At 43.4% G+C, this 61239-nt stretch overlaps 1 protein-coding gene across 1 annotated transcript; it reads right to left on the bottom strand.

The window, feature by feature from the left end:
• Positions 1–532: 532 nt before the first annotated feature.
• Positions 533–43345, bottom strand: LOC138855362 (cadherin-89D-like). Its single transcript, XM_070104411.1, has 5 exons — positions 43260–43345; positions 37330–37465; positions 35390–35536; positions 21473–21575; positions 533–777 (listed from the first exon to the last, which is right to left on the bottom strand). The coding sequence occupies exons 1-5, from the start codon at positions 43343–43345 to the stop codon at positions 533–535; spliced, it is 717 nt and encodes a 238-aa protein (XP_069960512.1).
• Between the last annotated feature and the right edge of the window lie 17894 nt (positions 43346–61239).

Genomic DNA, 61239 nt, shown 5'->3' with positions numbered 1-61239 from the left:
TTGCCAGGGAGTCTCTCAGAGCTGTTACTGGGAATAATATTTTATTTCAGTTTTCATCCAGGGTAATAATAATATGTGCTATAGTCACTCAGAGAAATATTCACTTTGATAATGCAGTTTTACTTGAAATATATTAAATGTATTTTGTGTCACCCAGCCATGGCAGGAAATGGTCATTATGATGATAAAGAAATGATTATCAGGTGAAATGAGGGAATGATTCAACCTACACTGCATAACCTGTCTTTTTTTCACAGAACCTGACCAACTGAATCTAAGAACTGTCCCTTGAGAAGCCAGATTTCTAAGCAAATGAGTTATTTCAAGGATTGCCTAGACAAGTTAATTTGACTAGAAAACACCACCATAACCAGTTTTATCTGTCAAATCTTATTTTTTGCTCATTGCATAGCATTATTTTATTACCTAATTTCATATTTTACTTTAAATTTAATTATATGTATATATACATACGTAAAAGTGAAATAGGTACATTGAGTAGTCCTTAGCAGCTAAATCCTAAATACTTTCATCAATCCTTTTTTACAAAATGTCTGAAATTTAATGGTGACACCTTAGCCACGACGCCCAGGAAGAATTTCTTTGGACCAGCATCATAGTCGAGGTGCTTAGCCAGGGTGATGGTGCCTCGCTTTCTGTCCACCATGGTGAAATATTCATCCTCATCTCCTGTAAGCAATTCCAGCTCAATTTCTGAGTTAGCAGTGTTGGGTTTGTCATCATCTGTCACTTTGATCTCTGGAAGAATTGTCAAGCCTGAAAAAAAAGTATTAAGTCCATTTTTTGATGTTGCTCTGGTGGGATTTTTATCAGTAATTTTTGATGATGGTTTTAATAATAAATAAGGTATGCATATACTACTAGTATCAGTGAAAAATTTAAGTGTTTTTTTTAATCACCAAACTTTGAAAAAAGTTATGTTCCTACAGTTCAAACTGCTAAAATAAATGCAATTAGAGACACGTCTATAAAACTTAAAAATAAATAACTCGTTATCATTATATATTATAAACTTAAGGAAAATATTGGGAAATACTGGTTTGGCAATAGAGTTGTAGATGAGTGGAAGACTCCCAAGTAGCATCACTCTGGCAAGAATCTCCAGTACTATTAGGGACGTGTTTCCATAAAGACATTTTATGTCCCCGTTCACCCATCAGTAAAATGAGTACCGGTTCCTCAACACGCAAGTTATACTTTTGTATCGATCAAATCACATATTACTCGGGTAGATAATTTCAAGTAGATCCTTCATGTGTTAGCCCAAATCACCGACCAGTATGTTTTAAATAAGTGACCCACTGATCAGATCAGACTGGTTCCAAACCCTCGACTGGTCCGAACCCTCGACTGGTCCGAACCCTTGACTGGTTTCAAACGGATTCGTTGGACAATAAAGCAGACTGTAAACGGATGGGTTTGTAGGCGCCCTTATCAAACACAAACAATAAATATAAATCAGGAACGTACACAGTAAGCTGTCCAATATACAAGTACAGTTAGAAATAGAAATACAAATAGCTAGAGCTTCATTTAAGGAGGTTATTAATAGAATATTCAAGAGGTTGCTAGTAGAATTACAGTAAATCAACCATTCAAATCATTATGAAGCTCTGTATAGTCTGCAAGAGGACAACATCAAAGCTGCTTTCATAGACAACCTGGAAGCTTTCTACAACAGATGGGAACATAAAAAGTCTGGGCTGAATGGTACTGCCCTTGATACTGGCCATGTAGTCAGAAACTGTAAGGCTGGAGGTGATGCCCTGGTAGTCAGTAAATGTGGGGCTGATAGTGCTGTCCTGGGAGACAGTAATGGTGAAGCTGGAGGTGCTGTCCTGGGAGACAGTAATGGTGAAGCTGGAGGTGCTGTCCTGGGAGACAGTAATGGTGAAGCTGGAGGTGGTGTCCTGGGAGACAGTAATGGTGAAGCTGGAGGTGGTGTCCTGGGAGACAGTAATGGTGAAGCTGGAGGTGGTGTCCTGGGAGACAGTAATGGTGAAGCCGGAGATTTTGTCCAGGTAGTCGGGAATTATACAATAAGTGTCAGGGGCCCGAGACTGTTCAACTGCCTCCCAGCATACATAAGGGGGATTACCAACAGACCCCTGGCAGTCTTCAAGCTGGCACTGGACAAGCACCTAAAGTCGGTTCCTGATCAGCCGGGCTGTGGCTCGTACGTTGGTTTGCGTGCAGCCAGCAGTAACAGCCTGGTTGATCAGGCTCTGATCCACCAGGAGGCCTGGTCACAGACCGGGCCGTGGGGGCGTTGACCCCCGGAACTCTCTCCAGGTAAACTCCAGGAATACATATAAATGACCTCATAGGGGACAGGAGCCGTAGTGGGGAAACAAGTGTAGTCAAAGATAAGATAAAACCAATATTGCAAACTAGAAATACCACAGGAAATAGCAAACAGGAGGACTCCACTAGCAATAGTGAGGATATATTACCAAAAACAACTGGTGGGAGCTCCATTGTTGGTGCTAGGGGGGATAAGAATAAGACAGGTAAACATGCACCAACAGGGAATACAGTCACAGAAACCCAAGGCAAATGGAAACCAAGCCTGTGTACATACTATGCACTTGGTATCTGCAGACATGGGAAATCTGGGAAAACAGATGGGACGTGCAACTATGACCACCCTAGAAAATGCCGTGCCCATATGACAACAGGAAAATGCAAACTTCCTTCCTGTAAGCTTTTTCACCCTGAAATGTGTATCTCTTCAGTACAGGAAAGACTGTGCTATAACTTAAATTGCCAGGCACACCATCTAAAGGGGACAAAAAGATACAAAACATCCAGGCCATGGAAAAACCTGGGTACCCATAGCCACTCAAGAGGGAGAGGTTTTTTAGTGCCAGGAAGGTAAAAAAAAAAACTGGCAGGAAATGGCAGAAATCGTACACCAAATCCAGTCATTCCTGGAGTGGAACCACAGTCGATGGCCTCCACTCCAAACCAACAGATACAGATACTAATGCCGGAAAAAAAAATTAACCCCCAAGTACCAACAATACCACCAGTCCGATGACATTCTTCTTTGCAAATATACAGGGTCTAAAGCCAGCAACAAACAACAAAATACCTTTCATCCGTGGACTGCTTGCAGAGGCAAAGGCAATGTTCGCGGCTTTCACTGAGACCCACATAAAGGATCATTTGGACAACGAAATATGGATCCCAGGTTACAACCTATACAGATGTGACAGAGTGAACAGGCAAAGGGGGGGGGGGGGGGGTGGCCTGTACATTGCTGAGTCACTTGTTTGCACAGAACTGCTTAATACCTCAAATGATGTAGTGGAAGTTTTAGCAGTAAAGGTCGAGAACCAAAACCTAGTCATTGTGGTAGTCTACAAGCCTCCGGATGCAACATCCCAGCAATTCCAGGAACAGCTGTTAAAAATTGACCACTGTCTGGAAAATCTTCCAGCTCCTGCACCCAACATCTTGCTCCTGGAGGATTTCAACTTAAGGCACCTAAAATGGAGGAATATAGCAAATAATATTGTTGCAGTAATAACACCAGGAGGCAGCTCTGGTGAAAACACACTCACACGAGCTTTTAAATCTCTGCACAAAATTCAATTTAAACCAGCAAATAATAGAGCCTGCTAAACTGGAGAATACACTAGACCTCATCTTCACTAACAATGATGATCTGATAAGAAATGTCACCATATCAAAAACAATATACTCAGATCACAACATAATTGAGGTTCAGACATGTATGCGTGGAGCCCCAGACCGACATAATGAGACTAGTCACGAGGGAGCATTCACCAAATTCAACTTCAATAACAAAAACAAAGTGGGACCAAGTAAACCAAGTCCTAACCGATATAAGCTGGTAAGATATACTAAGCAACACAGACCCCAACTTTTGCCTAAAACAGATTAACTTGGTGGCACTCGATGTATGCACAAGGCTTATTCCTCTAAGAAAAAGGAGGAGTAGATGTAAAATAGAAAGAGACAGGCACTTCCTTTACAGGCGACGGAAAAGAATAACAGAGCGGCTAAAAGAGGTCAATATATCTGAAATGCGTAGGGAGACACTGGTCAGAGAAATAGCAAGCATCGAACTTAAGCTAAAGGAATCTTATAGGAGTCAGGAATCGCGGGAAGAACTAAAAGCCATAAATGAAATCGAAAGAAACCCAAAGTATTTCTTCTCCTATGCCAAATCAAAGTCGAGAACAACGTCCAGTATTGGGCCCCTACTTAAACAAGATGGGTCCTACACAGATGACAGCAAGGAAATGAGTGAGCTACTCAAGTCCCAGTATGACTCAGTTTTTAGCAAGCCACTAACCACTGAGAGTCGAAGATCAAAATGAATTTTTTATGGGAGAGCCACAGAATTTGGTTAACACAAGCCTATCCGATGTTATCCTGATGCCAAATGACTTCGAACAGGCGATAAATGACATGCCCATGCACTCTGCCCCAGGGCCAGACTCATGGAACTCTGTGTTCATCAAGAACTGCAAGAAGCCCCTATCACGAGCCTTTACCATCCTATGGAGAGGGAGCATGGACACGGGGGTCGTCCCACAGTTACTAAAAACAACAGACATAGCCCCACTCCACAAAGGGGGCAGTAAAGCAACAGCAAAGAACTACAGACCGATAGCACTAACATCCCATATCATAAAAATCTTTGAAAGGGTCCTAAGAAGCAAGATCACCCCCCATCTTGAAACCCATCAGTTACACAACCCATATCATAAAAATCTTTGAAAGGGTCCTAAGAAGCAAGCTCACCACCCATCTAGAAACCCATCAGTTACACAACCCAGGGCAACATGGGTTTAGAACAGGTCGCTCCTGTCTGTCTCAACTATTGGATCACTACGACAAGGTCCTAAATGCACTAGAAGATAAAAAGAATGCTGATGTAATATATACAGACTTTGCAAAAGCCTTCGACAAGTGTGACCATGGCGTAATAGCGCACAAAATGCGTGCTAAAGGGATAACAGGAAAAGTCGGTCGATGGACCTATAATTTCCTCACTAACAGAACACAGAGAATAGTCGTCAACAGAGTAAACTCCGAGGCAGCTACGGTGAAAAGCTCTGTTCCACAAGGCACAGTACTCGCTCCCATCTTGTTCCTCATCCTCATATCCGACATAGACAAGGATGTCAGCCACAGCACCGTGTCTTCCTTTGCAGATGACACCCGACTCTGCATGACAGTGTCTTCCATTGCAGACACTGCAAGGCTCCAGGCGGACATCAACCGAATCTTTCAGTGGGCTGCAGAAAACAATATGAAGTTCAATGATGAGAAATTTCAATTACTCAGATATGGTAGTTTAGTTTAATATGTTTATTATGCACCCCATACCCATCCTGTGGGCGGTAGTCAAAAGATTACAGAGGTACATAATTGGTCCAGGGACTGGACTCCAAAGTTTTGACAGCTGAGCAAGTTACAGAGGTAATGAACTCACAATTTACAAAGGTAATGAACTCACAATTTACAAAGGTAATGAACTCACAATTTACAAAGGTAATGAACTCCAGGTAAGTCTGGTCACAATCATGACAAGTTACAAAGGTATTTACAGATTACAGAGGTACGTAATGGGTCCAGGGACTGGGCCCCCAAAGTTTTGATAGCTGAACTAGGTACAAAGGTAATGAGCTCACAAGTTACAAAGGTAATGAATTCTGTAGAATGGTTACTTACGTTTATACTTTGGCTACAATCATGAACAAATTATAGAGTAATGAGCAATTCACACTTCCACACCCGGTCACAACTGTAATGAGTTATTGGTGCAAATATTGATTGTTGAGTCACACACACCACACACACACACACACACACACACACACACACACACACACACACACACACACACACACACACACACACACACACACACTTTAGTTTAATATCTTTATGCACCCCATACCCATCCTGTGGGCGGTAGTCAAAAGATTACAAAGGTACATAATGGGTCCAGTGACTGGACCCCAAAGTTATGACAGCTGAACTAGTTACAAAGGTAATGAACTCCAGGTAGATCTGGTCACTAATCATGGCAAGTTACAGAGGTAATGAATCAGCTTCACTCCTATACATGGTTACAGTCATGAACAAATTACAAAGTAATGAACCACTGATACGTCCACACCTGGTCACAATTGTAATGAGTTATAAATACAAATATTAAGTGGATCATACACCCACACTAAACACGAGGAAATTAAATCTTCATCAGAGTACAAAACAAATTCTGGCCACAAAATAGAGCGAAACACCAACGTCAAAGACCTGGGAGTGATCATGTCGGAGGATCTCACCTTCAAGGACCATAACATTGTATCAATCGCATCTGCTAGAAAAATGACAGGATGGATAATGAGAACCTTCAAAACTAGGGAGGCCAAGCCCATGATGACACTCTTCAGGTCACTTGTTCTATCTAGGCTGGGATATTGCTGCACACTAACAGCACCTTTCAAGGCAGGTGAAATTGCTGACCTAGAAAATGTACAGAGAACCTTCACGGCGCGCATAACGGAGATAAAACACCTCAATTACTGGGAGCACTTGAGGTTCCTAAACCTGTATTCCCTGGAACGCAGGCAGGAGAGATATATGATTATATACACCTGGAAAATCCTAGAGGGACTAGTACCGAACTTGCACACGAAAATCACTCACTACGAAAGCAAAAGACTTGGCAGACGATGCAGCATCCCCCCAATGAAAAGCAGGGGTGTCACTAGCACATTAAGAGACCATACAATAAGTGTCAGGGGCCCGAGACTGTTCAACTGCCTCCCAGCATACATAAGGGGGATTACCAACAGACCCCTGGCAGTCTTCAAGCTGGCTCTGGACAAGCACCTAAAGTCGGTTCCTGACCAGCCGGGCTGTGGCTCGTACGTTGGTTTGCGTGCAGCCAGTAGTAACAGCCTGGTTGATCAGGCTCTGATCCACCAGGCCGCCTGGTCACAGACCGGGCCGCGGGGGCGTTGAGCCCCGGAACTCTCTCCAGGTAAACTCCAGGACTGGTGTGGGTCGCATCCTGGGGTAAAACTGGCCTAATTTGCAAGAAATACTTTGTATAACAAGGTACTTTCTATATAGTAGTATGTCATTAATGTCAGGTATGGTCTGTATACCTTGTACATGTACTGGTAGTAAATAAATAACCTGAAAAGTCTAGGGGTATGCAAGTTATTTAACATTGAAAAAAACCACTCTAGGGCCAGCTTGTACCTTCACATTAATTGTGGAACGATATACACAAATAAAATTACCTATATATACTAAAAAAAAAGACTTGCCTGAACTCAGTACCTGATCAACCGGGCTGTGGTTCATACGTCAGTTTGCGTGCGGCCAACAGTAACAGCCTGGTTGATCAGACCCTGATCCACCATGACCCCCGAAACCTTCTCCAGGTAATTCACCCACTCACACCAGAACATCTTAATCATTCTGCTGTGTTTTAACTACTGCTCTAAACACGTCACTCTCCTAGCCTCTGACCAGGAACAATACGCGTCTAGTTCCAGTACAAATCCCATAACTATGGCACAGTTTTTATACAATACTTTTATTGTACCCCAATGGAAATAAAGGACCCCAATGGAAATAAAGGACCCCAATGGAAATAAAGGACCCCAATGGAAATAAAGGACTCCAATGGAAATAAGTCACTCTGTCTGACTTTTTTGGGTTATCCTAGGTTCTCTACACATATGCTGCTATGTATGATAATTTTATGTAACTGTATTTGTGTATACCTGAATAAACTTACTTACTTACTTACTTACACTAAGCAGCATCCCTGGTATTCAAACATATAAGTTACTATAGTGGTAAATACTTCATTACCACTGGTAGTTTGGGAGACACATAGATGATCAAACTAAGTGCAAATTATATGGTTTATAGTCTTGAGCACTATGTGCTTAATTGTCCACTTGTTGAGGAATATTGAGATAGTATAATAACCTGTGTGACATGTCAAGATATCTTATTTTTGAAAATAAGATACCAGATATACTAAGCAAATTTCCTAACTTGGTTGAAACAGATAAGTGAACTGTAGATATAAGCCCATATGTACACCTGTTAAGATAAGATAAGATTTCGTTCGGATTTTTAACCTCGGAGGGTTAGCCACCCAGGATAACCCAAGAAAGTCAGTGCGTCATCGAGGACTGTCTAACTTATTTCCATTGTGGTCCTTAATCTTGTCCCCCAGGATGCGACCCACACCAGTCGACTAACACCCAGGTACCTATTTGCTGCTAGGTGAACAGGACAACAGGTGTAAGGAAACGTGTCGAAATGTTTCCACCCGCCGGGAATCGAACCCGGGCCCTCCGTGTGTGAAGCGGGAGCTTTAGCCACCAGGTCATAAATACAGTTACATAGATTACCATACATAGCAGCATATGTGTAGAGAACCTGGGATAATCCAAAAAAAAGTCAGTGACTTATTTCCATCTTTTCACTACCATCCACAGAATAGTTATGGAGTACATAATACTGATATTAAAATTACTGAACATGCAAAACAGCCACACTTACTACTGTGCATTGTGTATATACAGGACACAAATGAATATTAACCCAGTGGTCAGATTCTTCCTCCAAGAGAACTGTAACAAAATATATAGACAATACAAGAAATAATTATATCTTTGATACACCGTCAGCTTGCGTGCGGCCAGCATTAACAGCCTGGTTGATCAGTCCCTGATCCACCATGAGGCCTGGTCACAGACCGAACCGCGGGGGCGTTGACCCCCCGAAACCCTCTCCAGGTAAATCTCGTGTTCGACTTAACCTATACCTGGAGAGAGTTCCGGGGGGTCAGCGCCCCAGCAGCCCGGTCTGTGACCAGGCCTCAAGGTGGATCAGGGCCTGATCAACCAGGCTGTTACTGCTAGCTGCATGCAGTTCAAAGTATGAACCACAGCCCGGCTGGTCAGGTACTGACTTTAGGTGCCTGTCCAGTGCCTGCTTGAAGACAGCCAGGGGTCTATTAGTATTTATTTTTTTTTTTTTTTTTTTTTTATTATCACACTGGCCGATTCCCACCAAGGCAGGGTGGCCCGAAAAAGAAAAACTTTCACCATCATTCACTCCATCACTGTCTTGCCAGAAGGGTGCTTTACACTACAGTTTTTAAACTGCAACATTTACACCCCTCCTTCAGAGTGCAGGCACTGTACTTCCCATCTCCAGGACTCAAGTCCGGCCTGCCGGTTTCCCTGAACCCCTTCATAAATGTTACTTTGCTCACACTCTATTGGTAATCACCCTTATAAAGAGAGATACCTAGAATTATAAATTCCCTTCTAGAAGAGGAAAACGCTCCCCTTCAGCCACCTACAAAAAAAAAAAAAATCAACAAGCACTTCCTAAATCGGTCTTAAACCCTAATTAGACAAAATATATTTAATCCTGATGTGTATATATCAACCATGTTAATCCAAATCACATTAACATTCATACTGATGTTCACACTATAACCAGTCTGTTCCAAAATATATAATAAAATAGATCTTCTACCTCATTATTTCCCGATACAAATGTACCAAATTGTTACAATATTTAAATACTAAATATGGCAAACTAAAGCATTTCAGTAAACTATTTATCTCATTGGTAAGTAAGACATGTGCAACAGTTAAGTATCTATTCCGAAACGTTTTACCTACAAATAGCCAGATCTTCACTTTAAGGAGGTTATTAGTAGAATATTCAAGAGGTTATTAGTAGAATATAGTAAATCAACCATTAAAATCACATTATGAAATCCTGTGTAGTCTGCAGCCAAGCAAACAAGCGGGCTTCCACACGGATTACATGCAACTTTGAATTTGAATTTGAATTTGAAATTGGGCTCACGCTCCATGTGCAAATATTCAAGAATTATCTACAAGAGGTATTATATCAGGGAAGTGTTTTTGGGTATGCCCAAATGAGATCAATCTGTGGACTAAAATCACATTGGTATTAAAAGAGGATAACATCAAAGCAGCCTTCATAGAAAACCTGGAAGCATTCTATAACAGATGGGAAAATAAAAAGTCTGGGCTGGATGGTGTTATCGCCCTTGGTGCGGATGCTGTCCTGGCTGACAGTAACTGTATGACTGGAGGTGCTAGCCAGGTAGTCAGGAACTGTAAGGCTGGAGGTGCTGTCCTGGTAGACAGTAACTGCATGCATGGAGGAATGCATATTAGTGGCCTCGAGGGAGACAGGAGCTGTAGTGGGAAAACAAATGTAGTCAAGGGCAAGATAAAACCAATATTACAAACTAGTAATGCCACAGGAGATAGCCAACAGGGGGACTCCACTAGTAATAGTGAGGATATATTACCAGAAACAACTGGTGAGAGCTCCATTGTTAGTACTAGTGAGGACAGGAATGAGACAGGAAAACATGCACCAGCAGGGAATACAGTTACAAAAACCCAAGGCAAACAGAAACCAAGCCTGTGCACATATTATGCACTTGGTATCTGCAGACATGGGATATCTGCAAAAACAGATGAGACGTGCAACTTTGACCACCCTAGAAAATGCCGTGCCCATATGACAACAGGAAAATGCAAACTCCCTTCCTTTAAGCTTTTTCACCCTGAAATGTGTCCCTCTTCAGTAAAGGAAAGACTGTGCTATAACTTAAATTGCCAGGCACACCATCTAAAGGGGACAAAAAGATACAAAACATCCAGACCATGGGAGAACCTGGGTAGCCACAGCCACTCAAGAGGGAGAGGTTTTTTAGTGCCAGAAAGGAAAAAAAAAACTGGCACGAAATAGTAGAAATCGTACACCAAATCCAGTCATTTCTGGAGTGGAATCACAGTCGATGGCCATGCTAAGCGTTCTAGTGGTACACTCTGTAATCACTATTTTACAACATGTAAACCACACAATAACCAAATTTCTGTAAACTCAGCATTGTAATCCTTATAGAGAATAAACTTTGAACAGATACAGATATTAGTGCCGGAAAAAAAAGTCTCCCCCAGTACCATCAATCCGATGACATTCTTCTTTGCAAATATACAGGGTCTAAAGCCAGCAACGAACAACAAAACACCTTTCATCCGTGGACTACTTGCAAAGGCAAATGCAATGTTCGCGGCTTTCACAGAGACCTACATAAGGGATCACTTGGACAACGAAATATGGATCCCGGGTTACAACCTGTACAGATGTGACAGAGTGAACAGACAAAAGGAGGAGGGGGGGTTGGCCTGTATACTGCAGAGTCACTTATTTGCACAGAACTGCTTAATGCCTCAAATGATGTAGTGGAAGTTTTAGCAGTAAAGATCGAGAACCAAAACCTAGTCATTGTGGTAGTCTACAAGCCTCCGGATGCAACGTCCCAACAATTCCAGGAACAGCTGTTGAAAATTGACCACTGTCTGGAAAATCTTCCAGCTCCTGCACCCAACATCTTGCTCCTGGGGTATTTCAACTTAAGGCACCTAAAATGGAGGAATATAGCAAATAATGCTGTTGCAGTGATAACACCAGGAGGCAGCTCAGATGAGAACACACATACGAGCTTTTAAATCTCTGCACAAAATTCACCTTAAACCAGCAAATAATAGAGCCTACTAGACTGGAGAATACACTAGACCTCAATATATCTGAAATGCGTAGGGAGACACTGGTCAGAGAAATAGCAAGCATCGAACTTAAGCTAAAAGAATCCTTTAGGAGTCAGGAATCGCGGGAAGAACTAAAAGCCATAAATGAAATCGAAAGAAACCCAAAGTATTTCTTCTATGCCAAATCAAAATCGAGAACAACGTCCAGTATTGGGCCCCTACTTAAACAAGATGGGTCCTACATAGATGACAGCAAAGAAATGAGTGAGCTACTCAAGTCCCAATATGACTCAGTTTTTAGCAAGCCGCTAACCAGACTGAGAGTCGAAGATCAAAATGAATTTTTTATGAGAGAGCCACAAAATTTGATTAACACAAGCCTATCCGATGTTATCCTGACGCCAAATGACTTCGAACAGGCGATAAATGACATGCCCATGCACTCTGCCCCAGGGCCAGACTCATGGAACTCTGTGTTCATCAAGAACTGCAAGAAGGGGCGCCCCTATCACGAGCCTTTTCCATCCTATGGAGAGGGAGCATGGACACGGGGGTCGTCCCACAGTTACTAAAAACAACAGACATAGCCCCACTCCACAAAGGGGGCAGTAAAGCAACAGCAAAGAACTACAGACCAATAGCACTAACATCCCATATCATAAAAATCTTTGAAAGGGTCCTAAGAAGCAAGATCACCACCCATCTAGAAACCCATCAGTTACACAACCCTGGGCAACATGGGTTTAGAACAGGTCGCTCCTGTCTGTCTCAACTATTGGACCACTACGACAAGGTCCTAAATGCACTAGAAGACAAAAAGAATGCAGATGTAATATATACAGACTTTGCAAAAGCCTTCGACAAGTGTGACCATGGCGTAATAGCGCACAAAATGCGTGCTAAAGGAATAACAGGAAAAGTCGGTCGATGGATCTATAATTTCCTCACTAACAGAACACAGAGAGTAGTCGTCAACAGAGTAAAGTCCGAGGCAGCTACGGTGAAAAGCTCTGTTCCACAAGGCACAGTACTCGCTCCCATCTTGTTCCTCATCCTTATATCCGACATAGACAAGGATGTCAGCCACAGCACCGTGTCTTCCTTTGCAGATGACACCCGAATCTGCATGACAGTGTCTTCCATTGCAGACACTGCAAAGCTCCAGGCAGACATCAACCAAATCTTTCAGTGGGCTGCAGAAAACAATATGAAGTTCAACGATGAGAAATTTCAATTACTCAGATATGGTAAACATGAGGAAATTAAATCTTCATCAGAGTACAAAACAAATTCTGGCCACAAAATAGAGCGAAACACCAACGTCAAAGACCTGGGAGTGATCATGTCGGAGGATCTCACCTTCAAGGACCATAACATTGTATCAATCGCATCTGCTAGAAAAATGACAGGATGGATAATGAGAACCTTCAAAACTAGGGAGGCCAAGCCCATGATGACACTCTTCAAGTCACTTGTTCTATCTAGGCTGGAATATTGCTGCACACTAACAGCACCTTTCAAGGCAGGTGAAAGTGCCGACCTAGAAAATGTACAGAGAACTTTCACGGCACGCATAACGGAGATAAAACACCTCAATTATTGGGAGCGCTTGAGGTTCCTAAACCTGTATTCCCTGGAACGCAGGAGGGAGAGATACATGATTATATACACCTGGAAAATCCTAGAGGGACTAGTACCGAACTTGCACACGAAAATCACTCACTACGAAAGCAAAAGACTTGGCAGACGATGCACCATCCCCCCAATGAAAAGCAGGGGTGTCACTAGCACGTTAAGAGACCATACAATAAGTGTCAGGGGCCCGAGACTGTTCAACTGCCTCCCAGCACACATAAGGGGGATTACCAACAGACCCCTGGCAGTCTTCAAGCTGGCACTGGACAAGCACCTAAAGTCAGTTCCGGATCAGCCGGGCTGTGGCTCGTACGTTGGTTTGCGTGCAGCCAGCAGCAACAGCCTGGTTGATCAGGCTCTGATCCACCGGGAGGCCTGGTCACAGACTGGGCCGCGGGGGCGTTGACCCCCGGAACTCTCTCCAGGTAAACTCCAGGTAAACAATGATGATCTGATAAGAAATGTCACCATATCAAAAACATACTCAGATCACAACATAATCGAGGTTCAGTCATGTATGCGCGGAGCCCCAGACCGACATAATGAGACTAGTCACGAGGGAGCATTCACCAAATTCAACTTCTGTTACAAGAACATAAAGTGGGACCAAGTAAACTAAGTCCTAAACGATATAGGCTGGGAAGATAGACTAAGCAACACAGACCCCAACTTATGCCTAGAACAGATTAACTCTGTGGCACTCAATGTATGTGTTGTGATAGAAACACAGGCCTTATCTCTAGGCTTTATTGAACATAGAATCTTCATAGTACTTCTGCAACAACAAAATATAATGACTAGTACATCTAATAACTGCTTCTACAGGGATGGTGATGTCCTGCATATGTCAAGAGAAAAGTTATAACTACAGGCCACATATTTAAACTCACCATGTAATCTGCATCACTAATATAGGGATAGAAGAGAAGAGAATCACACACCATGTATTGGCGCCCATGACTCACACCAAACTGTTGTTGTTGGTAAGGGCCCCGAGAGGTGGTGCAGTATTATCCTGCTGCTGCTTCCCACAGGAGCAGTATCACTACAATCTCCCCCTTCTAAAATATCAGAGACAGTAATCTCCCAAACTGTTAGGTGGGCGACGTACACGTCCCGACCTTCGTAGCCCTTGAGCCTCTTCACCAGGTTCAATATTTTCCAGCGGGGTTTGACTAACTGCTGGAGCAGAATCCTCTATTTCCGTAGGGGTAGTCTCAAGGGGCTTTCCAGGAGAAAATGAAGCATCTTTCACATCTATTGGTGTATCTTGAGATTCCACACTAATGGGGATTTCAACTGGGGCTAAATGTCTTGTAGATACTGTAGTCTCTTCACCATTTTGGTAGCGAATGTGGGCGTAATGTGGATTAGCTTGCAGGAGCTCTACCTCTTCCACTAAACTAAAGGATCCGTCTTGTTCATCCTACGGTGACTCTTCAGGAGAACGGGTCCAGGATGACATAACCAAGTGGGCACGGAGGCTCCCGTAGAAGAATGACGTGAATAGTTGAGGAGTCTTTCATGAGGGGTTGCATTAGTAGCTGTGCACAGCAGTGATCTAATAGAGTGAAGAGCATCAGGTAGGACAGTTTGCCAGTGTTGAACAGGTAGACTGTGTGACTTCAATGTCATTGTAACTGCCTTCCATATAGTACCATTGAACTGCTCCACTTGACCATTGCCTTGAGGGTTGTAGCTTGGAAATAAATGGTATCAAATACCGTTTCACCCATAGTGTGGGTGAAACGTTGTCAATAAAGGATCACATTATACTGCATATGTGTTTATATTTCCAGGGTTGTAGCTTGTTCTGCTGCAGGCAATACCTTTGCTAGCCAAAAACTCCTGAAGTTCGTTACTCATGAACGAGGATCCCCTGTCTGAATGGATATAAGCTGGCATACCAAAATAGAGAACAACTGTGAAAGACAACTAATAACAGTTGAAGCAGTCATATTTGCACAGGGGAATACAAAGGGAAACCTTGAATATTCATCTACTATATTAAGGAAATACCTATTCTGATTTGTGCTTTGTAGAGGTCCTTTGAAATCTATATTCAGTCTCTCGAAAGGCTGGGTAGATTTTATGAGATGAGTCTTCTCTGGCTGTTGAAAGTTTGGCTTGCACTCTGCACATACTCTGCTTCTCTGATCACTTGTCGCACGTCTTCCACTGAGTAGGGCATGTTCTTTGATTTGGCAAAATGGTACAGGCGTGTAACTCCTGGGTGACACAAAGCCTTGTGGAGCGCTGAGAGTGATTGCAAATCATGACATGCTGCTCCACAGTGGGACCTAGAGAATGCATCAGGTGAGATGTTCTCTTGACCTGGTCGGTACAGAATATCAAAGTCATAACACGATAGTTCCATCCTCCAGCGTAATATCTTGTCATTCTTTATCCTACTTTTGTGCTTCTTGTCGAACATATACATCACGGACCGTTGGTCAGTCCTTATGGTGAAATGTCTACCAGTTAAATAATGCCTCCAGTGGCGAACTGCTTCTATGATGGCCTGGGCTTCCTTTTCTACAGCAGCGTAACATTTCTCTGATCCTTGAAAAGTTCTCGAAAAGGCTACTGGTCGTCCTGCCTGAGATAAGACTGCAGCAATGGCAATGTCAGATGCATCCGTTTCCACTTCGAATGGTAGGGACTCATCAATGGCTTGAACTACTGAGTTTTCAATGTTCTGTTTGAGAGTATGGAAAGCGGCTTCTGCTTCCTTTGTCACAGGAAATGTGGTAGCACTCAATGGGCGGACTTTACTTGAATAGTTGTAGATCCATTGTGAGTAATAAGCAAAGAGACCAAGAGTTCTTCGGAGTGACTTTTTGTCTTGAGGCATTGGAAGTTCCCGTAGAGGTCATAGTCATTCAGGGTCTGGGAATACTGAACCTCCTTCCACTACATAACCAAGGATGCTAAGCCTTTTAGTTGAAAAAGTGCACTTTTCCTCATTGTAACTGATATTTTTCTTCTTGGCGGCTTCCAAAAACTTATCAAGGTTTGCATCATGTTCCTCCTGGGTCTTGCCACAAATGGTAACATTATCTAAATAAGCGTAAGTTCCCATGAGTTGCTCTTCCTGAATGAGTGAATCCATAATTCGTTGGAAGCAGGCTACCCTATTGGTGACTCCAAAAGGGACTCTGGTAAACTGATACAGGCCATCACTAGCCTGAAACGCTGTGTATGGTTTATCTTCATTCCTTATAGGGACTTGATGATAGGCACTCTGTAGATCAATTGTGCTAAACACATAGTACTGAGCAATTTTGTTACTGTATCATCAATTCGAGGTAGAGGGTACCCATCAAGAAGTGTAAATTTGTTGATTGTCTCAGAGTAATCGATAGCCAGTCTCCGTTCCCTATAATCATCTTTAACAACAACAACCACCTGTGCACGCCAAGGGGAATTACTCGGTTCTATAATATCCTCCTTCAGCAGCCTCTGAGTTTCTTTCTCGATGAACATCCGATCCTCATAAGAATAGCGGCGTGACTTAGCTGATAAAGGATGGCAATCCGCGGTAAGATTTGCAAACAGCTTTGGTGGGTCTACCCTTAAAGTGCTAAGTCCACAGACAACAAGAGGAGGCAGTTCACCTCCATATGTTAAGGTGACACTACCATGCAGCTTCTGAAAGTCCTGACCAAGGATAACATCAGAGCACAGTTGTGGCAGAATAGCTAAATGTACATCTTGATAATCCTTTCCATTAACTCTGAGATTTACCTTACAAAACCCTAAGGTCTGAATAGAGAGAGATGTTGCCATGGAAACGGTACCTGATGAGTGATGTACAGTCAAGGAGTGGCGTTTAACAAAGTCAAGGTTGATGAAACTCTCTGAGCTGCCACTATCAATAAGACCATCTACTTCTGTTCCTTTGATGAATACTTTCACAACTGCCTTTGACAGTGAATTTGGAGTAGCCGCAGAAGTCACTGTTGCTAGTGTCGCATGATCACTGGAATGTGTGGAGGCAAAGTGACCTTTCTTGTGGCATTTACGGCACATTGCTTCACGAGCAGGACACTTTGGACGTGGATGTCTTGAAAAACCACAAAAGAAACACACCGTACCTGCTGCTGCTGTCACTGAGGCAGGTTCCACAGTAACTTCATTGCAAGAGTCTTGGTCAGGAATTGCAGCACTTACCACTCGAGAAGGCTGAGTGGTACTGTATACTTCAGAATTCTTCTGGGCTGAATCTAGAGCTCTTGCCTGGTCAAAGGCAGCGGCTAAGTCGAGAGTTTTATTCTCCAATAAACGCTGCCTTATTATTGGTGATTGCAGGCCACTGATAAAAGCATCCCTGATGGACTCTTCACAGTACTGAGCAGCTGTCACTGCTTGGAAGTGACAGTCCTTACCTAAAATTTTCAGTGCTTGAAGGTATTCCTCTAAGGATTCATCAATCTGCTGGCGGCGAGTTGCAAGGCGATAGCGTGCAATGATTTCATTTGTAGGTTTAATATACTGAGACTTGAGGGTTTTGATAGCATCTTCGTAGGTATTACACTCAGAAATAGCCTCATATATCTTAGGTGACACAAACTTGATGAGCAGACTTAGTTTATCTAGATCTTCTTTAGGAAGGGCTCCCAAGAAGTTTTCGAAAGTCTTAAACCAGTGCTTCCATTTCTGAGCAGCCGTTGATAAGCTGGGGTCACAGTCTAGCCTCTCAGGTTTCAGTAAACGCTCCATGTTGTGATGTAGTCTAGCGCAGGATCACCACCAGGTAGCCCAGGATTCTATATTCAATAAATTGTTGTGATAGAAACACAGGCCTTATCTCTAGGCTTTATTGAACATAGAATCTTCATAGTACTTCTGCAACAACAAAATATAATGACTAGTACATCTAATAACGGCTTCTACAGGGATGATGATGCCTTGCATATGTCAAGAGAAAAGTTATAACTACAGGCCACATATTTAAACTCACCATGTAATCTGCATCACTAATGTAGGGATAGAAGAGAAGAGAATCACACACCATGTGTTGGCGCCCATGACTCACACCAAACTGTTGTTGTTGTTAAGGGCCCAGAGGTGGTGCAGTATTATCCTGCTGCTGCTTCCCACAGGAGCAGTATCACTACAGTATGCTCAAGGCATATTCCTTTAAGAAAAAGTAGTAGATGTAAAATAAAAAAAGACAGGCGCTCCCTCTACAGGCGACGGAAAAGAATAACAGAGCGGCTAAAAGAGGCCAATATATCTGCAATGCGTAGGGAGTCACTGGTCAGAGAAATAGCAAACATCGAACTAAATCTAAAGGAATCTAATAGGAGTCAGGAATCGCAGGAAGAACTAAAAGCCATAAATGAAATCGAAAGAAACAACCCAAAGTATTTCTTTTCTTATGTCAAATCAAAATCGAGAACAACATCCAGTATGGGGCCCCTACTTAAGTTAAACAAGATGGGTCCACCAGGAGGCCTGGTCACGGACCGGGCCGCGGGGGCGTTGACCCCCGAAACTCTCTCCAGGTAAACTACTCCAGGTAAGGAAATGAATGAGCTACTCAAATCCCAATATGACTCAGTTTTTAGCAAGCCGCTAACCAGACAGAGTCGAAGATCTAAATGAATTATTTTATGAGCCACAAAATTTGGTAAACACAAGCCTATCTGACGTTATCCTGACGCCAAATGACTTCGAACAGGCGATAAATGACATGCCCATGCACTCTGCCCCAGGGCCAGACTCATGGAACTCCGTGTGCATCAAGAACTGCAAGAAGCCCCTATCACGTGCTTTTAACATCCTATGGAGAGGGAGCATGGACACTGGGGTCGTCCCACAGTTACTAAAAACAACAGACATAGCCCCACCTCACAAAGGGGGCGCTAACATCCCACATCATAAAAATCTTTGAAAGGGTCCTAAGAAGCAAGATCGCCACCCATCTAGATACCCATCAATTACACAACCCAGGGCAACATGGGTTTAGAGCAGGTCGCTCCTGTCTGTCTCAGCTACTGGATCACTGCGACAAGGTCCTAGATGCACTAGAAGACAAAAAGAATGCAGATGTAATAAACACAGACTTTGCAAAAACCTTCGACAAGTGTGACCATGGCGTAATAGCGCACAAAATGCATGCTAAAGGAATAACAGGAAAAGTTGGAAGATGGATCTATAATTTCCTGACAAATAGAACATAATTAGTAGTAGTCAACAGAATCAAGTCTGAGGCGGCTACGGTGAAAAACTGTTCCGCAAGGCACAGTACTCGCTCCCATCTTGTTCCTCATCCTCATATATGACGTAGACAAGGATGTCAGCCACAGCACCGTGTCTTCCTTTGCAGATGACACCCGAATCTGCATGACAGTCTTCCATTGCAAACACTGCAAGGCTCCAGGCGGACATCAACTAAATCTTTCAATGGGCTGCAGAAAACAATAGGAAGCTCGACGATGAGAAATTTCAATTACTCCGATATGGTAAAAATGGGGAAATTAAACTTCAATAGGGCGAAAAACTAACGTCAAAGTCCTGGGAAGGATCATGTCGGAGGATCTCATCTTCAAAGACCATAGCATTGTATGAATCTCATCTGCTAGAAAATTTACAGGATGGATAATGAGAACCTTCAAAACTAGGGATGCCAAGCCCTTGATGACACTCTTCAGGTCGCTTGTTTTATCTAGGCTGGAATATTGCTGCACACAAACAGCACCTTTCAAGGTAGGTGAAATTGCTGACCTAGAAAATGTACAGATAACCTTCACGGCGCACATGACGGAGATAAAACACCTCAATTACTGGAAGCGCTTGAAGTTCCTGAACCTGAACTCCCTGGAATGCAGGCGGGAGAGATACACGATAATGTGCACCTGGAAAATCCTAGAGGGACTAGTACCAAACTTGCACACAAAAATCACTCACAACGAAAGCAAAAGACTCGGCAGACGATGCAACATCCCCCCAATGAAAAGCAGAGGTGTCACTAGCACGTTAAGAGACCATACAATAAGTGTCAGGGGCCCGAGACTGTTCAACTGCCTCCCAGCATACATAAGGGGGATTACCAATAGACCCCTGGCTGTCCTCAAGCAGGCACTGGACAAGCACCTAAAGTCGGTACCTGACCAGCCGGGCTGTGGTTGGATTGTGTGCAGCCAGCAGTAGCAGCCTGGTTGATCAGGCCCTGATCCACCATGAAGCCTGGTCACAGACCGTGCCGTGGGGGCGTTGACCCCCGGAACTCTCTCCAGGTAAACTCCAGGCAAACTCAGTATGCTTCTTCAGACACGTACTTCTAGGACTTAAGATTTTTATTACCAGGCTTGTGGCTCAGTTGATAGCGCACTCGCCTCCCATAGTGTCCGTGGTTCTATCACCGGCATAGGTGGAAACATTGGGCATGTTTCCTTACCTGACCAGCCGGGTTGTGGCTCGTAAGTCGGTTTGCGTGTGGCCACCAATAACAGCCTGGTTGATCAGACCCTGATACACCGCGAGGCCTGATCATGGACCTGGCAGCGGTTGCGTTGACTCCCGAAACCCTCTCCAGGTATTACACCTGCTGTCACTGTTCACCTAGCAGTTAGTAGGTACCTGGGTGTTATTCGACTGGTGTGGGTAGCATCCTGGGGGACAAGATTAAAGGACCACAATGGAAATAAGACAGTCCTCGATGGCGCACTGACTTAACTGGGTTACCCTTGGCGGCTAATTCGCTTATTTACTAACCCTGCAGGTTAAAAATCTCAACTAAATGTGATTTTACCTACTTAAATAAACTTAAGCTCAGAAGTGGAAATGACCTTTTTTGGGTTATCCTAGGTAATATATACATATGCTGCTATATATGATAAATATGTAAATGTATTTGTTTGCCCGTACAAGTGATAATATTTATCACAAGGACCCTAATGGAAATAAAGGTACTTTTTCTTATTTTTGGGGTTGTCCTTGGTTCTCTACACATATGCTGCTATGTATGATAATCTATGTAACTGTATTTGTGTATACACAATACACAAATAACCCGCACATAGAAGAGAGGAGCTTACGACGACGTTTCGGTCCGACTTGGACCATTTACAAAGTCATACTACGAAATGGAGAGGAGGGAGCATCGTTATATATTTAAGTATACCTGAATAAACTTACTAAAAGAGAAAACTGAGTGTTATCAAACTTCATAGAAAACGTACCTGGCGGAGTGAGTTCGTCGACGGTAACTGTGATATTTTTAGCCACGAACACTGGTGCGTGGTCGTTGACGTCTTCCACGTACACTGTCACCTGAAGCGGCACCTGGGGAGGAATGTAGACAATTTATAATGTCGGTTCCCAGGGTATAATGATGGTTAACAAGATATAATGATAAAGGTGTTGTGCATTCCATGGATTTTGCAAGTATTCGAATGTATTTATGTATAAATTGACATTAGTCACTGACTTTTTATCCTACGTAATTTACACATGTTACTATGTATAATAATTTGTTTAACTGTATTTGTGTGTTCCTGTATATAAATAAGCTTACTAAATCCTATGCCTGACTGTATGCCTGCATACATGTACTAGGTAAACAGGCAAGTAAGTTTACTCAGTATACACAGATAAGGTTATGTAGGTTTTCTACATAGTAAGTAAGTAAGTAAGTAAGTAAGTAAATTTATTCAGGTATACACAATACAGTTACATAGAATTATCATACATAGCAGCATATATGCTGCTCTGTATGATCATCTGTATCTCTCTGTGTATACCTGAATAAACTTACTTGCCTGTTTCCCTTGTACATGTAATTATAGATACAAAGGTGGTTGTTGTAGTGGTGGTTGTAGTGGTGGTGGTTGTAGTGGTGGTGGTTGTAGTGGTGGTGGTTGTAGTGGTGGTGGTTGTAGTGGTGGTGGTTGTAGTGGTGGTTGTTGTACTGGTGGTGGTTGTAGTGGTGGTGGTTGTAGTGGTGGTGGTTGTAGTGGTGGTTGTTGTAGTGGTGGTGGTTGTTGTAGTGGTGGTGGTTGTTGTAGTGGTGGTGGTTGTTGTAGTGGTGGTTGTAGTGGTGGTGGTTGTAGTGGTGGTGGTTGTAGTGGTGGTGGTTGTAGTGGTGGTTGTTGTAGTGGTGGTGGTTGTAGTGGTGGTGGTTGTAGTGGTGGTGGTTGTAGTGGTGGTGGTTGTAGTGGTGGTTGTTGTAGTGGTGGTTGTTGTAGTGGTGGTGGTTGTAGTGGTGGTGGTTGTAGTGGTGGTGGTTGTAGTGGTGGTGGTTGTAGTGGTGGTGGTTGTAGTGGTGGTGGTTGTAGTGGTGGTGGTTGTAGTGGTGGCGGTTGTAGTGGTGGTGGTTGTAGTGGTTGTTGTAGTGGTGGTGGTTGTAGTGGTGGTGGTTGTAGTGGTGGTTGTTGTAGTGGTTGTTGTTGTAGTGGTAGTTGTTGTAGTGGTGGTGGTTGTAGTGGTGGCGGTTGTAGTGGTGGTGGTTGTAGTGGTAGTGGTTGTAGTGGTGGTGGTTGTAGTGGTGGTTGTTGTACTGGTGGTGGTTGTAGTGGTGGTGGTTGTAGTGGTGGTGGTTGTAGTGGTGGTGGTTGTAGTGGTGGTTGTTGTACTGGTGGTGGTTGTAGTGGTGGTGGTAGTAGTGGTGGTGGTTGTAGTGGTGGTGGTTATAGTGGTGGTGGTTGTAGTGGTGGTGGTTGTAGTGGTGGTGGTTGTTGTAGTGGTGGTTGTGGTTGAAATAAACTTATATTTGCATACTTTCTGAAAATAAAGTATTTCGAATTTCGTATATAATGTCGGTTTACACGATATTCCTCATTAAATCTGGGGTCGTCCTGTTGGGACAGGTATGCTGATCATTGCCTCCGAGAAGCAAAAATACTGAGACTTCGTGATTATTCTACTTCTACCACTAACCCATCTTTTAAACAAATGTATGTGCATAGATTAATGAAACATTAATGCAACACATGGGTAATTTTATTGTGGAAACTTAATAACAATAATAATATCTATATTTGTACATGTACAAGGTATACATACCATAGCTGATGTGGCATGCAAAGAGTACGTAACCTTTATTCGGCGCATGTACACACTCTCATTTACAGGCTATCTCCCCCAACCAGCGAACCAGGTTGCTAAGAGTTGATGATGGGGCCCCGTCGTTCAACTAGTGACCAGGTTCTAGCCAATAAGAAGATGGTTTTGGCAATCGCAGAGGTTATGTGGGTACCGCTCTCCTGTCTGCCCTTGTCATTCCCATTCTAGAGCTGGTTGAAGCACGGTCTGCTATCTTGTGGCTTCTATTTCTGCCTTGCTTACCGTGGAGTGCACTATACTTATCACTGTACATAGTGTACATATTGCTGTTCTAAATTGGTGAAGGATAATATAAGTCTAAACTTTTTCTACTGTGTTTATTTGCTCCCATTACACCCGGGGTAACAGGCCATTTGGAATCCTGGGTTGTAATAGCTGACATCAATGACATACTACTGTATATAAAGCCGCTTGTTATGCTGAGCATTTCGGGTAAATTTTTGTCCCAGGATGCGACCCCACACCAGTCCACTAACACCCAGATACTCATTTTATGCTGATGGATGAACATGGACAACAGGTGTAAAGAAACACGCCCAATGTTTCTACCCTCGCCGGGAATCGAACCCGAACACACACCGTGTGAAGCGAGAGCTTTAGCTACCAGGCTATAGCTTCTGTAGCTCGATCACTAGTACACTCAGCTCGCACACTGAGGTCTACATTAGGACGTGTTTCCATAAAACACATGCTGTCCCTGTTTACCCATCAGTAAAATGGGTACTTGGGTGTAAGTCGACTGGTGTGGGTCGCATCCTGGGACAAAACTGACCTAATTTGCCCGAAATGTTCTGCATAACAAGGAGCTTTCTATAGTATATTATTAATGCCAGCTAGGTCTGTATAAGTTGTATCATGTATCTGTATAAATAAACCAGTCGCTTCCACAGTCCAGTACAGAGTAAAATGGTGGAACATGTGAGCGTGTTTGAGGTAATCAGTCCCTCAGCCTGGTGATGGTATGTTCATTCCAGACTGAAGGACTGCCTAACTAATAGGCTTTCAACCTAACAAAAGTTCTGAGGATGTGCCGGCTACATACGTTCCGTGGTATGCAATTCCTAATCATAATAAATAAACGATGAAATGAAGTAATGTGTGCTCGTGGCTCAAGTAGTCGTAGGGCTTTCTGTGCACATCAGGACACGGGTTCGAACCCAGATCAAGTGGAAGCCTTGGGTGTGTTTCCTTACCCATGTTGTCTCTGCGGCAGTAAGCATGTACTTGAGTGTTAGCCGAGTGTTATGGCCAGCAGCATAGTTTTTAGTTTAATATGTTTATTATGCACCCCATACACATCCTGTGGGCGGTAGTCAAAAGATTACAGAGGTACATAATTGGTCCAGGGACTGGACTCCAAAGTTTTGATAGCTGAGCAAGTTACAGAGGTAATGAACTCACAATTTACAAAGGTAATGCAGCATACCAAATAATCATAACCATAATTCTTATAGTGTAAGGCCTCGGTCAGATAATCCAAAGCTCGTGGTGGGTCATCATCTGAGTAAGACCTGCGTCAGGAAACACTTGTCCTGTTTCCTGACGAACATTACACCTACCTTATGGGTAGCACAGTCTCGGCTGAGTGGTTGAGGGGAGTAGACGTGTGCTGGGGATCTGGACCTACTAATTCACAGGCCTACCCATTTCTCCCGACTGATAAGTCATCATTAAAACTCCTACTGTTGGAAGACAGCTTCAGTGTTGTGAGAACTCTTATGTGCGAGCTGTGACTAAGGATATACCTAGTCAAACACTGGAAATAGTTTTCCTTTTTGCAAAGGCCCTCACAGGCCTCTGCTTCCCCTCTGCCTTTCATTTGACCTCAGCCTTTCGCCTCTATCAACATAGAGTGTTGAGGCGAATTTTGCTAGTCCACTGCTACTCGTGCCTCTCAAAATGCTCACAACTCATCGCTCTACCAACCTGAGGAATAACGAGGAGTGTGCAGTTCTACGTGAGTTGGTAACCCAGGTGTCCACACACTGAAAATTCGTCTTTCACTCCAAGACACGTGTGCTAGAAGTTCTGCAAGTTGGAGTGAGTAACAATCTCTACGAGTATTGCAGTGTGTGGTAACTCTTGAGAAGTCTGCCTCAGCCTGTGACCTTGAGCGAGGCACTGCATCACCTGCCTGAGACTTTCGCCCATATTGACTATGTGAAGAAAGGCGAATGTGCGTGCTCAGTTACCTCTGCTGTTCTCCTGTATCCCCAACTCTCCTCCTTTAAACTCAGCCGTTCGCCTCTATCAACGACGTGCAGTGTAGAGGTGTATTTTGCTGCCCCGCTGGTACTCGACTCTCTGAGTTCCGCTAGTGCTGCAGATTTGTTGTAACTATTTGCATGAGTGGATTACGCTGACTTAGGACATTGTGCTACCATCAGTACCTACGTAGGCTTAAAATGAGTGAGGAATGTCTGGCCTGCTGGGTGACCTTGAAAATGGCACTATAAGACCCGCATGCCACTTACACCCATACTGCGTGTGTCTAGTGAGGTGAATGTCCCTTCCTCGACTTTCCTATTCACCGGTATCCCTTAACTCGTCGCCATTATCTACATATGGGATAAGGGCGAGTTTAGCTGATCCAGGCCAAACAGCGCTCCAAGCCAGCCAGTGAAGGCCAAGGCTACATCTGTTCTGAATCCCAGAATGCCTTTGTGAACGTTCTACAGTGTTCCGGCCGTACCTTCGGTGTTGTGAGAACTAGTTCTTATGTAGTGAAAATTTGTCTGTCATTCCAAGACACGTGTGCTAGATGTGTTAAGTGCTGCGGGTTTGGAGTTAACAAGTAGTACAGGGTTGGTAACTCTCGAGACGACTGTGGGCCCAGTGAATGACCTTGAAAATTGCACTGCGACCTGCAGACCACTACACCCATATTGCCTGTGTCTAGCGAGGTGAATATCCTTTCCTTGTCCCTTCTCCTTCCTCGATTTGGAACTCAGTCGTTCGCCTCTATTTGCTTGTGGTCTAGAGGCGGTTTTTTGCCAGACCACATGGGTGCTTGAGTGCCCGTGTCCTCTGTGCCGCACTCCGCTCATCTTGCGAGTGTCTCCTGTGTGCCTGCCTGCCTGCCTGCTGCAAGCAGGTGTCCGGGTGGTTGGCGCGGGCTTGGTGAGCACAGTCAAGCAAGCTTGAGGGCAGCACTAAAAGCTAGCCAGAACAAGCTAAGGCAGCCTGCAGTAATAGCTGTCCTAGGGCCCAGCATGTCTGTATACGTTCTGCAGTGCTGCTGGCATACCAGTGTTTCCTGTAGTGGCTTGAGAACAATTTGACGAGCATTGCAGTGCTGACATTTTGAGCGGGACATGCCAGAGGTTCACTTATAAACATAGTAAGCTTGTGGTGATTGGCTTGTACACAGTGAACATTCATCTGTCATACGTGTGCTAGAAGTGTTAAGTGCTGCTTTCCCCAACAGTTAATTGTCATTTGTAAGCCTGTATTAAGACTTTAAAAGGCTCAGAGTGTACTTCAGTGTAGTGACTCCTTACATTTGATAAATCAGTGTAACACATGCTCTGCTCAGTGTAACTGAACTATTAAATACGGTTACATAATTAAATTGCTTGTCCTAGTGTCATTGTTGTGTTTTCTAATACATTTTCTCGTTCAGACTGAAACTTTACTGCTAAATTCCCAGTAATATTTCAAATTGCAGTGTTGATCTGTGGTGTGAGTGTGTAACTTATGCTTTGTATTTTTACTGTGAACAAGCTTACTGCTGCATAATGTTCAGTTTCATGAATACTTTCTTACTTGAGTAATTCGGTTACCTTTCAACTGTGTTAAGCAAGAGTCAGCCTGTTAACATCTATGTTCCTTGCCATCGCATCTAGTGGGTCTAGCGCCTAGTTAAAATTGTAATAGTAACAATTTGCAATCATTATACTTCTAGTTATACATTGTGTAAATTGTTTTAGACTATTTGATCAACTGGATTGTAGTGTTTAACTTCTGATACACCAAGTTAATGACTGCAGACACGCACTGACACATAATAAACACATTAAAACGCTGGTACCTCTCCAGAAGCTGGGCCTAGTGTGTGACCTTGAGAAGTTCAGTGTGCTTATTACGACCAGCGGTGTACCACTCTCACCTATATTTACATCAACAAAAGTGTATTCTAAGTGATAAAGTGTACACTTGGTGTACTTGGTAACACTTGTCATACATAGTAACGCGTGTGTAAGTGAGAATGTTTACGTACTGGTTCATCTATCTACAGCTGCACACTTATGCTTGCATACATGTATAACATAGTAACGTGTGAGTTACCCAGGATGGACCAAGGAAGTCGACCAGAGTGATTTATCTCATTGTCATTGTAACATTACCTATTTTTTTTTTTTTTTTTTTTTTTTTTTTTTTTGTTTTTTTTTTTTTGTTTTTTTTTTTTTTTTTTTTTTAGTAATACTGTTTACAATCTATGGTTGGGGTAAGAGGTTGTCTTCAGCATTCATTGTGATGTCTGCTATATTATTATTTCAGTGAGGTACATTAGGTGGCAGTAGCCTGAACTAACTCAAGTGGAAGTTATCATTGAATTTGAACCTCTTGTTTAATGTGATATATGTCAGAATTCTAATTTTATGCTCAATATTACCTACTTTGTCTGTCTGTCTGTCTGTCTGTCTGTCTGTCTGTCTGTCTGTCTGTCTCTCTCTCTCTCTCTCTCTCTCTCTCTCTTTTCATCTTTGTAATTTGTGATAAGGTGTAAGACCTCGCCTGTACCATCCATTATATCATTATATGTACCATATTATTACCACACATACAAGAGGTCTCTGAGTGTGTTTTTGGTGGGGTGTGTGTCGTATTGAGTGGTGGTGGTCTGGGTTGAGTATGGTTGGAGGTGTTCATTGAACTTGAGCACTTGTGTCTTGTGATCTATTTTGGACTTCTGACTTTGTAGTGAATATTTGCTCTTGCATAAGCTATAAGGGAAAGATAAGCGAGGAATTCTTGTGTTGTGAGTCTTACACCAGATATCATCACTGGCAAACATGGCAACTGTCATAGAGGAACCTATTTCTGCAGGTGATGGAAATGAAGATAGCTTCCAGACCTTTAAAAGTAAACAAAAGAGAAAAAGTGAGAAAGGGCTAGAGCGTCGACGTAGTCAGACTCACTTGACTCGTACACAATGTGATACTAAACGTCCTTGGTGCACAGAGGCTGCAAGAAGTCTTTCTTCAAAGGAAGAATGTGTTAAGCTGAACTTCCCTGATAACACCCCGCTGCCTGCTAAGTGTGCATGGCTAATGGAAGCTGTAAACAAGCATCCTAACTCAAGGATCCAATTTAGGAAAAACACACACAACTTTGTGTTTGTGGAACAGAATAAAGAGCTGATTAATGATCTACTTAGTACACCTTATGGGGATATTAAGCTGCTCCGACCTCCATCAGACACTCACCACTTTAAAAAATGGGTCAGTATCATAATCTTTGGATACCCTCTCTGCATGGACCCATCCCATCTGACTCTAAGTGAGCATATCATCAAGCCTAAAAGACTTAAAGGAAAATCCCAAATTATTGCCAGTTGGGTAGGTCCTGTGCCCCTCCCCCGGAATATCTGGGTGCATGGTTTACGTTTCCTAAACATCGAAGTGTACCTACCCCCTAAACGTAGGTGTTACAAATGCCAGCACTATGGCCATGTTGCAGTAGACTGTGGAATACTACATTCTTGGTGTGGTAAGTGTGCTGGGAAACATTCCACTAGAGAATGCACAGTAGGCCCTGACAGCCGAAAATTTAAGTGTATTAACTGTAAAGAAGTTGGGGTTACAGTTTCCCACAAGGACTGCAGTCAGAACCCAAACAACCTTCGATGTAAACCTGATATCTGTCCTTTAATGGTAACTGAGGATGGGGCCATCCAGTCTACCACAGCCAGATCTGAGACTGAACCTCTGCAAAGTGTGCAAGAACCCCACCTCACTGCAAAGGATTCTGGTGATACCAGAATGCCATCACACACACCAGCTGTGGAGGAGCTAGCCATCCCTGCTAGCACATATGGAACTACTGGTCTGCCACTACAGATACCTATGGCTACACCTGAATATGGGGATGAGTTTGTCATTTCTCCCAATACACACAACTACAACAGTGAGACGGACACCACACAGGTAACCTCCCTGGAAATTGGAGATGAGTCAGATGCACAGGACCTACCTGCAATGAATGATGAAACAGAGAACACTAATGTAACCATGGTACCTGTTAAGGTGATAGGTGTTAAAGAAAGCACTAACCCAGAAGTGCCATCCTCCGGAGAGGCATTGGATTCGCCTGACCTTCCTCATATTATAACAACTTTCCAGAAAAAAATTGAGCATCTTGAACAGATCCTGACAAGTTTAATAAATATATGTAATCAGGATGATGCTCTTGAGCATGGTGATGATGTCAAAAGTGCAGCAATCTCCGTTCAGCTTCCAGCAATTTGTGAGAAAGAAGCCCATAACTCTTGCCTTCAAAAATTGCCTTATCACTGGCTGCCAAAATGCCGAAAAATGCTTAAAAATAAAGGTCCTGAAGATAAAGACGTACAAACTATGCTATTTGCTCTTAAGTATCTGCACACTGTAGTCAAAGCATAATAGTTTTACCATCTTATGAGCAAGAGATTGTAATAACTCACTACAATGGATACATTACAAATCTTTTCATGGAACATTGCTTCCATTAGGAAGCGGTTGCCTGACTTACATCATATTAGTGCAACCAAGAATATTGATGTCATCTGTTTGCAGGAATGTAGATTGAAAGATGGAGCACCTCCACCAAACTTGCCTGGATATGCAGCTTATAACCTAAGGTCAACCAACTGTTGTGTGATGTATGTCAGAAAGAGCTTGCCACATTCACTCCTTTCCTTGCAGAGTCGAGTTAACATGCAGTATCATGGTGTCAAAGTATATGCAGGCGATTTTTCCATAAACATTTTTAATCTCTATGCCCCAGCGAACCAGCTTCGACCTGATGCTTTACCAGATCGCATCAATAGTGAACCTACCATCATTCTTGGAGATTTTAATGCCAGACATAAGAATATTGGTGGGTCTATAACAAACACCAATGGAACTAGTGAGATTGCTAAATGAGCATGATAATGTTCGAATTGTGGGCACTACTGAGCCTACTCACATATATGGTGGCATACTAGATCTGTGTCTTGGATTTAATACATCATATACGATGCATGACTCTGTCATAGTTGATGATCTTCTATCTGATCACTTCCCAAGACTAACAACTGTCAATCTTGATCACATCTCCAGCAATCAAGGAGCTAAATACAGAAGGAGGAAACTTATTCTCAAACCAGAACACAGAGACAGCTTTATTAACCACTTGGATGAATGGTATAAGAATTACGAGCCCATTGGCACACAAAAATTTAATGATGATTTAATTACCACTATTGAGAGTGTTCTCACAGATCAAGTGGGCAGGAATAGGAAACAAAAACCCTCCACTATAAATAACAATAAAAACCAATGTAAATACTATAATGATCCACAGCTGCGCAATCTAACACATGCAGCTAGGAGGATTGGTAAAGCATACCGTGAATGTAGAACCCCAGACCTGCTCAGAACGTTCCAAGCTGCACTAACAAATGCAAGGAATAGAAAGGAAGAACTTAGGCAACAGGAATGGGAACAGTTTGTTAGTGGATTAAATAGGTCCACCCCTTTGAGTTTGGCTTGGAAAGGTATAAATAAAATAACCAGGAAAAAGACTGGCAATGTTGCTCATCCCTTTCCTCTTGAAAAAGCAAATGACCTCATAAATGACTGGTCCAAAACATCCAGGCATGAAAGCCTTCCATCTCATATTAGAAAAAATTTAGAGAGTACTTCTGAAGAAATGTTGAAACTGATTAATTTTATGAGCCAAAATATTGATGAGAGTGATTGCCTCTTTACCGAGTATGAATTAGATAATGCATTAACCAAAGGTCGATCAACTGCTCCTGGAGAGGATGGTATAACCTATGATATTCTCAGAACTCTAAGGCACGTGCCTAATAACCCTTTGTTGGCACTGTATAATCTCAGTTACATTGAGGGCGTTCTTCCTACTTCCTGGACCAATAGTCTCATTGTGCCTATCCCTAAGCCCCAACAGCCTGATACATTTAGGCCGATCTCCTTAACTAGTTGTCTTTGTAAAACTTTTGAAAGAATGATGCTTAACAGACTGTACTACAGAATCAGAGATCAACTTTCCCCCTACCTCTATGGGTTCATGAAAGGTAAAAGTGTGCAGAACTGTATTTCCACCTTTCTCACTGCACACACCTCTACTAGTTTTACCACTTTTCTTGATCTAAAATCTGCATTTGATATTGCGAACAGAACCGTTATACTACATGAATTAGCCAAAATGAATATTGGTGGTAGCTTACTCTGCTGGATAATAGGATACCTGTCAAATAGAGTATCCTCTGTCCTTTACCAAGGCTTCAGAAGTGATTCTAAAGAAATGTCTTTAGGTACACCGCAGGGAGGAGTTCTTAGTCCCATGCTATTTAATATTCTGATTAATGCTCTCCTAAATGCTCTACCTGCCTCACCTAAACATATAGCTATAAGCTATGCTGATGATATCATGATCCATACAACAGGGCATAAGAAGATGAATACCATTCTTAATGAAGTTCAAGCAATTTGTAATCGACTAGGCCTCATAATATCTTCCTCTAAAACTAAGATATTAACAAGCAAACGACATCCCCCACCCATCTATTTGCAGGGTGAAATCATTAGCTACGTTAAAACTTACAGATATCTTGGTGTAGATGTACCCTTTAACAAATCCACTATACCACAACTAAACAAGAAATGTAAAGCTAGGCTAAATGCTCTCAAAGCTGTTGCTGGCTACAATCCCAACTATGGTGCAAATGTGAGAATCGTGAGAATGATGTACATAGCCTATGTTAGGTCCTTAATTGATTATGCTGCTCCCATGTTGATATTAGCTAGAGAAAGTTCTCTCCGACCCTTGGAGTTAATGCAAAATGAAGCTCTCAGGATTATTCTTGGCTGTCCCAGATCTACAAAAGTTCTTAACATGAGGAAGGAGCTTGGTATTTCTAGTATCAGTGATAGGATTGTTGAAATTAACACTGTACTCGGTATTAGAATGTTGAGAAACGAACCAGACACTGTCACAGTGAATCTTACCAAGTGTCTAGAGGTAAATACACACAGATCTAAATGGATTGTGAAAACGTGCAATTGCATTAAGTTTTAAGATAAGATAAGATAAGATTTCCTACATGAACTGTATCACTGTAGGCAACAAGAGCATTTCACCCCTCCATGGAAGATGTGTTCATTTAATATCACATACCTACAAGTCCCTCCCAAGAAGCTCATTGCTAGTAATCCCTTCCTTAAATCTCTTGTTAGAGCAACTGCTCAAGAAGAAATTTCTCACCTAGCTGGTAGTAACAAGTTATCACAAGTTATATACACTGATGGATCTAAACAGGAGTCTTCTGGCAGGGCTGCATCTGCTCTTGTTGCCACCTCCCTAGTTAAGAACGATAATAAATTTGTTGAGTTAGGCATAAGAATTAACAACTGGGCGTCTACACTGCAAACTGAATTGTTTGCAATCCTAATGGCGCTAAAGCTAACCTATGACACTGAGCTTGACTCTATCATCATTACTGATTCTATGTCATCACTGAAGGCTCTTGACTCATATAATGACTCCAACAACATGCTCATTGGGGAAGCCAGGTATAGATACTCAAAAATTAGGGACAAAGGAATTAATGTACAATTGCTATGGATCCCATCACACATTGGATTACTCCTTCATGATAAAGTTGATATGTTAGCCAAGAAGAGTATCGAGAAGGAGAATGTAGAATATAACTTTGGTATAACTGTGTCTAGCATTAGGAATAATATTAGGAGAGAAGTAAATAATGAAAATGATTGTTATAGGAATGCAGTTAGAAGCCTGAGTAGATCTATAACCCACTATGATAACATGAACGTAGATAAGTATGTTTATGGAGCAACTTGCAATGTGAACAGACTGACTGATGTTGTAGTGGCCAGGCTTAGGCTTGGTTACAAGTACTTCTGGCAGTTTGGGAGACACACAGATGATGATCAAATTAAATGTAAATTATGTGATCAGGCATATGGTCACTCTCTTGAACACTATGTGCTTAATTGTCCACTTATTGAGGAATACAGAGACAGACAGTATAATAACCTATGTGACATGTCAAGATATCTTATTAATGAAAATAAGATACCAGATATACTAAGCAAATTTCCTAAATTTGCTTGTAACAGATAAGTGAACTATAGATATGTAGATATAAATCCATATGTATTCCTGTTAACCCTTTGGAGCCTAGTTCCTAGGCCTTTTGTGTATCCATATGCTCTCGCGCTACCGTCCACAGGATGGATATGGGGTGCACAATAAATTAGCCACTTCAGTGGCAAAATCTTTATGGGTAGCAGTGAATCCCAGTGGAAACTAAGTCACTATAACTATTTTTGGTTCTCCTAGGTAATTTACACATATGTTACTATGTATGATAATTGTACTTACGTGTGTCTGTATCTAAATATACTTAGCATTTAAGGGAAAAGGGTCAAAGGACCACAGTGGAAATAAATCAGACTTAGTGGCTTTATTGGGTTATGCTGGGTTACTAAGCCCGCGGGTAAATAAAATCTGCCAAGACTTTAGGTCTAGAAAAAGACACTTATGTATAGTTCAGGATATTTATTAAAGGAAATGTTTCGCTACGAGTGATTCTTCAGTTATGACTAAAAAAGCTACTCGTGGCAAAACGTTTCCTCTAATAACTGTTCTAAAGTGTACACAAATACTTGTTCCAAACCTTGTCGGTATCACTACACCATTTTAAAACCCTAGGCAACTGACACATGCAAAGCTATATAAGATAATTGTGCTTTTGTATTCCTGTACGTAAACAAATTTGCCCAGACCGGGCCGCGGGGGCGTTGACCCCCGAAACTCTCTCCAGGTAAACTCCAGGTAAGTAGTGCTGGGTACTAGACCAGCAGCGGATCCTCGCCCTGCGGCTTCCGAATCCAATAAAAATATTCTGTATACAACACACACATGGCACCCACTCTTAACGGAGACACTACCTTCCTACTCACTTCCTATTTGCTGTTGGTTAACAAGCTCAATTATATACGATTAACCAAGCGGAAAGCACTGTTGTGTACGCAGAGAGCTAAGTGGTAATTATAGTAAGGAGAGGAGAGCAGGTGTCGTAGCTCACCATTTGTAATTCATTCCAAAGAACCCAGGTTCATTTCTCGGTTGGGGCCGTGTGTTTTAGCGTATGTAAATGCGACACAATGCGGATAGTTGTATTTTATTATGACGTTTCGCCCACCAGGTAAACCAGCCACCTTCTTAACGAAGTCCTTAGTGGATATAGTGTTAAACCTGCCATAACCAGCATTGTGTGTTGGGTGACTTAATTGGTTTAGAGAAGTGACAAGTTGAAGAATGAGATGTTTTTTGTAGATACGTTTTGCCAACTAGTGGCTAGCGAAACGATGTGTATTTTATTTACATTATGTCGGTATACTTTTTTTGGGTACGGATATGCCTAAAGATATGGTTTTACCCCCTGGATACACAACAACCTACCACATGGGTGATCTAGCTTCGGGAGTAGCATAAGAGCTTTAAGAAACCTGCTGCGTGGGCGAAACCATCTACAGTTTCCCATCATTGACTCACGAAATTGTAATGACACGATTGCAAACAAACCATACCATGGGTGGGGTTAGAACCCGCGATCAGAGAGTCTCAAAACTCCAGACCGAATCGTTAGCCAGTGGCTAACGCGTCGGTCTGGAGTTTTGTGACTCTGATCGCGGGTTCTAACCCCACCCGTGATAAGGTTTCCCATCACTGCCTTTGTGATGGGAAACTACAAATTGTCGGCATTTCCATGTGATGCATTCAGAGTTGTCACCTACCTCGTTAGTCCCACAGGTGAGGGTGAGCTTTACGACAGGTGAGGGTCCAAGCATGAGCGAGTGGAGCGGCGCCCCAACCTCCAGCCTCCCAACTCTCCCACCATCTTCCTCCTGCTGCTGCGCCACACGGAACATCCCAGCCGTCTCCTGCAGAAGGAAGATACACTTGTCACCATCAAACAGCCTCTGTTAACAAGTGTAACGAGAAGCAAATGAACTATGAAGGAATGTTAGAAGTATATCACTGATGTTTCGTATCAAAAAGCATGGAAATGAGATAGTGTGTGTTTATTGCACTTCAGTCAGAAAACGTTTTGCCCACTAGCGATTTTATCATAGTAAACACTGAAGGCACTGTATCTTATAGACATTTATTAAATGTTTAATTTAAAAAAATATTTCTTTTAAATATTAAAAATAAATTTTAAAATTAATGTTACTATTGTTTACCATTAAAATAACCTGCTTAATTACACGTCTTGTGATATAATAGCTGACATGTGTTGGGAAAAAAACATAAAATTCTTTTATAATCAAAAACTACAATTTTTAAAGGGGTGGACTGGTAAGCCAGTGGAAGGTCTCGGTCAGATGACCAAAAGCTCCAGCTGTGGGCCATCATATGATTAAGACACGCGCCATGAAACACTTGTCCGGTTTCCTGACAAACCTTGCCTAACCTAAACAAAAATAAATGGTTATAATTATAACATTAATTCCTAAAGACGTGGACGGGTAAGCCGGTGGAAGGTCTCTGGCAGGAGACATACTTATCCTGTTTCTCAACTAATCTTACTTAATTTAATTCACTGAAAGACCTTGAAAACGATAATTAAAGCAGTCGTGTGATCTACCAGGGTCACTCTTCAAGGTCGAGGCACTGAATCTGATGAAGAACTCTTTGGATTAAATACGAGTCCCTCTCATTCCCAAGGCACTGTTATCACCCCTAAGGATTTAGCACTTCCTCATTTCCTCATTAATATAATAAATCATATTACGGTTGGGACTTGAACAATGGCAGGTGAACCTTGAACCATACAGACAAGTGTGCTAAACCTAAAACCCAATCTAACTTTATTATTTTTTAAATACACTACCTAACAGAATCACTACCTAACTGAATGCAACCATATGACCTGTCTTTGTAATACTCACTTGTGCTTTATTGTTATCTGTTTACATTAATGTTTTATCACTGATTTCATCATTGCTTAGTAGCAGCGCTGTATAGTCCTTGTGGCTTAGCGCTTCTTTTTGATTATAATAATAATAATAATCATTGCTTAGTTAATCTTAAGTTAATTTTAAGCCAGCCCGTAATGCTATGCATAGTATAAGTGGCTTTGGCATACTGCTCTTATCTGTATTTTTTTGTACCTCTGTATGTGTGCACAAATTGGAAATAAATAAATAAATAAATAAATAAATAAATCACTGGATGACGCACGGGTCCCTTCCCCTCCCATTCTGCGATTTGTTTACAATTGCGCTATTGTAATACCGTGAATACTATTTCTTTTGCTACTATTACTATTGGTACTACCACTACTATTCCTACTACTACTACTGCTACTTTTACAACTATTACTATTGCTAATATTACCACTATTACTGCTACTACTACTACTAATAATAATAATAGTGAATATAATCTCTCATAAAATCAAGAACACAGTGACTGAGTCAACATACTATTTCTTTTGCTACTATTACTATTGGTACTACCACTACTATTCCTACTACTACTACTGCTACTTTTACAACTATTACTAATATTACTACTATTACTGCTACTAATAATAATAATAATAATAGTGAATATAATCTCTCATAAAATCAAGAACACAGTGACTGAGTCAACATCCAACTATTTAAGTACTCAAAGTTCAGAGGAGATTTCGATCAATTCACTGCAGCCTTAATTAACGAGGACATACCTGGGTGAGTGGCTGCAGAAGGAGCAGGTGAGGATGAGAGACATTGAGAGTGAGAAGAGTGTGTCCTGGGAGAGCATCCTCCTTCACCCTTACGAACCTTCTCGCCTCCTCTCCGGCGCCCCATTCACAGCACCTCCTGCAGGGAGCCGAAAAGCCAAAATTATTGTATATTAGCTGGTAATTTATCGTCCCCAGTAAATAATTTTTAACCTGGGTCTGAATTAGATAACGAAAGTCTGTCATGAGAGTTGTGGACTCTTGCAGAGGACAGATTCATTATCAGTCGTACCCGCCGGTGGCCTGGTGGCTAGAGCTCCCGCTTCACAAGTTTCCTTACACCTGTTGTCCTGTTCACCTAGCAGCAAATAGGTACCTGGGTGTTAGTCTACTGGTGTGGGTCGCATCCTGGGTCACAAGATTGAGGACCCCAATGGAAATAAGTTAGACAGTCCTCGATGACGCACTGACTTTCTTGGGTTATCCTGGGTGGCTAACCCTCTGGGGTTAAAAATCCGAACGAAATCTTATCTTATTTTACACACACACACACACACACACACACACACACACAACACACACACACACACACACACACACACAGGATCATGCACAAGACTCGTACAAGTATTGCTAATCCTATCAAATACTCAAGCACCAATCTCTGTTTTGCCAGAATTCTATACCAAAATTAACATAAAACAGATCGTAGTATTAACAAATAAATCACTTAAATGCATTACGGAAATTAGAAATGAATTAGTTACATCTGATAAAATTACCGTAAGAATGGTAAAATTGGTCAATTAGCAAGAACTCGTTTAAAATTAAGTCCTTTCTAAAAAAAAATCTTATACATTTAAACATATATTTTTCGTTTATAGTAATGAAAAATTTAATAATTTTGTACCAAAAGAACCTTAGAAAACTTACCTGACCTTATTATAACAAGCACAATTTAATACAGCCTAATCCAACTAAATATATTTTACATAAGTTTATAATAATTTAATAAACAATGAAAAATATTTTTGTCCGTTAGGATCGAGTTATTTTTTATGATATTCCATAAACAAATTTTCTTGCCTTATTCGGCAAGAAGAGCATTGTGTGATATATATATTATATATATATATATATATATATATATATATATATATATATATATATATATATATATATATATATATATATATATATATATATATATATATATATAGATAGAGCGCGAGAGAGATGACAGAGAGAGAGATACAGAGATGAGATACAGAGAGATGAGATAGAGAGAGAGAGAGAGACATACAGAGAGAGGGAATGAGATACAGAGAGAGAGAGGTACAGAGAGAGAGAGATACAGAGAGAGAGACAGAGAGAGAGAGAGACAGTTATATATATATATATATATATATATATATATATATATATATATATATATATATATATATATATATATATATATATATATGAAGAGAGAGAGAGAGAGAGAGAGAGAGAGAGAGAGAGAGAGAGAGAGAGAGAGAGAGAGAGAGAGAGAGAGAGAGAGAGAGAGAGAGAAAGATCTAAGAGACGTACTATACAGGGGACTCGTGTGTACGGCCCTGCTTATTAAACTTAATTTCTTCAGATCCCGCTACACTCCTGCGCCAGAATACCGTATATCAACCCTTCTTCTCATCAGCAGTGTTAATCGTACACGGATTTAAACATTTCCTGGTTATTTTCAGCCGCATCGTTCCCAGACTTATAGCGGACTATTATTTGATTTATGCATTGGACAGGCACCTAAAGTCAGTACCTGACCAGCCAGACTGTGGTTCGTATGTCAGCTTGCGTGCGGCCAGCAGTAACAGCCTGGTTGATCAGACCCTGATCCACCATGAGGCCTGGTCTCAGACCGAGCTGCGGGGGCGTTGACTCCTGAAACCCTTTCCAGGTAAATGGTGCCCTGTGGCCCCATAGCTAGAGCTCTGCTTCACCCGGTGGGGGAGGTGTTTCGACACCGGTTGTATTCACCCGTACCCTTGTGGTTTAGCGCTTCTTTTTTATAATAATAATAATAATAATAATAATAATAATAATAATAATAATAATAATAATAATAGTGTTCACCCATCAGTAAAATGGGTACCTGGGTGTTAGTGGACTGGTGTGGGTCGCATCCTGGGTGTTAGTGGACTGGTGTGGGTCGCATCCTGGGTGTTAGTGGACTGGTGTGGGTCGCATCCTGGGTGTTAGTGGACTGGTGTGGGTCGCATCCTGGAGTTTACCTGGAGAGGGTTTCGGGGGGGGTCAACGTCCCCGCGGCTCGGTCTGAGACCAGGCCTCGTGGTGCATCAGGGTCTAATCAACCAGGCTGTTACTGCTGGCCGCACATAAACCGACGGACGAACCACAGCCCGGCTGATCAGGTACTGACTTAAGATGCCTCTCCAAAACTATCCTAATCTGCCCGAAATGCTCTACATAACAAAGGGCTTTTATATATACCATTTAACTGATGTTAGATTGGCCCGTATACCTTGTACGAGTAATGATCATTGTTACATTGATCATACATTGTGTAACTTACCTAGGATAACCTTACAAGGTCGAAGTGAGTGACTTCCATTTTGAGAGTCCTCCCATTTGTCACACTAGTCAGTGGACCTTTAATGCTTTTGTGCCTATGCCACTCTGTCACGGTATCACCATAACCATAGACGTGTCTATGCACTGTGACAAAGCCTTGCCCACTGCGACCGACCCCGTCCTCCCAAAGCCTTGCCCACTGCGACCGACCTCGTCCTCCCAAAGCCTTGCCCACTGCGACCGACCCCGTCCTCCCAAAGCCTTGCCCACTGCGACCGACCCTGTCCTCCCAAAGCCTTGCCCACTGCGACCGACCCCGTCCTCCCAAAGCCTTGCCCGCTGCGGACCGACCCTGTCCTCCCAAAGCCTTGCCCACTGCGACCGACCCCGTCCTCCCAAAGCCTTGCCCACTGCGACCGACCCCGTCCTCCCAAAGCCTTGCCCACTGCGACCGACCCCGTCCTCTCAAAGCCTTGCCCACTGCGACCGACCCCGTCCTCCCGAGCCTGACCTGTCACAAACAGCTCATGTCGACACAGCTTATGTGACGACACCTTTAATACTGGGTCTAGCCTTCGGCTCTTTATACTATAACCCTTCCTCTCCTCCTTCCCCCATTATTCTTCTGTTCCCACTTCCCATTCACCCACCCATCTAGGGTTCCTTACCTGCAGCCCCTCCGCCAACATCTGCTGGTATTCATTGGACAAGGTGTCCGTAGCTCGGTTGGTAGCGCACTAGGAGCTACACACGAGGCGCATTTCCTTACACCTGCTGCCCCTGTTCACCTAGCAGCAAGTAGGTATCTGGATGTTAGTCGATATGACTCACGAAATCGTAATGACACGATTGCACACAAACCATACCACGGGCGGGATTTGAACCCGCGGTCAGTCTCAAAACTCTAACGTGACGGTCTGGAGTTTTGAGACTCTCTGACCGCGGGTTCAAATCCCGCCCGTGGTATGGTTTGTTAGTCGACTGTTGTGGGTGACACCCTGGGTATACCTCAGATAAGGCGGGGTTTTGAAATGAGCTAAGATAGCATATCTTAGCCTGTAAAATTGATTTGTGTAAAAAAAATGAGGCCTTGTGTGCCTACCCTCGCTCTCATTCCTCTTCCAGCCTGCAGATGAGCCTCTAGAACATAAAGGAGCACCGCGGCAGGCCTACTGGCCCATGCTACGCAGGTTCTACACTGGATATTATACACAGTCACTGAACCAAATCAACTTATCCTCGTAAGCATATCATTTCATTGTTATTAAGAGAGTGAAATGGGAGACTAATAGATCACGTTAACCAGTGGAAAGCCCGATGTAGGTATGTTTACCTCGCTCAGTGTTGCCACAACTTTGTATCACTTTTTCGTCTTTTATAGTTTTTACAGTTCTGGTAAAACTGATTTTTTTATGAACAGAGGGTAAACTAAAAGAAATTTGCACGTACATTACGTACAGAGCACACACAGCATGCACGCCCATTACCTGGAGTTACCTGGAGAGAGTTCCGGGGGTCAACGCCCCCGCGGCCCTGTCTGTGACCAGGCCTCCTGGTGGATCAGAGCCTGATCAACCAGGCTGTTGCTGCTGGCTGCACGCAAACCAACGTACGAGCCACAGCCCGGCTGATCAGGAACTGACTTTAGGTGCTTGTCCAGTGCCAGCTTGAAGACTGCCAGGGGTCTGTTGGTAATCCCCCTTATGTGTGCTGGGAGGCAGTTGAACAGTCTCGGGCCCCTGACACTTATTGTATGGTCTCTTAACGTGCTAGTGACACCCCTGCTTTTCATTGGGGGGATGGTGCATCGTCTGCCAAGTCTTTTGCTTTCGTAGTGATTTTCGTGTGCAAGTTCGGTACTAGTCCCTCTAGGATTTTCCAGGTGTATATAATCATGTATCTCTCCCTCCTGCGTTCCAGGGAATACAGGTTTAGGAACCTCAAGCGCTCCCAGTAATTGAGGTGTTTTATCTCCGTTATGCGTGCCGTGAAAGTTCTCTGTACATTTTCTAGGTCGGCAATTTCACCTGCCTTGAAAGGTGCTGTTAGTGTGCAGCAATATCCCAGCCTAGATAGAACAAGTGACCTGAAGAGTGTCATCATGGGCTTGGCCTCCCTAGTTTTGAAGGTTCTCATTATCCATCCTGTCATTTTTCTAGCAGATGCGATTGATACAATATTATGGTCCTTGAAGGTGAGATCCTCCGACATGATCACTCCCAGGTCTTTGACGTTGGTGTTTCGCTCTATTTTGTGGCCAGAATTTGTTTTGTACTCTGATGAAGATTTAATTTCCTCGTGTTTACCATATCTGAGTAATTGAAATTTCTCATCGTTGAACTTCATATTGTTTTCTGCAGCCCATTACGTACATATTACGTACACAGGCACATTCACACTATGTACGTACATTTCGTACATTGGATCATACATGCACGTACATTACGTACACACTACGTACACGGCACAGATCATGCACGTACATTACGTACAGAGGCACATGTACACGTCAGCTTAGCGTGAACGCATTATGTTGAGCGTCACGTGCTGTTTAGACGATAATATTCTAACGCGTGTGTACTCACCTAGTTGCGATTGCAGGGGATGAGACTCAGCTCCTGGCCCCGCCTCTTCACTGATCGCTACTAGGTCCTCTCTCTCCCTCCTACATGAGCTTTATCATACCTCTTCTTAAAGTTATGTATGGTTCCTGCCTCCACTACATCACTCTCCAGACTATTTCACTTCCTGACAACTCTATGACTGAAGAAATACTTCCTAACATCCCTGTGACTCATCTGAGTTTTCAACTTCCTTTTGTAACACCTTGTTGCTGTGTCCCATCTCTGGAACATCCTGTCTCTGTCTACTTGTCGATTCCTCTCAGAATTTTATATGTCGTTATCATATTCCCCCTATCCCTCCTGTCCTCCAATGTCGTCAGGTCGATTTCCCTTAACCTCTCCTTATAGGACATACCTCTTAGCTCCGGGACTAGTTTTGTTGCAAACCTTCCCCTCTCCCTCCCTCTCCTATCACACCTGTTTCCTCACCGCAGCTGTCAAGACACCACTGTCCCAGCTGTTAGCACCTGTATCACACCCCCACCCACCTCCACAACCCCACCCCCCACAACCCCACACACCCCCCACAACCCCACCCACCCCCCACAACCCCACCCACCCCCACAACCCAACCCACCCCCACAACCCCACCCCCCACAACCCCACCCACCCCCACAACCCAACCCACCCCCACAACCCCACCCCCCACAACCCCCCCCACCCCCACAACCCCACCCACCACCACAACCCCACCCACCACCACAACCCCACCCACCTCCATAACCCCACCCACCTCCACACCCATCTCCAACCACCTCCACAACCACACCCACCTCCACATCCATCTCCACATCATCCACCTCCACACCCCCAACCATCTCCCCCATTTTCACAACCTTAGTATGCTGGATGTTAGTGGGTGGGCGGGGCGGCAACACCAGTATGCTGGGTGTCAGTGGGTGGGCGGGGCGGTAAAACCAGCATGCTGGATGTCAGTGGGTGGGCGTGGCGGCAACACCAGTATGCTGGATGTTAGTGGGTGGGCGGGGCGGCAACACCAGTATGCTGGGTGTCAGTGGGTGGGCGGCGCGGCAACACCAGTATGCTGGGTGTCAGTGGGTGGGCGGCGCGGCAACACCAGTATGCTGGGTGTCAGTGGGTGGGCGGCGCGGCAACACCAGTATGCTGGGTGTCAGTGGGTGGGCGGGGCGGCAACACCAGTATGCTGGGTGTCAGTGGGTGGGCGGCGCGGCAACACCAGTATGCTGGGTGTCAGTGGGTGGGCGGGGCGGCAACACCAGTATGCTGGGTGTCTGTGGGTGGGCGGGGCGGCAACACCAGTATGCTGGGTGTCAGTGGGTGGGCGGGGCGGCAACACCAGTATGCTGGGTGTCAGTGGGTGGGCGGGGCGGCAACACCAGTATGCTGGGTGTCAGTGGGTGGGCGGGGCGGCAACACCAGTATGCTGGGTGTCAGTGGGTGGGCGGGGCGGCAACACCAGTATGCTGGGTGTCAGTGGGTGGGCGGGGCGGCAACACCAGTATGCTGGGTGTCAGTGGGTGGGGGGGACGCCAACACCAGTATGCTGGGTGTCAGTGGGTGGGCGGCGCGGCAACAGCAGTATGCTGGGTGTCAGTGGGTGGGCGGCGCGGCAACACCAGTATGCTGGGTGTCAGTGGGTGGGCGGGGCGGCAACACCAGTATGCTGGGTGTCAGTGGGTGGGCGGGACGGCAACACCAGTATGCTGGGTGTCAGTGGGTGGGCGGCGCGGCAACACCAGTATGCTGGGTGTCAGTGGGTGGGCGGCGCGGCAACACCAGTATGCTGGGTGTCAGTGGGTGGGCGGGGCGGCAACACCAGTATGCTGGGTGTCAGTGGGTGGGCGGGGCGGCAACACCAGTATGCTGGGTGTCAGTGGGTGGGCGGGGCGGCAACACCAGTATGCTGGGTGTCAGTGGGTGGGCGGGGCGGCAACACCAGTATGCTGGGTGTCAGTGGGTGGGCGGGACGGCAACACCAGTATGCTGGGTGTCAGTGGGTGGGCGGGACGGCAACACCAGTATGCTGGGTGTCAGTGGGTGGGCGGGACGGCAACACCAGTATGCTGGGTGTCAGTGGGTGGGCGGGGCGGCAACACCAGTATGCTGGGTGTCAGTGGGTGGGCGGGGCGGCAACACCAGTATGCTGGGTGTCAGTGGGTGGGCGGGACGGCAACACCAGTATGCTGGGTGTCAGTGGGTGGGCGGGAGGGCAACACCAGTATGCTGGGTGTCAGTGGGTGGGCGGGGCGGCAACACCAGTATGCTGGGTGTCAGTGGGTGGGCGGGACGGCAACACCAGTATGCTGGGTGTCAGTGGGTGGGCGGGACGGCAACACCAGTATGCTGGGTGTCAGTGGGTGGGCGGGGCGGCAACACCAGTATGCTGGGTGTCAGTGGGTGGGCGGGACGGCAACACCAGTATGCTGGGTGTCAGTGGGTGGGCGGCGCGGCAACACCAGTATGCTGGGTGTCAGTGGGTGGGCGGGACGGCAACACCAGTATGCTGGGTGTCAGTGGGTGGGCGGGGCGGCAACACCAGTATGCTGGGTGTCAGTGGGTGGGCGGGACGGCAACACCAGTATGCTGGGTGTCAGTGGGTGGGCGGGGCGGCAACACCAGTATGCTGGGTGTCAGTGGGTGGGCGGGACGGCAACACCAGTATGCTGGGTGTCAGTGGGTGGGCGGGGCGGCAACACCAGTATGCTGGGTGTCAGTGGGTGGGCGGGACGGCAACACCAGTATGCTGGGTGTCAGTGGGTGGGCGGGGCGGCAACACCAGTATGCTGGGTGTCAGTGGGTGGGCGGGACGGCAACACCAGTATGCTGGGTGTCAGTGGGTGGGCGGGGCGGCAACACACAAAGAATAACAAAAACATTGAACTCTATACAACAGACCTGATATTAGAGAGAATAAAGAGCAACAGAGAGAATAAAGAGCAACAGAGAGAATAAAGAGCAACAGAGAGAATAAAGAGCAACAGAGAGAATAAAGAGCAACAGAGAGAATAAAGAGCAACAGAGAGAATAAAGAGCAACAGAGAGAATAAAGAGCAACAGAGAGAATAAAGAGCAACAGAGAGAATAAAGAGCAACAGAGAGAATAAAGAGCAACAGAGAGAATAAAGAGCAACAGAGAGAATAAAGAGCAACAGAGAGAATAAAGAGCAACAGAGAGAATAAAGAGCAACAGAGAGAATAAAGAGCAACAGAGAGAATAAAGAGTGAGAGTGAAACACACAGTGAAAAGAGTCAAAAGAATTAAACGATAAAGAATGAAACGACAGTTAAATATTAAGAAAACCCAAGGAATATATCAAGCACACACATCCAGGGCCAGGAGCTATGACTCGACCCCTGTAACCACATATAGACAAGTACACAAACATACACGGGGCCAGGAGCTATGAATCGACTCCTGCAACCACTTACAGGTGAGTACACAAACACACACGGGGCCAGGAGCTATGAAATGACCCCTACAACCATATATAGGTGAGTACACACACACACACACAAACACACACAAACACACACACACACACACGAGCTCGGAGTCGACACCTGCAACCTCAACTAGGTGAGTACACACGCACACACAGTCCAGCCTCATAGGCTGTGTATAAATACTCAAAATTTCTTACTATATTAAATATTTTTATAATGCATCAGTATATTAAGGAAGCAACTAGAGTAGGAGAAGGAAACACAACGTCACTATCAGATATGCTAAATAAAGCAATCTTCAACTTTTTGAATTCACTTGAAATTAGTACTTGTGCTCTGTTAGAAGTCACAAATGATGGTCAATAATTCATGAGATAGAAAGTAAACACAGATGTGGTTGGTTGGTTTATGGTGGGGTGGTTTGAAGCCTATCGATTATGCTATGATTATTGAAGCTACACAACTTTCTCACCACCAGCCAAGAATACTTTAAACCCGAAAATACGAGTTAAAGTAAATTCTGAAGACAGGACACTACCAGCACAGTTCTGCTGTTGTAACTACAAACACTATGGTAATCTGATTTTCTTCAAGAAAATGAAGCGCACATCCAATTCCCTGGATCAAGAGCTCTTCCTCAGCATCAGCGTATAAACACTGAAGAGAGACACCGAAACCTGCAGAATGTTTCTAACTATAGCGGAGATGAAGAAGACTGAAGGTTAGACTGAGTGTTCCTTGACTTCGGGAAAGCCTGTGACAGTCTTCCGCTATATATATTAACGAAGCACTATTAAAAGGCCCTTCATCCAAGGAATTGGAGATTCCTCCTCCTGGATTTCGAACGCAAGGCATCAAGCATCATAGGTAAGAGGACACAAGTGCAGCTACTGCGACATTTAACTGTGGCAACGTTTCTCTCTACAGTTCCTATAAAGCGAAACGTTCCCTCAGTAATATGTCACATTAGCTGCACATGTGTCCTTTTGCCTAACATGTTGTCAGTAATTTTACCAGCATTACAAAAAGCATTATAATACTTGTAAGAAGCAATGTTCCTGTTAGTGATCCTGGAGGACTTTCATCCCAGGGATCCATTTATGGATTATTGATCCTCGTGGCTCCTCTTATTCCGGGAATCAAATCACGGACCTCTGATCCTTTAGAGAGACTTTCCTCCCAAGGATCAATTCTGAAAAGTGTTTGTGCTAATTTATGTAAATGACTTGCCAGAATGAGTTGAAACTTGTCAACTTACGTTTGCAGATGATGCAAAGTGACTGAAAAATAAAAGCAGACGACAGGTCCGGTGGCCTGGTGGCTAAAGCTCCCGCTTCACACACGGAGGGCCCGGGTTCGATTCCCGGCGGGTGGAAACATTTCGACACGTTTCCTTACACCTGTTGTCCTGTTCACCTAGCAGCAAATAGGTACCTGGGTGTTAGTCGACTGGTGTGGGTCGCATCCTGGGGGACAAGATTAAGGACCCCAATGGAAATAAGTTAGACAGTCCTCGATGACGCACTGACTTTCTTGGGTTATCCTGGGTGGCTAATCCTCCGGGGTTAAAAATCCGAACGAAATCTCTCTTAATCTTAAGTCGTGTTTACAAGGTGGTCGGGACCGACAGATACCAAGAATCTTGACACTGGAGAATAATGGCGTTCAAATCTGCTTATAAATACAGGAAGGGGAAGAAAAACCAGGAACACTACAACTTTGAGCAGAAACTACAAGTATTAAGAAGAATCTAGACGTAAACATTACAACTTACTAGACACAGCAATATCAATGAATCTTGATTCAGAAGACATCACAATTTTCTTCCCTACTAGTGGGTATAACCTACTTCCACTAGGGAATCCCGCCTACCAGTGACAATGTCTTCGTCTGTTGCACCTCCCTCATCTAACGCCACAATATAAACAACAGTCTTCCTGCCTGTGCTTCACATTCTTCTAGTCTACGATGCTCATCACCAACTCCTCGTCTTTTGTACTTAGTTCCATATTCTCCCCATTATGACCTTGACTTTGTATTGATGGCAGAACGTTTACAAATAAAGATTCCTAGATGTTGCACACGTGTCTAATTCTTTACTACATCGAGTATATCGCTGAGCGTGAAAACTGCACAACCTAAGCGATATACGTGTAAGGCGAGCCTAAGAATCCCTTTCTAAACTCACAAAATCTTAATAACACGACTGTAAACAAACCACGGAATGGAAGGGGTTTGAATCTACTGCGCGTGTGTCGTAAAACTCCAGGCCAGTTGGATTAATCTTATCGTAGCCAGCTGGCCCAGAGGCTTACGCACTGGGCTGGAGTTTTACGATTCACTCGCCATGGGTTGAAACCCCACCCGTTCTGTGTTTTCCCCTTTCTAAAATGAAGAATACTTCAGGTCACACTACATGAGGTATGTCAAATCTATCAGAGCATGTAGCACCAGCACAGAGTCTGCTTCTCATTCAACAAATCAGAAGCTTAGGAAAGTTTAGAAATTTGCAAATAATCTATTCCTGGAACCAAGAGGACTGAACTACGAGGGCAGACTAAGGAAACTATACCATACAACTCTATGAAGTGAATGGTATACATTGGTATACAATACCGACAAGTTGATGAATATAACGTGCAACATTTAGATATCTTTAATGCCTTAAAGTTTCGCCTGCACAAAAGGCTTCTACAGTCGAATACAAGAGAGCACAACGCTGAAGACATTAGTAAATTTGATGTAATCAGTCGGTCAGCCTTGGTTAGAGGCGGTTACTCTCTCAATCCTAAATCCCCTCAAGGAAGGCTCCTTGATGTTGGTGAGGGGCTCTTGATTTAGGGAATTGGATCTGTGCTCCAGTTCCCCGAATTAAGCCTGAATGCCTTCCACATCCTCCCCCCAGGCGCTGTATAATCCTCCGGGTTTAGCGCTTCCCCCTTGATTATAATAATAATCAATCCTAAATCATTGGCATGTGGTAATCACAGAGTCATAATTACTACGTACAAGACTCTCAGATGAACTGGAAAGGCGGATAGAGAGAGGCTAATTGAAATGCAAGCAGCGAGGGCTATTGTTTATACTTTTAAGCTGAAGACAAGATAGCTAGTCATGTTGGAAAGTATTTCTTTAGAGTAGTATTATGAACTGGGAGAGAAAGTCGGGGAGACGGACCTTGCATATAATTTCAAACTACAACAAAGCCCTTGAAATTAAGAACAATTATCGGAAATGTTAAGTTGTTAAATAGGAAGGAGCAACAGCAGCCTAACCCGACCATAACCAACCCTAGACATGTACACAAACAACTGACCGACAAGACAATAGACTAGATCATACCACTAGTAAAAGCAGGCGGGGAGAGTTCAACAAAAGCAGGTGGGGGAGGGTAACAAATGCAGCGACGCGGTAAGTAACTCACTAAAAAACACCAAAGCCAACTACAAAAGAATCCCTCAGAGGCCGACCAGAAAAGTCTTCCAAAAAGGCTGTTACAAAAGGCGCCATTGAACTGAAGGCTCTGAGTAAAGGGAGGGAGTGATCAACATAAAAGGCCACACAATAACACTGATTTGTGAAGTGAGAGGCAGCAACCAGATGCTGTGACTGCCTCCTCCTCCCTTCCTCAACCTCTCCGTGCCTCTTATCATGGCTTAAGAAACCGACAGGAACGTAAAAAAAAGCTTAAATCTTGTAGAGATGAAAAGACAATTGAATTTAGATTGAAAAGCGAAGGGAGTTTCTGGTGGTGGAAAGTAACGGGGCAGTAGGAAGGAAGTGGGGAAATGATAGGATCTTACGACGACGTTTCGGTCCGACTTGGACCATTTACAAAGTCACACTAGGTGGGAATGACTTTGTAAATGGTCCAAGTCGGACCGAAACGTCGTCGTAAGCTTCTCTCTTCTATGTGCAAGTTATTTGTGTATTGTTCCAATCACGGTATTGTGCCTTTTTTTTTAAAACAAGAAATGGGGTGGTGGGGAAGAAGTGGGGAATAAGTTTACAAACGAAGGGAGAGGGGAAGAAACTTATCTCCAAGAACATAGAGGCATTTGAATAAATTATAAACTTTCAGCAACTGGGGGAGAGAAACAGTGGGAAACTGGGAAGAGAAAACTAAGTATCAACATTAGGGGAGAAAAAAGTGAAATGCAAAGAAAAAAAAAAAAGAGACTTTGAAGGGAAGGAAAGAGAAACTGAACCAAGAAAAAATAAACTCTTGTTATTGTCTGATGCATCAGCTCAAGTCAGTCACTATCGTCTGAGATTTCATGTGGAATATTTTTTTCTCTCTACTGGCCTCTTTATAGCCAATTTAGAGAAAAAAATTGATAACTTGTGCGCTTCTCCACAAAATAAATTCTCCAGTCAAGTCTCATGCAGAGCCTGTGTAAGCTATGCCATTTGTTGTAAATACGATTGAAAACGTACATGGTAAACTGTGTGTATAGTTAGTACTGTGAAGGCCTTGCTGTATTTTGTAACTGTGGTATCTATTCAACCATATTTATCTAAGGTTGGACTGGAGGAGATTTACCAAGTCAGTTCATCAATGAGAGAGATATCTTTTAGTGAATATACAAAGACAAATATACGCCTCTCGGCGTATATACACAAACCTCTAGGCATATATACACACAGACATCCACGTCTAGGTAAATACACAGTGACTTATGTGTATATAATTCTGCAGTTAGCTTACATTAATGTAATACTGGTAGGTAAATGGACAGACCCAACTAACGTGACACTATTGTGGCAACGTTTCGCTCTCAGCTTTGCCAAACCATTACCAAAGCTCCTGGAGAGCGAAACGTTACCACAATAAAATACCACATTAGTTGCATGTCTCCATTTACCTAACATTATCCTCTCTAGAAACAAAAGCTTAGGATAATTCAGATTATCAGACGAGGCAGGACTGGTGCCCTGCTATATGTAGACAATATATGCATAAAGTGCTGACCAATACAGATGCAAAACTCACCTGTGTTGTAGAGAAGCAGCAGCAGCAGCAGCAGCAGCGCTGCCTTCGTGTCCAGTAGCGTCATCACAGGTACACACACACCTGGAAATACACAATATAATTTCACACGGTTCATCTTTTCCAATACGGGAGTAACGCGAGATAACTAGCTAAAACAATGCAATAATTTAAAGCTAACATGATAACTAGTAAGTTAAGTTGGTTAGCAAGTTGTAGAGCTCTCTAGCTTTCCACACCTCCGTGTACACAGCTGTGCTTGACGGGGTTGAGCTTCCAGGTTCCCCACACCGTGTACACAGCTGTACCAACTCGGCTGTAACGTGTGGGTTCACTCGGGCAAGAGCAACCAGCTAAGTGCACGAAACAACATATCACTGTATTTACAAATGTTAGCCGAAGGATTATCAAGTAGCAGGCCGTACAGCATCAGCTGTACCCAGCACTGCTAAGTCAGCGGGTGTTTAATGACTTGAGTCTAACACCTTCGTTTCCTGACGGGCAAAATACCACCATAACACTGAAAGAACCATGACTGTCTTAACTTCAAAATCACTATTTCTTCACCTTCCTATTCACTTTCCTTGCTTCTGTACTCACTTTCTCCCCCTCTGTGTACGTCATTTTAGATATTGTTGAGGTAGAATCTGATTTATTGAGCATATCTAAACATCCTGTGAATGTTAGTGGCTAGTTTATTGCGCACCCCATATCAATCCTGTGGAAGGTATCAAATACATACACAAAAGACCTACAAACTAGGCCTAATAACCTAAAAACTAGGCCTAAACAGAATTCAAAAATTCCTATTCCATTAGTTAAAAGCAGTAACACAAGACACGATAACATATGCAGGTTGTATCCTGGTATTCCTAATTGGGTAATCACATACATTCTAATATTACATTCACACCTCGAGTCACACTTGTATAAGTTGGTTGGTTAGTGGGGTTTGAAGCCTATCAACTATACGAGGGTCATTAAGGCTGCAACATCACCTGTTCACCACCAGTCAAGGATACTTAACTCCTAAAATAGTGGATTGTACTAAGCTCTCTCTGTATATTCACCGAGGGAAATACATCTCTTGGTGTGTATATCCTACAAGTTTCTGTGACTACCGGAAGCACTCAAAGAGGGCGTAGCTGGTGGTAATAATTTACTTAACCTTCCATTGTGGTAAGTGTAAAGTGCACTGAACAAGGATACTCGGGGTTATACACTTATCAGTAATGGTGGTGGTGGTCCCCTCAAGGGAGGTTCCTTGATACTGGTGAGGGGCTCTTGATCTAGGGAATTGGATCTGTGCTGCAGTTGCCTGAATTGAGACTGAATACCTTCCACCCCCCCCACATGCGCTGTATAACCCTATGGGTTTAGCGCTCCTCCACTATAATGAAAATGGTGGTGGCGATTGTTGTTGGTGATTGGTGATAGTGGTGGTGGTAGTTGGTGATGGTAGTGGTGTGCCGAATAGGTAAAACTTGCTATTTTGGCTTAAATAGCAGCGCTCTTCTTGCCGAATAAGGCAAGCGAAAATTTGTGTATGCAATAATTTCGCAAAAATCATTCTGAACCTTACGAAAATATATATTTCATTGTGTTTGTTTACTAAATTATTGTAAACTTACTTAAAATATATTTAGTTGGATTAGGCTAAATTAAGCTGCGCTTGTTATAATAAGGTCAGGTAAATTTTCTAAGGTTCTTTTGGTACAAAATTAATCATTTTTACATTAGCATATATCTTTGAAAATATATATCTTCAAACGTATAAGAGCTATTTTTAGATAAATTTTACCTATTCGGCAAGACATTTATATATATGTTAGTGTGTAACAGACTTATGTGTTCCCTGACAACAAAATATAAAAGTGTTAGCAAGATGGAAAGGTAATCTTGTGGCAAATTATAGTGATGGCGAGTGAGTACACTGAGGAGGGGAGACGGAAGGAAAGAAAGAGGAGGTAACGAGAGAGAGAGAGAGAGAGAGAGAGAGAGAGAGAGAGAGAGAGAGAGAGAGAGAGAGAGAGAGAGAGAGAATCTTATAGTTCACCCACGTATCATTCTGTCCACTTTTCCCTTAAAGCATTCGTGCACAAAATATTATATTGTTGGAAAGTTGTGAATTGTTACAGCCAGGGTATTGTGGATTAGTTGTAATTTGCTACAGCCAGGTTATTGAGGGTAAGTTCTGAATTGTTACAATGACGGGTATTATGGGTTAGATGTGAATTGTTACAGCCAGGGTATTGTGGGTTAGATGTGAATTGTTACAGCCAGGGTATTGTGGGTTAGATGTGAATTGTTACAGCCAGGGTATTGTGGGTTAGATGTGAATTGTTACAGCCAGGGTATCATGGGTTAGATGTGAATTGTTACTGCCAGGGTATTGTGGGTTATTAGTGAATTGTTACTGCCAGGGTATTGTGGGTTATTAGTGAATTGTTACTGCCAGGGTATTGTGGGTTATTATTGAATTGTTACTGCCAGGGTATTGTGGGTTATTATTGAATTGTTACAGCCAGGGTATTGTGGGTTATTAGTGAATTGTTACAGCCAGGGTATTGTGGGTTAGTTGTGAATTGTTACAGCCAAGGTATTGTGGGTTAGATGTGAATTGTTACAGCCAGGGTATTGTGTGTTGTATGTGAATTGTTACATCCAGGGTATTGTGTGTTGTATGTGAACTGTTACATCCAGGGTATTGTGTGTTGTATGTGAACTGTTACAGCCAGGGTATTGTGTGTTGTATGTGAACTGTTACAGCCAGGGTATTGTGTGTTGTATGTGAACTGTTACAGCCAGGGTATTGTGTGTTGTATGTGAACTGTTACAGCCAGGGTAGAGTGGGTTATGAATTGTTACAGCCACGATATTGCAAATTAGTGAGCTGTTGCAGCCACAGTATTGCAGGTTAGTATTGTGGGTTATTTATGAAGTGTTGCAGCCACTACATTAACAGGTTAATTGCGATTGCTGCACCCACGGTATTGTGGACTTTTTACCCCGCACTTGGCACGTCACGTCTCCCCTACACACGTCAGTAACGCCCACGTAAATAGCCTTCAGTAGTTAACGACTTAATGAGAGCTTAGGGGAAGGAGCCATTATCGTGTGTAAGACTCATGGCGAGTAATAAGGCGGCTCGTTCACGCACTTGAAAGGAAATATACAGAGAAGTGTATGCCTCAGTGTGTATACAATAAGAGTATACTTGATTGGTATACTTGACTGGTGGGGAAGTCTGTTCTCCTTAAGACGAAGATATGCTATGTACCTCCGTCAGTCTTTGAAGTCTTATTAACCTGTAGGATTATACTACGCCTGTGGGGGGGATGGAAGGTATTCAGGCTTAATTTAGGGAGCTGGAGCACAGATCCAGTTCCCTAGATCAAGAGCCCTTCACCAACGTCAAGAAACCTCCCTCGAGGGGCCTTGTTAGTCTCGATTCATTCCTTTACTGTCGATCGCCTTCAGCCCTCACTTCAATATTTTTCAACTACTGGGGGTTAAACTCTAATAGCCACTTGTGTGACCATTCCCATAGATTCTATTAGTTGTGAATTTTATCCCCATTCTTCACTTCTCATTAAACTGTCTTATCTGTAAACAGCAATATTTAGAATCCCAGTGGTAGTTTATATACATTATACATAGTATAGGCGTGTATTATTTACAGTACTCACGTATACAGAGTATAGATGTATATTATACACAGTATATTATTATTATAATCAAGGGGGACGCACTAAACCCGTAGGATTATACAGCGCCTATGGGGGGATGGAAGGCATTCAGGCTTAATTCAGGGAACTGGAGCACAGATCCAACTGGAGCACAGATCCAACTGGAGCACAGATCCAACTGGAGCACAGATCTAATTCCCTAGATCAAGAGCCCCTCACCAGCGTCAATGAGCCTTCCTTGAGGGGTGTACACAGTATTACCTGGAGTTTACCTGGAGAGAGTTTCTGGGGTCAACGCCCCCGCGGCCCGGTCTGTGACCAGGCCTCCTGGTGGATCAGCGCCTGATCAACCAGGCTGTTGCTGCTGGCTGCACGCAAACCAACGTACGAGCCACAGCCCGGCTGATCAGGAACTGACTTTAGGTGCTTGTCCAGTGCCAGCTTGAAGACTGCCAGGGGTCTGTTGGTAATCCCCCTTATGTGTGCTGGGAGGCAGTTGAACAGTCTCGGGCCCCTGACACTTATTGTATGGTCTCTTAACGTGCTAGTGACACCCCTGCTTTTCATTGGGGGGATGGTGCATCGTCTGCCAAGTCTTTTGCTTTCGTAGTGAGTGATTTTCGTGTGCAAGTTCGGTACTAGTCCCTCTAGGATTTTCCAGGTGTATATAATCATGTATCTCTCCCTCCTGCGTTCCAGGGAATACAGGTTTAGAAACCTCAAGCGCTCCCAGTAATTGAGGTGTTTTATCTCCGTTATGCGCGCCGTGAAAGTTCTCTGTACATTTTCTAGGTCGGCAATTTCACCTGCCTTGAAAGGTGCAGTTAGAGTGCAGCAATATTCCAGCCTAGATAGAACAAGTGACCTGAAGAGTGTCATCATGGGCTTGGCCTCCCTAGTTTTGAAGGTTCTCATTATCCATCCTGTCATTTTTCTAGCAGATGCGATTGATACAATGTTATGGTCCTTGAAGGTGAGATCCTCCGACATAATCACTCCCAGGTCTTTGACGTTGGTGTTTCGCTCTATTTCGTGGCCAGAATTTGTTTTGTACTCTGATGAAGATTTAATTTCCTCATGTTTACCATATCTGAGTAATTGAAATTTCTCATCGTTGAACTTCATATTGTTTTCTGCAGCCCACTGAAAGATTTGGTTGATGTCCGCCTGGAGCCTTGCAGTGTCTGCAATGGAAGACACTGTCATGCAGATTCGGGTGTCATCTGCAAAGGAAGACACGGTGCTGTGGCTGACATCCTTGTCTATGTCGGATATGAGGATGAGGAACAAGATGGGAGCTAGTACTGTGCCTTGTGGAACAGAGCTTTTCACCGTAGCTGCCTCGGACTTTACTCTGTTGACGACTACTCTCTGTGTTCTGTTAGTGAGGAAATTATAGATCCATCGACCGACTTTTCCTGTTATTCCTTTATCGCGCATTTTGTGCGCTATTACGCCATGGTCACACTTGTCGAAGGCTTTTGCAAAGTCTGTATATATTACATCTGCATTCTTTTTGTCTTCTAGTGCATTTAGGACCTTGTCGTAGTGATCCAGTAGCTGAGACAGGAGCGACCTGTTCTAAACCCATGTTGCCCTGGGTTGTGTAACTGATGGGTTTCTAGATGGGTGGTGATCTTGCTTCTTAGGACCCTTTCAAAGATTTTTATGATATGGGATGTTAGTGCTATTGGTCTGTAGTTCTTTGCTGTTGCTTTACTGCCCCCTTTGTGGAGTGGGGCTATGTCTGTTGTTTTTAGTAACTGAGGGACGACCCCCGTGTCCATGCTCCCTCTCCATAGGATGGAAAAGGCTCGTGATAGGGGCTTCTTGCAGTTCTTGATGAACACAGAGTTCCATGAGTCTGGCCCTGGGGCAGAGTGCATGGGCATGTCATTTATCGCCTGTTCGAAGTCATTTGGCGTCAGGATAACATCGGATAGGCTTGTGTTAATCAAATTTTGTGGCTCTCTCATAAAAAATTCATTTTGATCTTCGACTCTCAGTCTGGTTAGCGGCTTGCTAAAAACTGAGTCATATTGGGACTTGAGTAGCTCACTCATTTCCTTGCTGTCATCTGTGTAGGACCCATCTTGTTTAAGTAGGGGCCCAATACTGGGCGTTGTTCTCGATTTTGATTTGGCATAGGAGAAGAAATACTTTGGGTTTCTTTCGATTTCATTTATAGCTTTTAGTTCTTCCCGCGATTCCTGACTCCTAAAGGATTCTTTTAGCTTAAGTTCGATGCTTGCTATTTCTCTGACCAGTGTCTCCCTGCGCATTTCAGATATATTGACCTCTTTTAGCCGCTCTGTTATTCTTTTCCGTCGCCTGTAAAGGGAGCGCCTGTCTCTTTCTATTTTGCATCTACTCCTCCTTTTTCTTAGAGGAATAAGCCTTGTGCATACATCGAGTGCCACCGAGTTAATTTGTTCTAGGCATAAGTTTGGGTCTGTGTTGCTTAGTATATCTTCCCAGCTTATATCGGTTAGGACTTGGTTTACTTGGTCCCACTTTATGTTTTTGTTATTGAAGTTGAATTTGGTGAATGCTCCCTCGTGACTAGTCTCATTTTGTCGGTCTGGGGCTCCTCGCATACATGTCTGAACCTCAATTATGTTGTGATCTGAGTATATTGTTTTTGATATGGTGACATTTCTTATCAGATCATCATTGTTAGTGAATATGAGGTCTAGTGTATTCTCCAGTCTAGTAGGCTCTATTATTTGCTGGTTTAAATTGAATTTTGTGCAGAGATTTAAAAGCTCGTGTGAGTGTGAGTTTTCATCAGAGCTGCCTCCTGGTGTTATTACTGCAACAATATTATTTGCTATATTCCTCCATTTTAGGTGCCTTAAGTTGAAATCCCCCAGGAGCAAGATGTTGGGTGCAGGAGCTGGAAGATTTTCCAGACAGTGGTCAATTTTTAACAGCTGTTCCTGGAATTGCTGGGATGTTGCATCCGGAGGCTTGTAGACTACCACAATGACTAGGTTTTGGTTCTCGACCTTTACTGCTAAAACTTCCACCACGTCATTTGAGGCATTAAGCAGTTCTGTGCAAACAAGTGACTCTGCAATGTACAGGCCAACCCCCCCCCCTTTTGCCTGTTCACTCTGTCACATCTGTATAGGTTGTAACCTGGAATCCATATTTCATTGTCCAAGTGATCCTTTATGTGGGTCTCAGTGAAAGCCGCGAACATTGCCTTTGCCTCTGCAAGCAGTCCACGGATGAAAGGTATTTTGTTGTTTGTTGCTGGCTTTAGACCCTGTATATTTGCAAAGAAGAATGTTATCGGACTGGTGGTATTGTTGGTACTGGGGGGGGATTTTTTTTCCGGCATTAGTATCTGTATCTGTTGGTTTGGAGTGGAGGCCATCGACTGTGGTTCCACTCCAGGAATGACTGGATTTGGTGTACGATTTCTGCCATTTCCTGCCAGTTTTTTTTCCTTCCTGGCACTAAAAAACCTCTCCCTCTTGAGTGGCTGTGGCTACCCAGGTTTTCCCATGGCCTGGATGTTTTGTATCTTTTTGTCCCCTTTAGATGGTATGCCTGGCAATTTAAGTTATAGCACAGTCTTTCCTGTACTGAAGAGGTACACATTTCAGGGTGAAAAAGCTTACAGGAAGGGAGTTTGCATTTTCCTGTTGTCATATGGGCATGGCATTTTCTAGGGTGGTCATAGTTGCACGTCCCATCTGTTTTTCCAGATTTCCCATGCCAGCAGATACCAAGTGCATAGTATATGCACAGGCTTGGTTTCCGCTTGCCTTGGGTTTCTGTGACTGTATTCCCTGTTGGTGCATGTTTCCCTGTCTTACTTCTATCCTCCCTAGCACCAACAATGGAGCTCCCACCAGTTGTTTTTGGTAATTTCTCCTCACTATTGCTATTGGAGTCCTCTTGTTTGCTATTTCCTGCGGTATTTCTAGTTTGCAATATTGGTTTTATCTTATCTTTGACTACACTTGTTTCCCTACTATGGCTCCTATCCCCTATGAGGTCATTTATATGTATTCCTTCCTGCGTATAATTCCCGACTACCTGGACAAAATCTCCAGCTTCATCATTACTGTCTCCCAGGACAGTATCTCCAGCTTCACCATTTCTGTCTCCCAGGACAGCACCTCCAGCTTCACCATTACTGTCTCCCAGGACAGCACCTCCAGCTTCACCATTACTGTCTCCCAGGACAGCACCTCCAGCTTTACTATTACTGTCTCCCAGGACATCACCTCCAGCCTTACAGTTTGTGACTACATGGCCAGTATTAAGGGCAGTACCATTCAGCCCAGACTTTTTATGTTCCCATCTGTTGTAGAAAGCTTCCAGGTTTTCTATGAAAGCAGCTTTGATGTTGTCCTCTTTTAATACCCTTGTGATTTTAGTCCACAGATTTTCCTCATTTGGGCATACCCAGAAACACTTCTCTGTTTTAATACTGCTTGTAGCTAGTTCTGGGATATCTGCACAAGGGGCGTGACACCAATTTCCACAAAAATGACAATTTATCCATGTGGAGGCCCGTTTGTTTGACTGACCACAGACTACACACAGCTTCATAATGATTTGAATGGTTGATTTACTGTAATTCTACTAGCAACCTCTTGAATATTATATTAATAACCTTAAATGAAGCTCTAGCTATTTGTATTTCTGTTTCTAACTCTTTTGTATATTGGACAGCTTACCGTCACGTTCCTGATTTTTAATGTTTGTGTTTATAAGGGCGCCTACAACCCCATCCGTTTACAGTCTGCTTTATTGTCCAACGAAACTGTTTGAAACCAGTCCCGGGTTCGGACCAGTCAAGGGTTCGGACCAGTCAAGGGTTCGGACCAGTCAAGGGTTTGGACCAGTCGATCTGCTCTGATCAGTGGGTCACTTATTTAAAACATACTGGTCGGTGATTTGAGCTAACACATGAAGGATCTACTGGAAATTATCTACCCGAGTAATATGTGATTTGACTGATACAAAAGTATAACTTGCGTGTTGAAGAGCCGGTGATATCTGGCAGCTCCTACAATGACGAACGGTCACCTCCTTGTTTATCAATCGCTGTATCTGGCTTTTCTATTTTTTTTTTCCGTCTCCACCGCAATAAATGCTATATTATCACTATAGTTGACTGGTGCAAATTTTGGAGGAAGGACGCTTTTTCTGTAGTAATAATTGCTTCTCGTTGTGTATAATGCGACCGCTGGTAACTACAGGTTATATGAAATTCACAGTAACGTCTCGTATTTCAAGAAAAGAAACTAATGAAAGTCACTCCACTCCACTAAGTACCATTATAATACTGGTTAGTTGCTACTACAACACTGTATTCTGCTATTCACTGGTATCACTAGATTATATGCGAGTACACTAGCAGGCCAGGAAGATTATTAAAAACAGCTGACCTGTGGTAAGTTTCTGGCGACTTCTGGCACCTTCCTCTATAGGCTTATCCCTTCATTTACAAATTCACCTGTTTTCAAATGACACTTTAGCCTTTATCATCAATATACTAGGGAGCCACTGTAGTATACACTATACACTATGTATACTCAATGTTATCAGGGAGACTTTCTTTCCTCTGACATGAAAAGTTCAATTATTATTATTTTTTTCCACACGGGACACAGGCCTATGATTCCCCTCTGGCAGTAAACTCTGCTAGGTAGTGCACACTAATTCTCCTTTTTTTGACTCGGTATATAATGTTTTCCGCCCAAGATTGGTTCCAGGCGCTAGAGGGATGTATCGTATAGGATTGATGACACAAATTAAAGTTCTAGCACGTAAGAGCGACCGTGAAAACACCAGAAAACCCGGAGCACAACGAGGCATGCTGACACGCTGGACATTCATAAAATAAACAGTACGGACGTATATTATTTACAGTATCTGTTAATATATTGATCCTTGGGGGGGGGGGACTAAATTAGTAATTTAAAAAAAAAATTATCGGAAAATTGAAGTTTCGTGTAAAAAAAAAAAGAAAATTTTTAAACTTTAAAAAATGCGATATACTTAGATTTTATGTTTCACCTGCTTGTTTGTGCTGCTCATTGTGATGCATTACCTGCACCATGACTTATACACGTTTTATACATTTGTTATGCATTTAAGATTTAGAACTGGTAATAAACATTTTTCTGTGAATGTTGACCAATGTTACTGACGACCCTCTGGCGGCGCCATCTTGAATTCCTTACGTTTGACTTCCGTAAAATTACGAAAGATTCTCGAGGAGGGACTTAGTTTTAACGTCATGTTGACGTGACATTACGAAACGTCTTATGTAAAGACGTTTCACCAATCTTTTGCCTTTTCCCATTAGTCCTGGTTAAGGATTTTTGATTGGTACCCAAAATTTTAGTACCACGTTAGACTTCAAAACTTGTGTGGGATAGATAGATAGATAGATACATAATTTATTTTAATGTCGTGCCTAATATGTAAAATTGGTCAGTTAGCATTATTATTATTATAATCGAGGGGGAATCGCTAAACCCGGAGGATTATACAGCGCCTGGGGGGGGGGATGTGGAAGGCATTCAGGCTTAATCCGGGGAACTGGAAAACAGACCCAATTCCCTAAATCAAGAGCCCCTCACCAACA

Source organism: Cherax quadricarinatus, chromosome 91 (genome assembly GCF_038502225.1).
Source record: "Cherax quadricarinatus isolate ZL_2023a chromosome 91, ASM3850222v1, whole genome shotgun sequence".
Classification (NCBI taxonomy): domain Eukaryota; kingdom Metazoa; phylum Arthropoda; class Malacostraca; order Decapoda; family Parastacidae; genus Cherax; species Cherax quadricarinatus.
The sequence above is the reverse complement of the archived record's forward strand: the minus strand, read 5'-3'. Positions and strand labels throughout refer to the sequence as shown.

Excerpts from the sequence above, each read along its gene's own strand:
- LOC138855362 (XM_070104411.1), bottom strand. The coding sequence starts at position 43,345 with ATGGGGGAGATGGTTGGGGGTGTGGAGGTGGATGATGTGGAGATGGAT. Across the intron at positions 37,466-43,259 it reads GTGGAGGTGGTTGGAGATGG|GAGGTGCTGTGAATGGGGCG; the intron begins GTGTGGAGGTGG and ends GGCTCCCTGCAG. Across the intron at positions 778-21,472 it reads CGACGAACTCACTCCGCCAG|GCTTGACAATTCTTCCAGAG; the intron begins GTACGTTTTCTA and ends CTTTTTTTTCAG.